Source organism: Vicia villosa, linkage group LG5, assembly GCF_029867415.1.
Source record: "Vicia villosa cultivar HV-30 ecotype Madison, WI linkage group LG5, Vvil1.0, whole genome shotgun sequence".
In the NCBI taxonomy this organism is placed as follows: Eukaryota; Viridiplantae; Streptophyta; class Magnoliopsida; order Fabales; family Fabaceae; genus Vicia; species Vicia villosa.
In genome coordinates, this window is record NC_081184.1 from 38,848,122 (window position 1) to 38,920,210 (window position 72,089).

At 37.2% G+C, this 72,089-nt stretch overlaps 1 protein-coding gene across 1 annotated transcript; it reads left to right on the plus strand.

Annotated features, from left to right (window-relative positions):
* Window positions 1-26,839: 26,839 nt before the first annotated feature.
* Window positions 26,840-57,635, plus strand: LOC131606531 (protein neprosin-like). Its single transcript, XM_058878742.1, has 5 exons — window positions 26,840-27,017; window positions 56,168-56,329; window positions 56,564-56,617; window positions 56,710-56,865; window positions 57,185-57,635. The coding sequence occupies exons 1-5, from the start codon at window positions 26,856-26,858 to the stop codon at window positions 57,569-57,571; spliced, it is 921 nt and encodes a 306-aa protein (XP_058734725.1). The 5' UTR covers window positions 26,840-26,855; the 3' UTR covers window positions 57,572-57,635.
* Window positions 57,636-72,089: the final 14,454 nt, after the last annotated feature.

Genomic DNA, 72,089 nt, shown 5'->3' on the forward strand with positions numbered 1-72,089 from the left:
ATTATTTGATTTTGATTCTAAAGACATCGTTGAGCTTTGATATTTGAATATGTGATCGGTCACCATTTCTACCTAATTTCTATCATGGATTCGGTCTAAATTTGTTGATTCGGTAACACTTTGATCAATGTTTTATTGTTTTTGTTTAAGTATTTCATGTTTGATTGTTTTTATGTTTACTTTGCATTATGTTTTAATTTAAGTTATCTAGATGTTTTTTATGCCGTTTGGTTAGTTGTGTACGAATTTCAGGTTTGAACAAGTCATCTTAAGAGTCAAAGCAACTATGAAGGAAGGAGAGGCAAGAGAAAGATGAAAATTCAAGGTTCTGGGGTCTAACACGGCCGCCCGTGCTTCCACGCACGGCCCGTGTGTCATACCCCAAATTTGTCCTACCCTTTCAATTTTATCTGGCTTAGGCTTATGAATTTCATAATCTCATGTACATACCTCCATTAGGGCATTTGCATGGCCTTGCATTCATTCATCAAATAAACATCTAAAGCATGGGATCTAGGGTTTCCCAATGTCCAGGGTCTCTACACTATGCAAATTTATTCATCAGAGGTGTTCAGTGTTCATGGATTAAAGTACTCTTTGTATGCTTAGAATTATCAGATAAGTCTTGAGGCGTGGGCCTTATGATCATCAGAGAGTTTTGCTCAGCATTTGGATTATATTCATTAAAGTGGTCAAAAGTTATCACTTGTGGTATGAGTCATCCACTCTGAGATTTAATTTAAGGATGTGGATTGAAGTATGGAGATTTCAAGTGGATTTAGTCAATGGCGGATTGTGGTTAGAGGATTTGTGTTTATATTTGAGAAGCAAAGGGAAGTTCCAAGTTTCATCTTAATGCAAGCCTTGTGGAAGCAATTTGCTAAGAATTTTGACCTTGGGTCAAAGTCAACTATGACATCTTGACCTTTTTGTCTCAAGTTCATTTTGAACAAATTCGGTGCCATCATATCATACTTGTTGGTATCTATTCAAGGTTTTGGAGATCAAAAGAGAATTCTTGAATTTTGAACAAAAAGGAGGGAAGAACATATTCAAAGGCTATTTAAAGAGGGAAGAAAATTTCATTACTTCATCACATCATATCAAATTCACTACAAAATTCAAAACCATTCATTACATCAAAACCATATCCATTACAAAAAAAACATACTCTGTACAAAACTTCATTACAAAATCCTACTGTTACATTACATTGCCATGATGAAAATTACAAACAACATTCTGTTGACCAAAGTCATCTCCCTACCCTTGAACCTATCCTATTTTCAGCCTTCAGTCGAGTAACAATCCAGTTGCTTCTTGCGCCATGAACCTCAACTATGTGATCTTTCATGTAGCTTGCCTTCATACCATGTTTCAAGCCAAACTGTAAGCTATGTTCACTTGAGACACCAATTCCTGTACAGTTGTACCAGACCTGCATTATCATAAATAAACCAGCCTTCAATAAAACAAGAAACATTCACATTTATCCACATCCAGTCCAGCATTCAATCCAAATAATTGGCACACGGATAGCATGATGAACATCTTCGCAGCAGAAAAATTAGCCACACCTATAATCAATTTAAAAGGCCATTCAATCCAATGCATAAATACCATTACAAGACTTCCAGCACCAAGCACATCCATTAAGTATTAACATACATTAGTTCAATACAAAAAGAAAACAGTCCCGACACAATTACCATTCAAACCCGCTGCCATACACATATTAACCACATACCTTTTTAATTCCCAAAACAATAAACCACAAAACCACTTAGAATTCGAACCGCCATGCTACACTAAACTAATATACCATACTGAACTAGTTCAGAGATCATTCCACAAAACAATCAACATAAATCAGCAAAACAAGTGCAAAGAAAAGAAGCCAAAACCTGAGTTCAGTTCCAGTTCAGCATCAGTATAAGCTATACCATATTCAAGTTACATCATACATTCAAAAGAAAACACAACTACAACAAAAACCAATTCAAAGGGCAGTTCAAAAGACATATCAGAATGCAACACTCAGGCCTTGGAGTCGGTCCTTACATTCACTGCAACTAACAACAGAAATAACTAACATAACTGAATTAACAAACCTGTAGCCTCCCTATAACTAACTTCAACACAAATTCTAACCCAAACAGTTATTAACCTTCTCCCAATCTAACTAACTTGTCCCATTCAGCTAACAGTTACCCCACCAACTCTCAACAGAAAACTAACTTCCCATAACTAATCCTAACCGAAGTTGCCAGCTCAACACTTAACCTCTAACTGTCCTAACAGAACCTAACTAACCTCTAATCTCACCCTCCAATATTTCTAACCGAATTTGAATCCAAGGGCTCCAATCTCCCAATCTCTAACTGAATCCTTCACCAATCCTATGTAAATGACCTTCCCTCCACAATTCTTCAATCTCTCTTCACTCCATCACCATCTTCTTCATCTTCTCCCTTTAACTCTCTCTCTGCAACTTTCACTAAACACGCCATTTCACCCTCACTCATCATCACCTTCATCCCCTTCTCGATTCCTTCTCTCTCTCACTCACCTTCACCAAAGCTCATCATCACCATTGTTGGAGTTTCAACCTCTGAAACTCCTTCAGTCGAGCAAAACCTCCATCACACCTTCAATCATCAATCCCCTGCTTCCATCTCTCCGCAACTCTCAATCCTTCAAGCCTCACTGATTCTCAACGCTCTACTCTAATCTCACGCAAACAAATCGCAACAACTACGCTCTCAGTGACGTCGCTCTCGTGTTCTCGTTCTCTCTAATTCACACTCAAAATCAACACAACGACCGAGAATTACAAAATTTCAGAAAAAAAAGAAGAAGAAGAAGAATCGGAAGCGAATAGAAGAAAAAGATGAAGAGCGTTACCTAAGTTTCACGGTTGTCGGGAATCTCCGCCACCGTAACAGAGATTCAGGCCCCAAATCAGGTTCCTTACACGTTTTTCTTGCTGAGTCATGCACGTTATAGCTTGTTTGGATGTTCATGAATGGTATCTTGCTTGAATCGATGCTAATTTTGCTTGAATCCGTGATGACTAGAACTTAGGGCTTGATAATTGAATTCCCCGATCCGGTCAATTGAAGGAGTTTCAGTGTAATTTGATGAAGGAATTAAGTTCATAACGTGGATTTAGGTTAGGTTTGTGTTTAGATGGCGTTGGTTGAGGGAGATTAGGGCGGCGAGGACGGCGGGAGACTCGCCGGAGAGAGAGAACGAGAAAGGAGAGTGTGAACGAGGAGGAACTTGATGAATCTGAACCGTCACATTACATTACCCTAATTTCCCCTTTCTTTTTTATTTAATTTTAATATAGTTAATAGTTAATTGACATTAATTTGCTTAAGGTCTGATTTAATTGAAATTTACATAAAGTCTGAGCTTTGAAATAAAATCCTAGTGGATCAACACAAATGCTATGGGCCGAATTTAGATTACACCCCCATCGGGCCCAGGCTATCAACATCTTTTTTGACAAACAAAATTATGCAAACACTACAAAAAACCACCCTCTCGGGCCAACCTTGGGCCTGCGCCAGTTTACTGGCTACACCTTCATTTTCAGACTTAAACCCCCCTGCTTCCATGTTTTGTAATTAGATTTAATTTTCCTTTTAGTATTTTCTTTCTAGTTTTTTTAGATAATAAAAACATGATAAAAATCACTTACTTTTGTTAGATTTTAGGGAGTGAAAATGACATATAAAAATCAATTTTCTTTGTTAGTTTTTTGAGAAAAGAATAGATAACTACCATTAGAATTTGTTAGATTTTTAGGTAATTGTTGACATAAAAAACCTCATCAAAGATTTACAAAAATAGTAGTATTTTCGAGTTAATTTTTGTACTAACACTTGAATTGCTTCTCTCATGCCTTTGTATTATTTTCATGCTATTTGTGTATAATTGTTGTGTGACTTTGGTTACTTGTTTTTGGCCTTATCTTAGGCCTATTTTGTGATACCATTTTAATACTTCTTTTAGAATCTATCCCATGTTAACATTAGGATTTAGACTTGTGTAGACAACTTAGATTAGAATTTAGGATTAGTTCCCTATTGCATTCTTTTTCTTTTCAACTCTTTAAAACATTAATAAAAGGAAGATGCGAATCACATTAAGCAAGTGATAGAGAAATGAGTGGGATTCATTCCCTAATCTATTTCTCAATCACTTAGTGGCATAGAAACGAGTGGGATTCATTCCCTAATCTGTTTCTCGGTCACTACTTAATGGGAGGGAAATGAGTGGGATTCATTCCCTAATCTGTTTCTCAAACATTAATTAATGGGAGAGAAATGAGTGAGATTCATTCTCTAATCTGTTTCTCAAACATTACATAATGGGATGGAAGTGAGTGGGATTCATTCCCTAATCTGCTTCTCGATCATTATACATTTTATGTGATTCGAATCGTGAAGTAAATTCCCCTTAAAAAATACACAACCAAAAACACTTTGAAACATCTAACAATGGTTCAGACTAAAGCAAAGTAGAGAAAGGGGTGAGTGGCCCGGTATTGGGAACTGTTCACCACTCATCTATCCTAAAAGACACCAACCAATCATTTCTTTTTCTTTTGCCTCGTTGGCACCTAAGGGCACCGTTATCTCCGCTCCATTGCATCCTAGGCTGTCCCCTTATGCAAGAGCGCGAGCGTTAACTCCGCCCAACTAAAAAACACACAAAAACAAACAGAAAATCGTGAGCCGAGCTACGGTAACTCTGATTCCTGAAAAGGATACGTAGGCAGCGGGGTAGGGCCCGTGCGAGTACAATTCTTTCTTTTCCCTACATTCTGCATTCATTCGCATTTAGACATAGACATCGTTATACACCCTTTAGATAGAAACAAACATAGGTGGATACCATCGAGTACGATGGGCGCGAGGGGTGCTAATACCTTCCCCTTGCGTAACCGACTCCCGTACCTTGATTCTCTGGTCGCAAGACCCTGTTCCTTCCTTTGTTAGGTTATCTGATATCCCTTTCCCTTATGGGATAAATATATTGGTGGCGACTCTGTTCATTTTTTCGCGAGCGTGCGACAGCTGGCGACTCTGCTGGGGATGTTGCTAGACCTGTTGCTGGTCCATCCTTAGTGAGTCGATCCTAGCCTGCGTTTGTTTGTTTATTTACTGGGTGTTTATTTGTTTTTATGTCTATACCTTGTATATATGTTTGCATGTTTACTTTTCTGCTTGCATATCATGTTTATTTCTGTTTGCACATCATGCATATGGATTATATTCTGTGTTCCTTGGGGTCTTCTGTTCTGTTTTGCAGGTTGGGTGGGATGTTTTATGAGGTAAAAGGCCCAATACCCAGGCCAGAGTGACACATAGGATACCTAGGATAGAGTGGATAGTCATGACGCCAACAGAATGTCAGGTTCTGTTGATTGCGATCATGAGACCCACGACCAGTCGAGGTTCAAATGAGATACCGTTGTTGGCATGTATTTGCGACAATGATGGTGTTTCAGGAGAACTGATAACGCTGGAAGCCATTGACCTACCTTGACCTAGATTCACCTGTGAGTGGGGTGGGATATACATGACAGGTACCGTTGGTGACTATTCTGTTCTGTTGGTGACTATTGGTTTTCCTGGTATTCAAAGAGGTGTCGGACCTTTGATCCTGTGACATTTGACCTGTATCAGTTATTCAGAGGATTGTACAGTGGTTACTAAGATTATATGGACCGTGGATCCCATGCTTTTGCATTGCATAACATCATTGCTTTGTCCACTCCATTTATGAAAGATCCTAAAGTCTATTTCCAAAACAAAAAGAGAAAAGAAAAGAAAAGAAAAGATATGTAAAAGAAAAGGAAATAGAAAAGCAAAAAAGAAAAGAAAAGATATTCTATACAAAAAAAAAAAGAGAAGCTTTAATTCCAAAAAGAAGAATGAAAGTGTGTGAAAAGACTTTAGGATCTCTCATAAATGAAACATGCATTCATACTATCATGCATTTCATGGTTCTTTCAAAGACTTATGGGACCATTTCTATTCAGATTTCAAGATCAACAACAGATTTGACTTCTCACCGCCACAACTCCAAGATCAACTATGGAACAACTCCGTGAGGAAATGGATGAGATGAGGGAACAAATGGGTCATCTTATGTTGGAGATGCAAGACTTGGTCCATAATCAGGATGCACTAAAGGAGGAAAATAGTCAGTTGAAGACTCAATTGAGCTTGGTCATGGAAGTTCTGAAGACGGTATTAAGGAAGGAAGGTGATGTTGTTCCTGTTGCTGCAACAGAAGTTGTTGATTCCTTCTCCCCAATAGGATCTCTTTTCACTCATGGGATGCCTCAGGGAGCTCTCCCTCAATTTCAAGTGTCGTTACCTCCACGTCAATCTGTTCATGTCCCAAGAATGAATCAAGGAGGTCAAACGTGTGGGAAAAAGCCTAAGATACCTCAGAGGCTTATCAATCCAATCCCGATACCTTATGCTCAGTTACTTCCTCTCCTGTTGGAACTTCAGTTGATTGAGCTACGAGATTTGGCTACGCCTGAAAAGCTTCCCCCCAATTTTGATGCCAATGCTCGATGCGAGTTCCATTCTGGGGCACCTGGCCATGATGTTGAGAATTGTAGGGCGATGAAACATCAAGTTCAAGATCTCATTGACTCAAAAGTGATTTTGTTCACCCCCGAAGGTATGATTGTTCAAGGCAATAAGGTTCCGTATGTGGTGGAAGGAAATGTTGATCCATACTCCTATGCCGGATCTACTTCAAATCAGAAGCACAATGCACCATCCCGGATTCCAGATCTTCCACTTTATCAATCTCCGATTGTTTCACAACCAAATCAAAAGGGGAAAACACCTGAGCAGATTGAGTATTTGAATCATCAACAACCCCACGTGATCCAACCACACCTGGTTCAGTATTCGCCCCAAAAGCAATATGTTCCACATCAACAAGGCCATCTGAATCAGTATCCACCTAGAAGTAATTTGGGACGAAGAAATGCTCCTCTGGACCAAATTCCTATGACATACAGTAAACTTCTGCCGTATCTGGTTCATAGCTCATTGGTGGTTCCCAAATCTCTGAAGCCTCCGCCACGTCCATTTCCACCTGGATATGACCCGAATGTGCAATGTGGGTATCACGCTGGATCAATAGGGCACTCCACTGAAGATTGCAACGCTTTCAAAGCCAAAGTACAAAAATTGATTGACGAGAGGTATATAACCCTTCAAGGAGGAAACACGTGTGTGAATGGATTTCTCTTGCCCGAGTAAGCGCCCGAATTTCAGAAAATCTCCAAAAAAAAAAAAAAAAAAAAAAAAAAAAGCAATAAGCCCAGAAGGAGTCAAGTCTCCTCAACTATGGCAATCATCATTTCATTTCCGTATTCTCATTTTCAGTATTTCCTGTTTTGTAGAAGGCTACTTCCTTGTCTGAACTCGTTGGTATGGTAATAATGAAAGCACCACAAATTCTCGAACAACTTTGTCAGAATCTTCTTTCCAAGAGGTAATCAAGAATTTCCTGTAGAAGCACCTCTCATTCTCAAGGTTCTTATGCTCAGTTGTATCCGTGGAGGTTGGTGTTTCAGTTGGTGTTTGAGTTCTCTTTGCAACAAATAGCTTCTCTAAGTTTGGTGACCACGCAAGGTTCCTCCATGTTTGATAGCAAATACTTCTTCAATGAATATGCTTGGGGCTCCCGCACGAGGGATAAGCAAGACGTACTCTTATCTTGAGCATTGCATCATCTGCATTGCTCGAATCCCTAAAGCATTACAAATTCTTGGGTGACTTGGTCAGAATCTTCTTCTGTGTGGTAATCAAGAATGTTCTACATAACACTTCTCATTCTCAAGGTTCTCGTGCTCAGTTGTGTCCCTGAGGGTTGGTGTTCCAGTTGGTGTTTTGATCTTTCTTCACACCAGATAGCTTTTCTAAGTTGGATGGCAATGCAAGGTTTCTCCATGTTTGATGGTGAATACTTCTCCAACATCTATGCTTGGGGCTCCCGCACGAGGGATAAGCAAGACGTACTCTTATCTTGAGCATTGCATCATTCGCATTGCTCGAATCCCTAAAAGCATTACAGATTCTTGGGTGACTTCGTCAGAATCTTCTTCCGTGTAATAATCAAGAGTGTTCTTCACAATGCCTCTCATTTTCAAGGTTCTACTTCATATATCATTTGCCTTTCCTCAGGATCTCCTTCTCAGTGGCCTTGCTAGTCAACAGAGACAAGAAGAATATGAGAAATAAATTGATGTGATTCTACTGCCTTGTGCCCATTCGTTTCCTTGTTTGTTGGAATTTCAATTAATAGCTCTCTTGAGTTTGATGATCATGCAAGATTCTTCCCATTTATGAAGGCGAATACTTCTTCAACATCTATGCTTGGGGCTCCCGCACGAGGGATAAGCAAGACATACTCTTATCTTGAGCATTGCATCACTCGCATTGCTCGAATCCCTAAAGCAAGGCAAAAGTTTACAACTCATGGGTGACTTTGTTGGAGTTCTCTTTTGAAGTAATCTGAAGTGTTTGGAAGGAACTGCAGAAAGTATTCAAGCTCAACAAGTCCAGACGGAGTCAAGTCTCCTCAACAACGACACCCATTTAGTTTCTTACTGCATTCTCATTGTAATTTTTCATTTGTGTGTTTAAGCATCAATAGCATGTAAAAACTTGTTAATTTCTGAATGAAAATCATAATACATTGTTTATGTTTGTCTTGAAGTAATCCATTCGTTATCACTCATAAAATGTTTTTGGCATTACGATACCAACTTTGCTAATTGCTTGCTTATGCAAAAAGCTGAGGGAGAATGATGAAAGATAAAAATGAAAAATCTCTAATCATGTGTTTTTGAATAAAAACCCTACTGAGGATGTACAGGCATTGTTTCAAATCCCCAAACACCGGAGATATAAGGGAGATAGACCCTCGTTAACCCCTTTGAGCCTTGGAGAAGGAGTTTCTTTTCTAATCATAAAAACCCTTATTTTAACCTTGGGGCAGGGTAGTGTTCATTTAACTTGATCGAGTGTTCAGAACTCACCAAAAGGGTATGAATCTAAGGGTACAACAATGGATATCCTTCAAAAGGTTGAGGAATGTCAAAACCTCAATGGTTATCCTTATCCTATCAAGAGGTCAAGAGATGACGACACAACGATGGTTATCCCTCATCAATCAAAGAACGAGGCAGTCACAATCACCTCCCGCAAATCAAAGATTCAAGATCACACGACTTGTTCAAAAAAAAAAAGAAGGTGAATAAAAAAAAAAAGAGCCCGCTAAGTCAACAACACGAAAACAAGTGACTTAGGCAAAAAGGTTAGGGCATCCCGCTGGACTCCAAAATAAAATTCAAGAGAATATGTCCAGGCAAAAGTTAGGGAAAGTAGAAGCGAAAAACAAGGATTACAAAATAAAAATCCTTATCAAAAGAACAAAGTCGTGTGATCAGACACCAAAAATGCAAGATGAAGTGACTGCCATGTCCAAAAAACCTCATGGATTCCTCAACCATCCCAAATTCCTTGTGAGGGATGAACACTCGTGTCTAGTTAACTGAACCTAGGAATGGAGAACATCACGGAGGGGGTGGGAACAAATAATTTTGAGCCTAAAAATCCTTTGTTTCTGAAAACCGTGAACCCGACCACATTACAACCCTTAAAAGTCCTAATTGAAGTAGGGTTTATTTTGAAAGCACACTCCGATGAGATATCGTTTAACTGACTCCTAATGAAGCGAGACTCATATCCATGTTGGTATCGTATTCCTGCTTTATCTTTCATGTGCGAAAATTCGAGGTTGTGTCAACTAGTGACCCATTCACGAGAGGTCGCAACCTCATTTCATAAAAAGTTCTTTAAACTTCAAGACTAACATACGCTTTGCATTAGAATTATCATTCCTAGAATTAACATTCTTTTGCATACAAACATCTGCTTAAACATCAAAGAAATGTCAGGATGAGAATCAGTGAGCAACTTGATCATGTCAAAGCACAAGAGACTTGAGAACTCCGAGGAAGAAAAGCTAATCATCTCAAATGTTGACCATCAAGGGGCAAGTTATCCAAAGAACTCCGTTGGGCATGAACAGTTAATGCTTTCCTTGATTACCTTGAGAGGAAGAATTTGAAGACTCCGTTGAGCGTGGTAAAGTTGTTTCCATGTTTGTTTGACTTCAAAACAATGGAAGCTTGAGGATTCTAGTAAGATGTACCTAATCAGGGGCAATTGAATCGAGGTTTGACCTCTCAAATTCAGCATATCTGGGACAATCATGCCGATAAATCTCTCCAAGCTTTGACCAATCTGGGGCAATCACGTCGAGGAATCTCTCAAATTCAACCAATCTGGGGCAGTTACGTCGAGATTTGACAAATCTCTCCAAGGATCCACTGGGGGCAAATTCCTCCATAAGTCACAAAGCTTGGGGCACAATTCTGAGTTTTATTGTCCTCTCCCTAATCATAGGAGTTTATTTCTCCTGGAACCCTGGTATCTCCCCAAGCATGGAGTTTATTTCTCCCGAGAGTTTGTTCCATTCCTCAAGCATAGGAGTTTATTTCTCCTAGGAGTCGTCCTACTTCCCTAATCAAGGCTCCTTATTTGGATCTCTCATCCCCAACATGGTGAATCGAGGGAATCTCTTCAAGTTGAAAATCCTCCAAGCGGTGGCACATGGTGAGAAGTCACAAGCTATTCTTCAAGGTGCATCTTACAAATCAAAGTCCAATACCTATTGGCACCTCCGCATGGTCCTTAACACTAAGGGGATTCTCCCTGGTGTTTACTTCAATAATGCCTTTATTTGGCATCCTGCATATAGTATTCATTGCATATAACAGTGCATCCTCAAAAGCGTAGCATATCCATCAAAATGGAGCATTACGCCATAGAAAAATTCAAACATGCATACAAAGCATAAGCCAGATAATACAAATCAACACTCAATCAAGACGACGACACATCCTCACAAAAAAGGTTGTCCTTACAAATTCCGATTGATATCTGCTACCACATTTCAAATCTTTTCCAACCTCGGTGCCGATGCGAGGTATCTTCAATCTCTGATGAGTATCTGACACAATGTCTTCTTTTGTCCCTCGATGTCGAGTCAATGTTGAGTCTTAGATCGCCACGAGGTCTTATTCCTTTCCAAAGTGTGGAAAATCGCACGAGATTTTCTTTCGATGTTGAGTCATAGATCGCCACGAGATCTTATTCCTTTCCAAAGTGTGGAAAATCGCACGAGATTTTCTTTCGATGTTGAGTCATAAGATCGCCACGAGGTCTTATTCCTTTCCAAAGTGTGGAAAATCGCACGAGGTTTTCTTTCGATGTTGAGTCATAAGATCGCCACGAGATCTTATTCCCTTTCTTCTGTTGACGAGTTGATCGCCACGAGATCTTCTTTCGATGTTGAGTCATAAGATCGCCACGAGATCTTATTCCCTTTTCTTCTGTTGACGAGTTGATCGCCACGAGATCTTCTTTCGATGTTGAGTCATAAGATCGCCACGAGATCTTATTCCCTTTTCTTCTGTTGACGAGTTGATCGCCACGAGATCTTCTTTCGATGTTGAGTCATAAGATCGCCACGAGATCTTATTCCCTTTTCTTCTGTTGACGAGTTGATCGCCACGAGATCTTCTTTCGATGTTGAGTCATAAGATCGCCACGAGATCTTATTCCCTTTTCTTCTGTTGACGAGTTGATCGCCACGAGATCTTCTTTCGATGTTGAGTCATCAGATCGCCACGAGATCTTATTCCCTTTCTTCTGTTGACGAGTCGATCGCCACGAGATCTTCTTTCGATGTTGAGTCATAGATCGCCACGAGATCTTGTTCCTTTCAGTCCTGACGTTGAGTCGTAAATCGCACGAGGTCTTTTTCTTTCGATCATTGTTTCATACAACCATTCTCTTTGAAAACCCCGGGTCGGCACCGCTACCACGTTATAAGCTATCTCCATTCAAACCCATTACCCACTGTAAATTCTTCCATCAGAAAAAACAAAAAATCTCTTTCCCCAGCAGATATCGAAACAATTTTGAAAAAAATATAGAATAACACTTCCACCATCTTTTCAGGACAAATTTCTGGTCTTGGTATTTAATCTTCTTCTACCCCGAATGTTCGAAAGGCTAACGCCAATCTCACCTTCAGGTTTAAGATGATTAAATAGGGGCAGCTGTCATACCCCAAATTTGTCCTACCCTTTCAATTTTATCTGGCTTAGGCTTATGAATTTCATAATCTCATGTACATACCTCCATTAGGGCATTTGCATGGCCTTGCATTCATTCATCAAATAAACATCTAAAGCATGGGATCTAGGGTTTCCCAATGTCCAGGGTCTCTACACTATGCAAATTTGTTCATCAGAGGTGTTCAGTGTTCATGGATTAAAGTACTCTTTGTATGCTTAGAATTATCAGATAAGTCTTGAGGCGTGGGCCTTATGATCATCAGAGAGTTTTGCTCAGCATTTGGATTATATTCATTAAAGTGGTCAAAAGTTATCACTTGTGGTATGAGTCATCCACTCTGAGATTTAATTTAAGGATGTGGATTGAAGTATGGAGATTTCAAGTGGATTTAGTCAATGGCGGATTGTGGTTAGAGGATTTGTGTTTATATTTGAGAAGCAAAGGGAAGTTCCAAGTTTCATCTTAATGCAAGCCTTGTGGAAGCAATTTGCTAAGAATTTTGACCTTGGGTCAAAGTCAACTATGACATCTTGACCTTTTTGTCTCAAGTTCATTTTGAACAAATTCGGTGCCATCATATCATACTTGTTGGTATCTATTCAAGGTTTTGGAGATCAAAAGAGAATTCTTGAATTTTGAACAAAAAGGAGGGAAGAACATATTCAAAGGCTATTTAAAGAGGGAAGAAAATTTCATTACTTCATCACATCATATCAAATTCACTACAAAATTCAAAACCATTCATTACATCAAAACCATATCCATTACAAAAAAAACATACTCTGTACAAAACTTCATTACAAAATCCTACTGTTACATTACATTGCCATGATGAAAATTACAAACAACATTCTGTTGACCAAAGTCATCTCCCTACCCTTGAACCTATCCTATTTTCAGCCTTCAGTCGAGTAACAATCCAGTTGCTTCTTGCGCCATGAACCTCAACTATGTGATCTTTCATGTAGCTTGCCTCCATACCATGTTTCAAGCCAAACTGTAAGCTATGTTCACTTGAGACACCAATTCCTGTACAGTTGTACCAGACCTGCATTATCATAAATAAACCAGCCTTCAATAAAACAAGAAACATTCACATTTATCCACATCCAGTCCAGCATTCAATCCAAATAATTGGCACACGGATAGCATGATGAACATCTTCGCAGCAGAAAAATTAGCCACACCTATAATCAATTTAAAAGGCCATTCAATCCAATGCATAAATACCATTACAAGACTTCCAGCACCAAGCACATCCATTAAGTATTAACATACATTAGTTCAATACAAAAAGAAAACAGTCCCGACACAATTACCATTCAAACCCGCTGCCATACACATATTAACCACATACCTTTTTAATTCCCAAAACAATAAACCACAAAACCACTTAGAATTCGAACCGCCATGCTACACTAAACTAATATACCATACTGAACTAGTTCAGAGATCATTCCACAAAACAATCAACATAAATCAGCAAAACAAGTGCAAAGAAAAGAAGCCAAAACCTGAGTTCAGTTCCAGTTCAGCATCAGTATAAGCTATACCATATTCAAGTTACATCATACATTCAAAAGAAAACACAACTACAACAAAAACCAATTCAAAGGGCAGTTCAAAAGACATATCAGAATGCAACACTCAGGCCTTGGAGTCGGTCCTTACATTCACTGCAACTAACAACAGAAATAACTAACATAACTGAATTAACAAACCTGTAGCCTCCCTATAACTAACTTCAACACAAATTCTAACCCAAACAGTTATTAACCTTCTCCCAATCTAACTAACTTGTCCCATTCAGCTAACAGTTACCCCACCAACTCTCAACAGAAAACTAACTTCCCATAACTAATCCTAACCGAAGTTGCCAGCTCAACACTTAACCTCTAACTATCCTAACAGAACCTAACTAACCTCTAATCTCACCCACCAATATTTCTAACCGAATTTGAATCCAAGGGCTCCAATCTCCCAATCTCTAACTGAATCCTTCACCAATCCTATGTAAATGACCTTCCCTCCACAATTCTTCAATCTCTCTTCACTCCATCACCATCTTCTTCATCTTCTCCCTTTAACTCTCTCTGCAACTTTCACTAAACACGCCATTTCACCCTCACTCATCATCACCTTCATCCCCTTCTCGATTCCTTCTCTCTCTCACTCACCTTCACCAAAGCTCATCATCACCATTGTTGGAGTTTCAACCTCTGAAACTCCTTCAGTCGAGCAAAACCTCCATCACACCTTCAATCATCAATCCCCTGCTTCCATCTCTCCGCAACTCTCAATCCTTCAAGCCTCACTGATTCTCAACGCTCTACTCTAATCTCACGCAAACAAATCGCAACAACTACGCTCTCAGTGACGTCGCTCTCGTGTTCTCGTTCTCTCTAATTCACACTCAAAATCAACACAACGACCGAGAATTACAAAATTTCAGAAAAAAAAGAAGAAGAAGAAGAATCGGAAGCGAATAGAAGAAAAAGATGAAGAGCGTTACCTAAGTTTCACGGTTGTCGGGAATCTCCGCCACCGTAACAGAGATTCAGGCCCCAAATCAGGTTCCTTACACGTTTTTCTTGCTGAGTCATGCACGTTATAGCTTGTTTGGATGTTCATGAATGGTATCTTGCTTGAATCGATGCTAATTTTGCTTGAATCCGTGATGACTAGAACTTAGGGCTTGATAATTGAATTCCCCGATCCGGTCAATTGAAGGAGTTTTAGTGTAATTTGATGAAGGAATTAAGTTCATAACGTGGATTTAGGTTAGGTTTGTGTTTAGATGGCGTTGGTTGAGGGAGATTAGGGCGGCGAGGACGGCGGGAGACTCGCCGGAGAGAGAGAACGAGAAAGGAGAGTGTGAACGAGGAGGAACTTGATGAATCTGAACCGTCACATTACATTACCCTAATTTCCCCTTTCTTTTTTATTTAATTTTAATATAGTTAATAGTTAATTGACATTAATTTGCTTAAGGTCTGATTTAATTGAAATTTACATAAAGTCTGAGCTTTGAAATAAAATCCTAGTGGATCAACACAAATGCTATGGGCCGAATTTAGATTACACCCCCATCGGGCCCAGGCTATCAACATCTTTTTTGACAAACAAAATTATGCAAACACTACAAAAAACCACCCTCTCGGGCCAACCTTGGGCCTGCGCCAGTTTACTGGCTACACCTTCATTTTCAGACTTAAACCCCCCTGCTTCCATGTTTTGTAATTAGATTTAATTTTCCTTTTAGTATTTTCTTTCTAGTTTTTTTAGATAATAAAAACATGATAAAAATCACTTACTTTTGTTAGATTTTAGGGAGTGAAAATGACATATAAAAATCAATTTTCTTTGTTAGTTTTTTGAGAAAAGAATAGATAACTACCATTAGAATTTGTTAGATTTTTAGGTAATTGTTGACATAAAAAACCTCATCAAAGATTTACAAAAATAGTAGTATTTTCGAGTTAATTTTTGTACTAACACTTGAATTGCTTCTCTCATGCCTTTGTATTATTTTCATGCTATTTGTGTATAATTGTTGTGTGACTTTGGTTACTTGTTTTTGGCCTTATCTTAGGCCTATTTTGTGATACCATTTTAATACTTCTTTTAGAATCTATCCCATGTTAACATTAGGATTTAGACTTGTGTAGACAACTTAGATTAGAATTTAGGATTAGTTCCCTATTGCATTCTTTTTCTTTTCAACTCTTTAAAACATTAATAAAAGGAAGATGCGAATCACATTAAGCAAGTGATAGAGAAATGAGTGGGATTCATTCCCTAATCTATTTCTCAATCACTTAGTGGCATAGAAACGAGTGGGATTCATTCCCTAATCTGTTTCTCGGTCACAACTTAATGGGAGGGAAATGAGTGGGATTCATTCCCTAATCTGTTTCTCAAACATTAATTAATGGGAGAGAAATGAGTGAGATTCATTCTCTAATCTGTTTCTCAAACATTACATAATGGGATGGAAGTGAGTGGGATTCATTCCCTAATCTGCTTCTCGATCATTATACATTTTATGTGATTCGAATCGTGAAGTAAATTCCCCTTAAAAAATACACAACCAAAAACACTTTGAAACATCTAACAATGGTTCAGACTAAAGCAAAGTAGAGAAAGGGGTGAGTGGCCCGGTATTGGGAACTGTTCACCACTCATCTATCCTAAAAGACACCAACCAATCATTTCTTTTTCTTTTGCCTCGTTGGCACCTAAGGGCACCGTTATCTCCGCTCCATTGCATCCTAGGCTGTCCCCTTATGCAAGAGCGCGAGCGTTAACTCCGCCCAACTAAAAAACACACAAAAACAAACAGAAAATCGTGAGCCGAGCTACGGTAACTCTGATTCCTGAAAAGGATACGTAGGCAGCGGGGTAGGGCCCGTGCGAGTACAATTCTTTCTTTTCCCTACATTCTGCATTCATTCGCATTTAGACATAGACATCGTTATACACCCTTTAGATAGAAACAAACATAGGTGGATACCATCGAGTACGATGGGCGCGAGGGGTGCTAATACCTTCCCCTTGCGTAACCGACTCCCGTACCTTGATTCTCTGGTCGCAAGACCCTGTTCCTTCCTTTGTTAGGTTATCTGATATCCCTTTCCCTTATGGGATAAATATATTGGTGGCGACTCTGTTCATTTTTTCGCGAGCGTGCGACACCGTGTCAGGAGAATGGCACTCTCCATACAAAATCCAGGGACCACGCACGGCCGCCCGTGCTTCCACGCACGGCCCGTGACAGGATGGCTGGGAGCAAAAATAAAAATAAAGAGCAGCACGGGCGCCCGTGCGTCCAAGCACGGCCAGTGCTGCTGTGAGCGTGAAAACTTCCAATTTTAGGGCTTTTTCACTAAATCTCCACCTTGAGGGTACTTTAGACATTTCATTTGCCTGAGATTTGTACCTAGACTATTTAGTTGAGTTTGAGAGAATTATTTTGGGACTTTTGCATCATACGATAGAAAATCACAGAAGAGAGAAGATAGCTTCATCAAGGATTTCGGAGACGGAGAGATTCAACGGTGGACACCATTGAAGATCAAAGTTCCCAATTATCTTTGTAATGTCTAAATTCTTTACTATGTCTTTCTTGAATATTATGAGAGGCTAAACCCCCCAATGCTAGGGGGGTGGTCCTGATTTGGTTTTTGTAATAACGATGAATTTGTGATTTCGTCAATACATTGGTTTATATTATTCAGTTAAATTATGCAATGTTCTTCTTGTTTTCTTTATCGGTCAAATAAGGATTAATCTATAGCTAACAAATACAGGACTGTAGTTGTTAGGGTTTGTGCATAATTTGATTATAGTAGATATCACCTAGGACTAGGGATACCCTATAATTACCACATAATCTTGATTATATAAAAGCTTGGTTTCAATTTAGGTTCCTAAGGACTTAGGATTTAGGTTGGAAGACCAAAGGTTTCCTCACTAAGGACTTAGGAGGAAACACCCTAAAGATGTGGTAACTGAATGTTATGAACTTGTTGAAGAGATCTTAATTCTGAAAGTGTTACATGCCAAATAAACCACTCACCCTAGCATCTCATATATTTGATAATAAAACTCACTTTATTTTTCTCATTATTTTTCTTTGCAAGGATTAAATTCCCCAAAACCAAAACATTAGTTTTTGTTCAATTGAATTATATTTTACGAATCTGTATTTCTTACGCAGTCCTTGAGATCGACATTCGGGGAATTTCCCCTATTATTACTACAGAGGCAAAAATAGTACACTTGCTATTTTTCCGATCGAGTTTTTGGCGCCGTTGCCGGGGACTGCCAAAATACAGATTTTTAACTTAAGTTCAATTGAAATTTTGTTGCTCTGCGACTAAAATTTTATTTTCTGCATTTTTAATAAGCCTATTTAGCTAAAAAGGCTAGGCCACAGGCCACATAAAAAGCCTTTTAAGCCTAAAAGGTCGGCCTATTTAAATAGATATGAATAATTTTATTATTATTATATTATATTTTTTACTTTGAATTAAAAATATAAAAATAAATTTTAGTTATCTTGAAGAAATTTTGAAAATAAGATGAAAAAAATCTTATGAACAATGTCATAAGTTGTTTCGATGAGTTCTCTCAAACAAATAATATCACAAAATTTATGCTACTTGGTAAACTCAAATAAACTAATGCAAACAAACATTTAATCTCATTGATCTTTTAATTTGTTAGTCTATATAAAGACGAGTTGAATGACTTATTTACAAATGTTCAAATGAAATAGGCTTTTAAGTAGGCTAATAGGCCAATCAGACCTTTAAAAAGGCCAGGCCCAGGCCAAAAAAATAAGCCTATGATAGGCTACAGGCCAGGCTTAGGCTTTGAATATTATAGCAGGCCAGGCTCAGGCTTGGCAAAGCCTAGCTCGGCCCAGCCTATTCCCACCCCTGACTGTAGATAACTAAATAATATAATATTTAATGTTTGTTATTTTAAATTTTGAATCTAAAATATTCATTCAAGATTAATTCAATTATTCATTTTGTAAATAATTTCATTTTCAATTATGTTATAATGTTGAATGAACCTTTTTTTTTTCTTTTCAATTTATGTAGCTTTACCCAACCTTTGCAAATAACACCATGCAAATTAAATCATCTTATGGTAAAAATGTGGACGGTTGCTCATCGGGAAAAGTGCCTATTTACAACCGAAGAAAAATAGATCAAATTATTATTAATGCATCCTCAAGATTACAAATGGATGATTTTCAGCCGTATTCAAAAGGCTCTCTTGGCTATCATGTAAGTAATTGTTTGCAATAAATACATTTTACGTCACTATACCAAATTTGTCTTTTAGCAGCACCCCTACTAAAGCGCTTTTAGTAAAAAGCGCTGGTATAGGTTGCGCTAAAAACAAAATAAAAAAACACGCTAAAAAAGCGCTCTTAAAGGTGGGGGGTTACAAAAGCGCTTTCAAAAAGCGCTCTTATAGGCTGGGGTACGAAAGCGCTTTCAAAAAGCGCTCTTATAGTGGGGGGGTACGAAAGCGCTCTTATAGGGGGCTTATGAAAGCGCTTTCAAAAGCGCTGCTATAGGGGGTGGGGTACAAGAGCGCTTTTATCCTAAAAAGCGCTGGTATAGCCTTAGTTACGAAAGCGCTTTTCAAAAGCGCTGTCATACCCTTTTTAAAATTAAAATTTTTAAAAACAAATTATACTAAACGCGCTTCATCGTTTCCAAATCCCTAATTTCTTCATTGCTGCCCACAGAAATCTGAAAATCTGTGAACTCAGAAAGCTCAGAAAATCGTTTCATCTGAAAATCGAACTCAAATCGTTTCCATCGTTGCCCACCATTTCAACTCAGAAAACTCACCATCTCATAAAATCGTGAGCCACCATTCTCCGTTCTCAATCGTCTTCTTCTCATCGTCTTCTGCTCTTTGCTTGTTCTCATCGTCTTCTTCTCAACGGCACTGCTCGTCGCTTGTTCAACTCTGGGCTTTTGTTCAGATTATTCGAGAGACACATACAGGTAAAGGTTCTTTCTCTGAGATACATTCAATTTACCTACTCTGTGGTTTAGACTATTTAGGAGTTTTGGAATGCATATATTTTCCCTACTTAGCTCCTAGTATTTTGTTACGAAGTAGAAATGGTTGTTGGATAACTCTAAGGTTGAGTCTTGTATGAATTATGAATGGTGACTGTGTGGCTCTATTGGAGTGTTGGGATAGAAAATAATTGTATTTGGTTCTGCTGTATCAGTGCTTCGTAAAACATCCCTTACCCACAATTCTTCTTTTATTATTCTAAAGTAAATTTTGCTGTTACCAAAATCCCACGTTTTTGTTTGATTAAAGATACCCAATTCAACCCTCTTTTCTTTCATTAGAATTCCGGTAAAGCTAACTACTATAACATAAAGAACTTGGCAGTTGTATTTCTAACCTTACTTTAGAGCACGCCTTCAATTCTCATGTTTTGTATGGCTCGAAATACTCACATTAGCATAGTTATGTGTCGGGTTTGAGTATAACTATTGGTGATTCTTTTTGCTAAGTGTTTGATAATCCATATATTGTATTAGATTGGGTTTGAATGATATTGTGCTTCTCTTTCAGTTTTGGTTTTGGTTCATGTTCATGGCTGCCCGAGTTCGTTGTGTAGACATGTTTGCAGTGAACTTAAGTATGCGTTAATAGGTTGGTGTAGTGGCTTCCCGGTTTCTAAGTTAATTGATTCAAAGGTGGTTGGAATTGATCTCATGTTTTGAAGTGGAATTAAGTCATATTTTGTATTGATATTATTTGATTTTGATTCTAAAGACATCGTTGAGCTTTGATATTTGAATATGTGATCGGTCACCATTTCTACCTAATTTCTATCATGGATTCGGTCTAAATTTGTTGATTCGGTAACACTTTGATCAATGTTTTATTGTTTTTGTTTAAGTATTTCATGTTTGATTGTTTTTATGTTTACTTTGCATTATGTTTTAATTTAAGTTATCTAGATGTTTTTTATGCCGTTTGGTTAGTTGTGTACGAATTTCAGGTTTGAACAAGTCATCTTAAGTGTCAAAGCAACTATGAAGGAAGGAGAGGCAAGAGAAAGATGAAAATTCAAGGTTCTGGGGTCTAACACGGCCGCCCGTGCTTCCACGCACGGCCCGTGTCAGGAGAATGGCACTCTCCATACAAAATCCAGGGACCACGCACGGCCGCCCGTGCTTCCACGCACGGCCCGTGACAGGATGGCTGGGAGCAAAAATAAAAATAAAGAGCAGCACGGGCGCCCGTGCGTCCAAGCACGGCCAGTGCTGCTGTGAGCGTGAAAACTTCCAATTTTAGGGCTTTTTCACTAAATCTCCACCTTGAGGGTACTTTAGACATTTCATTTGCCTGAGATTTGTACCTAGACTATTTAGTTGAGTTTGAGAGAATTATTTTGGGACTTTTGCATCATACGATAGAAAATCACAGAAGAGAGAAGATAGCTTCATCAAGGATTTCGGAGACGGAGAGATTCAACGGTGGACACCATTGAAGATCAAAGTTCCCAATTATCTTTGTAATGTCTAAATTCTTTACTATGTCTTTCTTGAATATTATGAGAGGCTAAACCCCCCAATGCTAGGGGGGTGGTCCTGATTTGGTTTTTGTAATAACGATGAATTTGTGATTTCGTCAATACATTGGTTTATATTATTCAGTTAAATTATGCAATGTTCTTCTTGTTTTCTTTATCGGTCAAATAAGGATTAATCTATAGCTAACAAATACAGGACTGTAGTTGTTAGGGTTTGTGCATAATTTGATTATAGTAGATATCACCTAGGACTAGGGATACCCTATAATTACCACATAATCTTGATTATATAAAAGCTTGGTTTCAATTTAGGTTCCTAAGGACTTAGGATTTAGGTTGGAAGACCAAAGGTTTCCTCACTAAGGACTTAGGAGGAAACACCCTAAAGATGTGGTAACTGAATGTTATGAACTTGTTGAAGAGATCTTAATTCTGAAAGTGTTACATGCCAAATCAACCACTCACCCTAGCATCTCATATATTTGATAATAAAACTCACTTTATTTTTCTCATTATTTTTCTTTGCAAGGATTAAATTCCCCAAAACCAAAACATTAGTTTTTGTTCAATTGAATTATATTTTACGAATCTGTATTTCTTACGCAGTCCTTGAGATCGACATTCGGGGAATTTCCCCTATTATTACTACAGAGGCAAAAATAGTACACTTGCTATTTTTCCGATCAAGTTTTTGGCGCCGTTGCCGGGGACTGCCAAAATACAGATTTTTAACTTAAGTTCAATTGAAATTTTGTTGCTCTGCGACTAAAATTTTATTTTCTGCATTTTTAATAAGCCTATTTAGCTAAAAAGGCTAGGCCACAGGCCACATAAAAAGCCTTTTAAGCCTAAAAGGTCGGCCTATTTAAATAGATATGAATAATTTTATTATTATTATATTATATTTTTTACTTTGAATTAAAAATATAAAAATAAATTTTAGTTATCTTGAAGAAATTATGAAAATAAGGTGAAAAAAATCTTATGAACAATGTCATAAGTTGTTTCGATGAGTTCTCTCAAACAAATAATATCACAAAATTTATGCTACTTGGTAAACTCAAATAAACTAATGCAAACAAACATTTAATCTCATTGATCTTTTAATTTGTTAGTCTATATAAAGACGAGTTGAATGACTTATTTACAAATGTTCAAATGAAATAGGCTTTTAAGTAGGCTAATAGGCCAATCAGGCCTTTAAAAAGGCCAGGCCCAGGCCAAAAAAATAAGCCTATGATAGGCTACAGGCCAGGCTTAGGCTTTGAATATTATAGCAGGCCAGGCTCAGGCTTGGCAAAGCCTAGCTCGGCCCAGCCTATTCCCACCCCTGACTGTAGATAACTAAATAATATAATATTTAATGTTTGTTATTTTAAATTTTGAATCTAAAATATTCATTCAAGATTAATTCAATTATTCATTTTGTAAATAATTTCATTTTCAATTATGTTATAATGTTGAATGAACCTTTTTTTTTTCTTTTCAATTTATGTAGCTTTACCCAACCTTTGCAAATAACACCATGCAAATTAAATCATCTTATGGTAAAAATGTGGACGGTTGCTCATCGGGAAAAGTGCCTATTTACAACCGAAGAAAAATAGATCAAATTATTATTAATGCATCCTCAAGATTACAAATGGATGATTTTCAGCCGTATTCAAAAGGCTCTCTTGGCTATCATGTAAGTAATTGTTTGCAATAAATACATTTTACGTCACTATACCAAATTTGTCTTTTAGCAGCACCCCTACTAAAGCGCTTTTAGTAAAAAGCGCTGGTATAGGTTGCGCTAAAAACAAAATAAAAAAACACGCTAAAAAAGCGCTCTTAAAGGTGGGGGGTTACAAAAGCGCTTTCAAAAAGCGCTCTTATAGGCTGGGGTACGAAAGCGCTTTCAAAAAGCGCTCTTATAGTGGGGGGGGTACGAAAGCGCTCTTATAGGGGGCTTATGAAAGCGCTTTCAAAAGCGCTGCTATAGGGGGTGGGGTACAAGAGCGCTTTTATCCTAAAAAGCGCTGGTATAGCCTTAGTTACGAAAGCGCTTTTCAAAAGCGCTGTCATACCCTTTTTAAAATTAAAATTTTTAAAAACAAATTATACTAAACGCGCTTCATCGTTTCCAAATCCCTAATTTCTTCATTGCTGCCCACAGAAATCTGAAAATCTGTGAACTCAGAAAGCTCAGAAAATCGTTTCATCTGAAAATCGAACTCAAATCGTTTCCATCGTTGCCCACCATTTCAACTCAGAAAACTCACCATCTCATAAAATCGTGAGCCACCATTCTCCGTTCTCAATCGTCTTCTTCTCATCGTCTTCTGCTCTTTGCTTGTTCTCATCGTCTTCTTCTCAACGGCACTGCTCGTCGCTTGTTCAACTCTGGGCTTTTGTTCAGATTATTCGAGAGACACATACAGGTAAAGGTTCTTTCTCTGAGATACATTCAATTTACCTACTCTGTGGTTTAGACTATTTAGGAGTTTTGGAATGCATATATTTTCCCTACTTAGCTCCTAGTATTTTGTTACGAAGTAGAAATGGTTGTTGGATAACTCTAAGGTTGAGTCTTGTATGAATTATGAATGGTGACTGTGTGGCTCTATTGGAGTGTTGGGATAGAAAATAATTGTATTTGGTTCTGCTGTATCAGTGCTTCGTAAAACATCCCTTACCCACAATTCTTCTTTTATTATTCTAAAGTAAATTTTGCTGTTACCAAAATCCCACGTTTTTGTTTGATTAAAGATACCCAATTCAACCCTCTTTTCTTTCATTAGAATTCCGGTAAAGCTAACTACTATAACATAAAGAACTTGGCAGTTGTATTTCTAACCTTACTTTAGAGCACGCCTTCAATTCTCATGTTTTGTATGGCTCGAAATACTCACATTAGCATAGTTATGTGTCGGGTTTGAGTATAACTATTGGTGATTCTTTTTGCTAAGTGTTTGATAATCCATATATTGTATTAGATTGGGTTTGAATGATATTGTGCTTCTCTTTCAGTTTTGGTTTTGGTTCATGTTCATGGCTGCCCGAGTTCGTTGTGTAGACATGTTTGCAGTGAACTTAAGTATGCGTTAATAGGTTGGTGTAGTGGCTTCCCAGTTTCTAAGTTAATTGATTCAAAGGTGGTTGGAATTGATCTCATGTTTTGAAGTGGAATTAAGTCATATTTTGTATTGATATTATTTGATTTTGATTCTAAAGACATCGTTGAGCTTTGATATTTGAATATGTGATCGGTCACCATTTCTACCTAATTTCTATCATGGATTCGGTCTAAATTTGTTGATTCGGTAACACTTTGATCAATGTTTTATTGTTTTTGTTTAAGTATTTCATGTTTGATTGTTTTTATGTTTACTTTGCATTATGTTTTAATTTAAGTTATCTAGATGTTTTTTATGCCGTTTGGTTAGTTGTGTACGAATTTCAGGTTTGAACAAGTCATCTTAAGTGTCAAAGCAACTATGAAGGAAGGAGAGGCAAGAGAAAGATGAAAATTCAAGGTTCTGGGGTCTAACACGGCCGCCCGTGCTTCCACGCACGGCCCGTGTCAGGAGAATGGCACTCTCCATACAAAATCCAGGGACCACGCACGGCCGCCCGTGCTTCCACGCACGGCCCGTGACAGGATGGATGGGAGCAAAAATAAAAATAAAGAGCAGCACGGGCGCCCGTGCGTCCAAGCACGGCCAGTGCTGCTGTGAGCGTGAAAACTTCCAATTTTAGGGCTTTTTCACTAAATCTCCACCTTGAGGGTACTTTAGACATTTCATTTGCCTGAGATTTGTACCTAGACTATTTAGTTGAGTTTGAGAGAATTATTTTGGGACTTTTGCATCATACGATAGAAAATCACAGAAGAGAGAAGATAGCTTCATCAAGGATTTCGGAGACGGAGAGATTCAACGGTGGACACCATTGAAGATCAAAGTTCCCAATTATCTTTGTAATGTCTAAATTCTTTACTATGTCTTTCTTGAATATTATGAGAGGCTAAACCCCCCAATGCTAGGGGGGTGGTCCTGATTTGGTTTTTGTAATAACGATGAATTTGTGATTTCGTCAATACATTGGTTTATATTATTCAGTTAAATTATGCAATGTTCTTCTTGTTTTCTTTATCGGTCAAATAAGGATTAATCTATAGCTAACAAATACAGGACTGTAGTTGTTAGGGTTTGTGCATAATTTGATTATAGTAGATATCACCTAGGACTAGGGATACCCTATAATTACCACATAATCTTGATTATATAAAAGCTTGGTTTCAATTTAGGTTCCTAAGGACTTAGGATTTAGGTTGGAAGACCAAAGGTTTCCTCACTAAGGACTTAGGAGGAAACACCCTAAAGATGTGGTAACTGAATGTTATGAACTTGTTGAAGAGATCTTAATTCTGAAAGTGTTACATGCCAAATCAACCACTCACCCTAGCATCTCATATATTTGATAATAAAACTCACTTTATTTTTCTCATTATTTTTCTTTGCAAGGATTAAATTCCCCAAAACCAAAACATTAGTTTTTGTTCAATTGAATTATATTTTACGAATCTGTATTTCTTACGCAGTCCTTGAGATCGACATTCGGGGAATTTCCCCTATTATTACTACAGAGGCAAAAATAGTACACTTGCTATTTTTCCGATCAAGTTTTTGGCGCCGTTGCCGGGGACTGCCAAAATACAGATTTTTAACTTAAGTTCAATTGAAATTTTGTTGCTCTGCGACTAAAATTTTATTTTCTGCATTTTTAATAAGCCTATTTAGCTAAAAAGGCTAGGCCACAGGCCACATAAAAAGCCTTTTAAGCCTAAAAGGTCGGCCTATTTAAATAGATATGAATAATTTTATTATTATTATATTATATTTTTTACTTTGAATTAAAAATATAAAAATAAATTTTAGTTATCTTGAAGAAATTATGAAAATAAGATGAAAAAAATCTTATGAACAATGTCATAAGTTGTTTCGATGAGTTCTCTCAAACAAATAATATCACAAAATTTATGCTACTTGGTAAACTCAAATAAACTAATGCAAACAAACATTTAATCTCATTGATCTTTTAATTTGTTAGTCTATATAAAGACGAGTTGAATGACTTATTTACAAATGTTCAAATGAAATAGGCTTTTAAGTAGGCTAATAGGCCAATCAGGCCTTTAAAAAGGCCAGGCCCAGGCCAAAAAAATAAGCCTATGATAGGCTACAGGCCAGGCTTAGGCTTTGAATATTATAGCAGGCCAGGCTCAGGCTTGGCAAAGCCTAGCTCGGCCCAGCCTATTCCCACCCCTGACTGTAGATAACTAAATAATATAATATTTAATGTTTGTTATTTTAAATTTTGAATCTAAAATATTCATTCAAGATTAATTCAATTATTCATTTTGTAAATAATTTCATTTTCAATTATGTTATAATGTTGAATGAACCTTTTTTTTTTCTTTTCAATTTATGTAGCTTTACCCAACCTTTGCAAATAACACCATGCAAATTAAATCATCTTATGGTAAAAATGTGGACGGTTGCTCATCGGGAAAAGTGCCTATTTACAACCGAAGAAAAATAGATCAAATTATTATTAATGCATCCTCAAGATTACAAATGGATGATTTTCAGCCGTATTCAAAAGGCTCTCTTGGCTATCATGTAAGTAATTGTTTGCAATAAATACATTTTACGTCACTATACCAAATTTGTCTTTTAGCAGCACCCCTACTAAAGCGCTTTTAGTAAAAAGCGCTGGTATAGGTTGCGCTAAAAACAAAATAAAAAAACACGCTAAAAAAGCGCTCTTAAAGGTGGGGGGTTACAAAAGCGCTTTCAAAAAGCGCTCTTATAGGCTGGGGTACGAAAGCGCTTTCAAAAAGCGCTCTTATAGTGGGGGGGTACGAAAGCGCTCTTATAGGGGGCTTATGAAAGCGCTTTCAAAAGCGCTGCTATAGGGGGTGGGGTACAAGAGCGCTTTTATCCTAAAAAGCGCTGGTATAGCCTTAGTTACGAAAGCGCTTTTCAAAAGCGCTGTCATACCCTTTTTAAAATTAAAATTTTTAAAAACAAATTATACTAAACGCGCTTCATCGTTTCCAAATCCCTAATTTCTTCATTGCTGCCCACAGAAATCTGAAAATCTGTGAACTCAGAAAGCTCAGAAAATCGTTTCATCTGAAAATCGAACTCAAATCGTTTCCATCGTTGCCCACCATTTCAACTCAGAAAACTCACCATCTCATAAAATCGTGAGCCACCATTCTCCGTTCTCAATCGTCTTCTTCTCATCGTCTTCTGCTCTTTGCTTGTTCTCATCGTCTTCTTCTCAACGGCACTGCTCGTCGCTTGTTCAACTCTGGGCTTTTGTTCAGATTATTCGAGAGACACATACAGGTAAAGGTTCTTTCTCTGAGATACATTCAATTTACCTACTCTGTGGTTTAGACTATTTAGGAGTTTTGGAATGCATATATTTTCCCTACTTAGCTCCTAGTATTTTGTTACGAAGTAGAAATGGTTGTTGGATAACTCTAAGGTTGAGTCTTGTATGAATTATGAATGGTGACTGTGTGGCTCTATTGGAGTGTTGGGATAGAAAATAATTGTATTTGGTTCTGCTGTATCAGTGCTTCGTAAAACATCCCTTACCCACAATTCTTCTTTTATTATTCTAAAGTAAATTTTGCTGTTACCAAAATCCCACGTTTTTGTTTGATTAAAGATACCCAATTCAACCCTCTTTTCTTTCATTAGAATTCCGGTAAAGCTAACTACTATAACATAAAGAACTTGGCAGTTGTATTTCTAACCTTACTTTAGAGCACGCCTTCAATTCTCATGTTTTGTATGGCTCGAAATACTCACATTAGCATAGTTATGTGTCGGGTTTGAGTATAACTATTGGTGATTCTTTTTGCTAAGTGTTTGATAATCCATATATTGTATTAGATTGGGTTTGAATGATATTGTGCTTCTCTTTCAGTTTTGGTTTTGGTTCATGTTCATGGCTGCCCGAGTTCGTTGTGTAGACATGTTTGCAGTGAACTTAAGTATGCGTTAATAGGTTGGTGTAGTGGCTTCCCAGTTTCTAAGTTAATTGATTCAAAGGTGGTTGGAATTGATCTCATGTTTTGAAGTGGAATTAAGTCATATTTTGTATTGATATTATTTGATTTTGATTCTAAAGACATCGTTGAGCTTTGATATTTGAATATGTGATCGGTCACCATTTCTACCTAATTTCTATCATGGATTCGGTCTAAATTTGTTGATTCGGTAACACTTTGATCAATGTTTTATTGTTTTTGTTTAAGTATTTCATGTTTGATTGTTTTTATGTTTACTTTGCATTATGTTTTAATTTAAGTTATCTAGATGTTTTTTATGCCGTTTGGTTAGTTGTGTACGAATTTCAGGTTTGAACAAGTCATCTTAAGTGTCAAAGCAACTATGAAGGAAGGAGAGGCAAGAGAAAGATGAAAATTCAAGGTTCTGGGGTCTAACACGGCCGCCCGTGCTTCCACGCACGGCCCGTGTCAGGAGAATGGCACTCTCCATACAAAATCCAGGGACCACGCACGGCCGCCCGTGCTTCCACGCACGGCCCGTGACAGGATGGCTGGGAGCAAAAATAAAAATAAAGAGCAGCACGGGCGCCCGTGCGTCCAAGCACGGCCAGTGCTGCTGTGAGCGTGAAAACTTCCAATTTTAGGGCTTTTTCACTAAATCTCCACCTTGAGGGTACTTTAGACATTTCATTTGCCTGAGATTTGTACCTAGACTATTTAGTTGAGTTTGAGAGAATTATTTTGGGACTTTTGCATCATACGATAGAAAATCACAGAAGAGAGAAGATAGCTTCATCAAGGATTTCGGAGACGGAGAGATTCAACGGTGGACACCATTGAAGATCAAAGTTCCCAATTATCTTTGTAATGTCTAAATTCTTTACTATGTCTTTCTTGAATATTATGAGAGGCTAAACCCCCCAATGCTAGGGGGGTGGTCCTGATTTGGTTTTTGTAATAACGATGAATTTGTGATTTCGTCAATACATTGGTTTATATTATTCAGTTAAATTATGCAATGTTCTTCTTGTTTTCTTTATCGGTCAAATAAGGATTAATCTATAGCTAACAAATACAGGACTGTAGTTGTTAGGGTTTGTGCATAATTTGATTATAGTAGATATCACCTAGGACTAGGGATACCCTATAATTACCACATAATCTTGATTATATAAAAGCTTGGTTTCAATTTAGGTTCCTAAGGACTTAGGATTTAGGTTGGAAGACCAAAGGTTTCCTCACTAAGGACTTAGGAGGAAACACCCTAAAGATGTGGTAACTGAATGTTATGAACTTGTTGAAGAGATCTTAATTCTGAAAGTGTTACATGCCAAATCAACCACTCACCCTAGCATCTCATATATTTGATAATAAAACTCACTTTATTTTTCTCATTATTTTTCTTTGCAAGGATTAAATTCCCCAAAACCAAAACATTAGTTTTTGTTCAATTGAATTATATTTTACGAATCTGTATTTCTTACGCAGTCCTTGAGATCGACATTCGGGGAATTTCCCCTATTATTACTACAGAGGCAAAAATAGTACACTTGCTATTTTTCCGATCAAGTTTTTGGCGCCGTTGCCGGGGACTGCCAAAATACAGATTTTTAACTTAAGTTCAATTGAAATTTTGTTGCTCTGCGACTAAAATTTTATTTTCTGCATTGAGATTGGACTCAAGGGATGCTTTTGGCTGGCCGATTGAGTGCTATGTTGCGACAATGCCCACGAGAAAGATCAGGGATATGAGCACCATAGAACCTGGTTACTTTCTAGGACAGGATGAACCAACTAAACGAAAGGAAGAAGGGTATATACCTATGAACCTCATGCAAGCCTACCCTTAAGGCAATTGTGTGACTAGCTTGTGTTTGTTATCTACTTGGCATCATGACATCATGACATCATGGCATATCATATCCACTAACAATTTCAAGGACCAAGAAATTTATATTTGTACTGTTTTGTAGGACATGGCTTTTGCTACTAGGGATTATGTACGACTCAACTTCGTGGGGATACCTTCTGAGCTTAAAGAGCTTGCCTTAGAAGTTCCCGGAGATTCTAAGTTTGCTGAAAGACATGGTTATCTACTCCGACTGGTCACCTCCCAATTTGAAGAAGATATGATGAGAGTCTTATGCCAATTCTTCGATCCCGAGCACCATTGCTTTACTTTTCCAGATTATCAGTTGGTACCTACCTTGGAGGAGTTCTCGGATTTACTTGGTATACCTATCTCTGAACATTTACCCTTTACTAGTTTGGAGAGCACTCCAAAACTTGAGACTATTGCTGCTGCGCTACACCTAAAAAGATCAGACATTGCTTCTAACTGGGACACCAAGAATGGGGTCGAAGGTCTCTCGGCCAAATTCTTATTTGGGAAAGCTCGACAATTTCTGAAAGCCATGAGTTACCATGCTTTTGAAGACGTTTTGGCTTTATTGATATATAGCTTGGTTTTGTTTCCTAATCCTGATCAATTCATTGATGTGCACGCAATCAAGATCTTTTTAACCCACAACCCAGTACCTACACTACTGGGAGATATTCTACACTCTCTTCACTCCCGTATCATGAAGAAACGAGGGACTCTTATGTGTTGCACACCCATGCTAGCTAGGTGGTTTATTTCGCACCTTCCGCGTTCAGTGGTAAGAAACGATCAAAAGATGCAATGGTCTCGAAGAATCATGTCACTTTCTCATTCAGATATCCGTTGGCACGTCATGTCTCAAGAGTATGTCACCATTATTGATCATTGTGGGAAATTCCCTAATGTGCCACTCCTTGGCATTAGAGGGGGGATTACCTACAACCCTTCACTAGCCTTACGACAGTTTGGTTATGCTCGCAGAGATGGTCCTCATCACTTGATTATTGAAGGGGTTGTGTTCAACTACGAAGAAGATGTTCGAAACCAACGCCGAGAGTTCATACGCGCTTGGAACAAAGTGTATAGAGTGGATAGCAAGAGTTGGGGGCAAAAGAACTCCCTTCCGTCAGAGCCTTATCTTCGATGGGTGCGCACTCGCGCTCAACGTTTCATCATGCCATATCCTTATGTTAGACCTGTGATAGTTGAACCAGAATGTGAAGAAAAGGTTCCGTTGGTTATTCTCCATCCAGACATGCCTACTGACTTGGAAGAGTTACAAAAGTCTTGGGTTCAATTAAAAGAGGAAAGGGATACTTTTGAGGCTCAATTCCGTGCCAAAGAGAAACAAGTTTTAGAACTCACGAGACTACTTCAGGCGGAGCAAAGTATCAACAACTTCATCGGATCAAAGAGGAAGCGTCCATGGGAGATTTGAAGAAGCTTTATCTTATTACTATTTATTATCTCTAGTTTGTTTTATTTATTTGTTTTCTTTTGTAAGCCTAAAAGTGGCAAAGAACCATAACTAAAGTATAAGTTAATTACTATTATCATTATTAATGAATTTGTTCTTTCTTTCTTGTTTAAACAAATTTAAATTTCAAAGTCCTTGAAAACATTGCATATGCATAATCATTCATTCATAAACATCACATTACAAGTTTTCATAAAAACAAATACCTCATCATTCCGCTGTTTATTTCAGTGAGAAAATGGATCTCGAACAATCTGTGAAGAATCTCCAAGTTCAAAATGCTGAATTCCAAGCTTTGATCCTGGCCTTGTCCAAGGGGCAAGAAGAGCTGAAAGCCCTTTGTCATACCCCAAAATTTGCCCATACTTCTTCTCTTGCACAAATTCAAATCAAGGTACAAAGCTCCAAGAAACATTACAAGGCTCTAAAACTAGGGTTTGATTTATTCAAGGGAAAATCAGTGAATCAATGGCTCCAAGGCATCTCACATGGCTAAAAACATCTTACATTACCTCTATGACAAGTATCAAGGCCTATCTCCAAGTTCTGGTCATTCAAAAGTTCAAAAGGTCAACAGTCGACTAGGTGACCTAAAAAGTCAACTATGGCCAAAGTAAAGTCAAAACTCCTGATTTTTTTGTCAAGATTCTCATATTGAAGTATCATTCACCATTTGATCAAGAATTGCTCATGGTTCATCAAGGAAAGATCAAAAATCAACAAATCAAAAAGTTTCTAAATTAGGGTTTTGTACAGGAAAAGTCAACTGAACTTTGACCAGCCATAACTCTCACATGGAACATCGGAAATTTTCCATCCAAAGCTCATTTTGAAGGAAATTTGATTCTCTACAATATTGTCTCTCACATGCCAAGTCTAAAAATGCTTCATTTGAGAGATATGGACCAAAACATTATAGGTCCTTTTCAAAAGTCAACAAAAAGTCACTTTTTTCAAAAGGACACACAAGGATCTTGGAAAATGATTTTGATATGGGACCAAAGACACTGGTTAGAGGACTCTCCAAGGTTTCCAAAAAGTCTTACAACACTTCCATACCTCAAAAAATGAGAGAGATAGACCTTGTCAAAGTTGGACTATTTTGGAAAATGTGAAGGAACTTGAATTTTTTGCAAATGAGCCTAAGCTTTTGTGATCCAATCTTGCTCCCCAAGCCATCTAGAAGTTCCAAACTCCTTGACCACGAAATTTTGATAATTATTTTATTTTTATTAAATTTTTATTCATTAAGAATTTGATTTAAATCAAATAATTAAAGAAACATGAAAAGATTTGATTTAGTTGTTTTTTTTAATCATATTATAAATCATATATTTGATTAAAATCCATAAAAAAGAAGATTGAAAAAATATTGAAAATTGACCAAGTTTGGGAAGCATATATTCAAAAATCCAATCAAAAATCGCAAAGATTGAGTGAAGAAAATCTTGCCCAAAATTATTAACCTAATGCATCTCTATAAATGCCCAAATGTATTCAGAAACAAGGGTTGGTTTTGGGGCAAGCATTGGCAGCCCTGGAAATCGTGTTGAAGCTCCAAAAAAATCAAAGAAAAAGAGCCATACGGTTTTGGAATTGGAGGTGAATTTAAGAAGATTTGGGGATCCTAACATATTCCCGGAGTCCTTCTGAAGCTAATCAAGTTATCACCCTCGGCCAAAGCTTCGTGGATCGACCTCATAGGAGGCTACGGTTTGTAATTTTTTTTGATTCTTGATTACGGAAATTTGCATATCATAAACATGTTTCGATTGTGTTTTTGTGCTTAGAATGATGAATTGAAACTTTCTGGATGGTTTAATTTGTGATTGGCCGCAAGAATGGAGTTATGCCATTGTTAGGTTTTGAGGTTTTGCTTTAGGGATTTCTGATATAGGTCGAATTGGACCAAGTTACAGGCATGGTTGGAATCACAAGGAAAAGGTGAGATTATCCATGGTCTCGACTTGCATTTTGACCCTTGTTCGAGAGTTTTATGATATGCAGGTGCTATGGCTACGGCGAACAAAACCATGGGTATAAGTCTGTAAGTTTTCAGAAAAAAAACCCAACGAAGGAGACGAGTCCTTGGGGCGCGCAAATTCCTTTTTAAAATTTTACTCGTTTTACTTTTATATATTATGATTGGCATGTGTATTGTTAACAATTTATGATGATAGCACAACTGGCGAGGTATAAAGGCTGTTGACGCTGAAGACATGGGATCGATCCTTACAGGCGACATTGATTTATTTTTACCAGTTCAACGTGTTTGATCCAGTACTCCGCCCCTACACGCATATAGTGTACCTTCGGTTACCAGCCGTCGGATCCTGACACTACAAGATCTAACGCACCCCAAGATGAAGATCCACCATGGACTCCCAGGACTGCACAGCACTAGATCCTACGCCAGCTAAGTTGTTTTTTTTCTCTTTATCCTTTTCTTTTTCTTTATTATTTAGTTTAGTTTTTAACTAAATTCTTTTCTTTTTTTTTTAAAAAATTTTTCTTTACTTAATAATAAAACTTTTTTTCACTTAATGAAATTTAAAATTTTATTTTAAATTAGAATAAATAAGTGTTTAATTTAACTTTAATTAAGTTAGTATTTTTATTAATTATTAAATATACGTTAGGGTGAGAAATTTAATCGAAACTAGTTTTTCCATCGATTTAATTAGTTAGGTTAAAAAACCAATAATTAATTAAATCGATTATTTATTCTATTAATCAGGGTTAACTTGTACCCTAATCAGGGTTTACGAAGATCATGCCCTACACTGAACATTTGTTTCCTTGTGCCTTTTCAGGGTCGACTTTTCAAATACACTCCGACTGCGCGCCACGTCAAAGAACGAAGCTAAGTTCTAAATTTCATATTATTTAATATTTTCTTTTTTGCCTTTTATTCTAATTAGGGCTTGATTACCCCTGTCAATGAGATCCCTCTACACTCACTCCCTCTTATTTCTCTATTCAATTATCAGATGGTCAGAGTCAATGCTTCAGGCTACCTTCAATTCTCAACCTTCATTAATCGAAGCTAAGTTTCTTTTACCCTTTTTTATTTTATTGTTATATTTGTAAGGTTAACCCTAATTTCACTGAATTAGCCATACACTCACCTTTTTTCTGTTTATTCTTCCTTTTCTTTTTCAATTTTCAGGGTTTGTCGACTCTAAAGCTACGAGTGTTGGTAACCCTAAACCCTATTTTCTTGTTTTATTATTACTTGTGTCAAACCCTGATTAAGGGATCCGCTGGTTACAATTTCCCGCCCCCGTATTTTTGCTATATTTGCGTGGTTAGTAACATAGGGAGTGACAACCATGAATTGAATTTAGAATCACTAATTACAAGATAAATATTATCTGAATATAACCACGTGAATGTTGCACACACGCACCCTTTTGGGGTAACCTCTCTGTTGCCTTGTTGCCTGTTGCCTGTTGCCTTGTTGCCTTTGTGTTTTTGCAGAATAAGCCATGTCCCTCGAATTTGAAGATACCTCAGCCGTGCTGCCTCGAATATTAAAGGTCATATGACCCTAAATGATGCTGCCTTCGATACACAAATATGACCTCGACCCTCGGAAGTTGCCTACGGAAAAAGGCTGAGGTATCTTCTGGTTGCCTAACGAAAATGGCTTATTCTGATCCTTGCCTTAGACTTCCTGCCCTTCTATGGCATGGGACAGTCTTATGGCAAAGGATGCTTCGACGACCCTTCAACCTCCAAACGAAAGGCTTCCTGCCCTCTTATGGCAAGGATAGACCCTTTCATTCTGAAAGGCTAAAAAGAGACCTATCATCTAAGTTTAAGGTAATTGCCCCTAATTGCCTTGCAATGCTCATCTTTAATATTCTTTCTCACAATTCTTCGAAAACTGGCTACGCTCATTTACGAGCTAAAGTCCACTGTTTCTTTCATCTACCTTTTTCTAAAAACAAACGAGCAAGCAAAGTAATTAAGAGCCCATGGAAAACCATGGATGCAAAGGGTGCCTTACACCTTCCCTTTGCATAAATTACCCCCCGAACTTGGATTTCTTTAAAAAGGTTTTTTTCTGTTTCTTTTAGCCTTTCCGAATTTGTTTGGATAAAATAAAAGTCGGTGGCGACTCTTGCTTACCGCGACATTTCGATTATAAAAAGTCAGTTCACCGTATTACACCCTTCTGACTGAGAAGGATAAGAAGACCAAGAAACCCAAAGGGGTGATCAACATGGGAAGAAGGTTCAAGGGTCGTCCTAAGAAGGCTGACGAAGCTAATATTCCCAAAGACGAAGAAGACGAAGAAGATGAGAACATCAGTGTCAAGAACAATGCTGGAAGTAATGAGGACTCTGAGGGTCAATATGACGATGAAGAGAACTATTACCATGACGAAGATGAATCTGATGAGAAGTATAGGCTACTGGAAGAGTGTCTGAGAAGCGTGGAGGTTCAGAAAGTGCCTGGGCTGGATTTTGAAGAGCTAGGACTCATTCCTGGAGTCGTCATTCCTCCCAAGTTCAAGACTCCCGTCTTTGCTAAGTATGATGGAATCTCTTGTCCAAAGATGCACTTGAGGTCGTATGTGAGGAAGATCCAACCTCATACTGGAGATAAGAGGCTGTGGATCCATTTCTTCCAAGAAAGTTTGTCTGGGACTCAACTGGAGTGGTACTATCAGCTGGAGGGTGCCAATATCCGTAATTGGGAAGACCTGGTGGTTGCTTTCTACAAGCAATATCAATACAATTCCGATCTTGCACCAACTCGCATGCAACTGCAAAGCATGTCTATGGGACCTAAGGAGAGTTTCAAGGAATATGCGCAGAAATGGAGAGATCTAGCTGGAAGGGTCCGACCTTCTTTGACTGATAGGGAGTTGGTGGATATGTTCATGGGCACGCTAACTGGACCATTCTATAGTCACTTACTGGGTAGTTCTTCGTCTGGGTTTACTGATCTTATCTTGACTGAAGAACGTGTTGAGAGTGGTATCCGAAGTGGGAAGATTCAAGTGGGCGCATCCTCTAGTGCTGCAAAGAAGTCATATCATGGAAGAAATGAGTCTAATGCTATTCATAGTCAGAGGGGCCGTGATAAGAACGATCAGAATCAGTCTGTTGGTGCCGTCCTCATCTCTACTCCAACATCTCAACAATCTCCCAGACAAGAGTATCAACGCAAAACTGATAGACCAAGGAGACGATTCACCCTGATCAACATGCCTTTATCTCAAGCCTTGCAACATCTACTAAAAGCTGAGCTGGTCACCCTGAAGGATCCTCCGAAGTTTGTCAACACCGCTAGTCCAGTTTATGATTCCAAGGCTACCTGCGCCTACCATTCTAATGCTACCGGACATCATACAGATAACTGTTGGGCCTTGAAAAACAAAGTCCAAGACATGATAGAAGCTGGCGAGATCGAGTTCGACGCCCCAAAAACTCCCAATGTCATCACTGCTCCTATGCCAAAGCATGACAATACTGTTAATGCTATCATGGACACAATCCATGTCTATGACGTAAGAGATCTGTCAACTCCACTCCCTGACATCAAGAGAAAGCTGTTGCAATCTGGTTTATTTCCAGGTTGCGACCCTGGCTGTTATTACTGTGAACTCATACCCGAGGGTTGTGAGAATCTGAAAAGAGGTATCCAAGGCTGGATGGATCGTGGCACCATTAGGTTTGAGAAGACTCCTTCCATTGAAGAGTTGTGCGAAGGTTTCTCCCGTGGTTTGAAGTTCGAAGATGTATCTGTCATTTCCAAAGTCCCGTTGAAGATCCCTACCAAGGCTCCTTTCAAGATTTCTGCTGAACCCCGTGTGGCTCCGATCGTTATCACTCAACCTGGCCCGATGCCATATTTTTCTGATAAAGCTGTCCCTTGGAATTATGGTGCCGAGGTCTATGTTCAAGGAGTTAAGCAAGAACTGGAATCTGATAAGGTTTATGAAGATGCCAATCCTGATGTGGTTAATATTGCTGGAACTAGTAAAGTGACAAGAAGTGGAAGGGTATTTTCTCCAGAGATCTCTCCGAACACTGCTTCACCTGCTGTTACTATCACCCCGAATGCTAATGATCGTGGTAAAGGACTGTTACCTGAACCTGAGCCTGTCACTGAAAATCCACCACCTGAAGAAACAAATGAATTCCTGAAGATTATCCGCAAGAGTGATTATGATATTGTGGAACAAATGGGGCATACTCCTTCTAAAATCTCCATGTTGTCACTCTTGAGTTGTTCCAAGACCCATGCCAAAGCTATGATGAAGTTTCTAGAGGCTGCCCATGTGCCACAAGAGATTTCTGTTACTCAACTCGAGAATTGTATTGCAAATCTGACAACTGATAACTACCTAGGGTTCTCTGATGCTGATCTGAGTCCTAGTGGGAAGAATCATAATAAGGCGCTGCATATATCCATTGAATGTGGTGGTACTACCCTGGCTCACGTACTGGTTGATGATGGCTCATCTCTAAATGTGCTACCCAAAGTAGTGTTGGACAAACTCAAAGTTGATGGAATCGAGCTGAAATCTAGTAATGTGATAGTAAAGGCTTACGATGGCACAATGAGTACTGTGTATGGCGAAGTTGAGCTCCCGATCAGAGTAGGCTCCCAAACTTTCAATACCGTGTTTTATGTGATGGATATTCGTCCCGCCTATTCCTGTCTGCTTGGACGTCCCTGGATACATAAAGCAAATGCTGTGACTTCAACTCTCCATCAGAAATTGAGATACCCAATGAAAGGCAAAATTGTCACTGTGTATGGTGAAGATGAATATGTGGTGAGCTTCGTAGATGAGACCAAGTATCTTGAATTCACTGGAGAAGCGTTTGAATCTCCCCGCATAGCACACGAATGGGTCCCTCAAGTGCTTCCCGAGACTAAACATGTTTACACTCCTCCTAAAGTTACTGGGGTTATTCCTACAATGGCTTCCCTGAAAGACGCTAGGGCTGTGGTAGAAGAGGGTGGCTGCACCATCTGGGGGCAATTACCTGATATTCCATACAAGTCCAACAAATGGGGTTTAGGCTGCACTGCTAAAGATCAAAAGGAAGGACAATCTCCTCGCTCAGAAGAAATGAAGCATCACTTCGTCAGCAAGGGAGTTAATGCTATTGAAGAAGACGAAGATAATCACAACCTGGACAAATGGATCTTCCCTACTTCAGACAAAGGGCTGGACAACTGGAAGACTGAAGACATTGTTTCTATCTCCTATAATCAGGAGTAATCGCCGTTCTTAGTTTATTTTCCTGCTTTCCTTTTCAAATTCCAAAATTTAAAATTCTGTACTTCAATAAACAATAAACTCTAAAAGCCATGTGTCCTGCCCGAGACACATTGGTCCATTTGTAAGGGCTTGTCATTTCATAAGCATATTTTCATTCAATAAAGCATTGGACGTTTCGTATTCAAATTGTGTGTTTGTTTTTATCTTTTTACTTTTATAGCTATGCGTTCTCACACACACCCACATAATACACTGCAGATCCATATCCACTCTGGATCCTGTTGATAACGATTCTGCTATTGATAAATATGACTTTGAAAATCCGATCTATCAAGCTGAGGATGAAGGTGAGGAAGGTTGCGAAGTGCCCAGAGAACTTGCCAGACTACTAGAGCAAGAAGAGAAGACTATACAGCCGCACGAAGAGCCAATTGAGGTTGTGAACATAGGTACTGACGAAGAAAAGAAAGAGATCAAGATAGGGGCTGATTTAGAGAATACTATCAAACAAAGGTTAATTCAGATGTTACGAGACAATGTTGAGATCTTTGCTTGGTCCTACGAAGATATGCCTGGGCTCGATACTGATATTGTGTTTCATCATCTACCTATCAAAGAAAACAGCCCTCCGGTTAAACAGAAGCTCCGAAGAAGCAGACCTGACATGGCTCAGAAAATCAAAGATGAGGTCGAGAAACAATTCAATGTCGGATTCCTGAAAGTAGTAAGCTATCCACCATGGATTGCCAACATCGTACCCGTACCCAAGAAGGATGGAAAGGTCAGAATGTGTGTAGACTACAGAGATTTGAATCGAGCAAGTCCTAAAGATGATTTCCCACTACCACATATCGATATTCTGGTTGATAGTACTGCGCAATGCAAAGTGTTTTCTTTCATGGATGGTTTCTCAGGTTACAATCAGATCAAGATGGCACCTGAAGATATGGAAAAGACAACCTTCACTACGCCTTGGGGCACCTTCTGTTACAAGGTCATGCCATTTGGGTTGAAGAACGCTGGGGCCACATACCAACGTGCGATGGTAGCCTTATTCCATGACATGATCCATAAAGAAATAGAGGTCTATGTTGACGATATGATCGCAAAGTCCAATACTGAAGAAGAACATCTGGTCTATCTACAGAAGTTGTTTGATAGGTTGAAGAAGTACAAGCTGAGACTGAATCCGAACAAATGTACCTTTGGTGTAAGATCTGGTAAGCTGCTGGGTTTTGTAGTTAGTAGTAAAGGTATTGAAGTCGATCCTGCAAAGGTGAAAGCTATACAAGAAATGCCTGCGCCACGAAACGAGAAAGAGGTTAGAGGATTCTTGGGACGCCTAAATTACATTGCTAGATTTATCTCCCATCTGACTGCTACTTGTGAGCCAATCTTCAAGTTACTGAGGAAAGATCAAGTAGTAGAATGGAATGACCAATGTCAAGAAGCCTTCGACAAAGTAAAGAAGTACCTGCAAGAACCTCCGATCATGATGCCACCTGTTGAAGGAAGACCTTTAATTATGTACTTAACAGTATTAGAGAATTCGATGGGGTGCGTACTGGGGCAACATGACGAGTCTGGTCGAAAAGAGCATGCAATATACTACCTTAGCAAAAAGTTTACCGACTGTGAAACAAGATACTCACTGCTCGAGAAAACTTGCTGTGCTTTGGCTTGGGCTGCTCGCCGACTGAGACAGTATATGTTGAACCATACTACTTTATTGATTTCTAGAATGGATCCTATCAAATATGTGTTCGAAAAACCCGCTCTCTCTGGACGAATAGCAAGATGGCAAATGATACTAACAGAATACGACATCCAATATACAACACAGAAAGCAATCAAAGGAAGTGTAGTTGCAGATCATTTGGCTCAACAAGCTGTAGACGACTATCAATCTATGAACTTTGAATTTCCAGATGAAGATGTTATGCTTGTTACCGATTATGAACAACCTGGCCCGGATGAAGGACCTGAACCAGGATCCCGATGGACCATGGTTTTCGATGGAGCTTCGAATGCACTTGGTAATGGTATCGGTGCTGTAATTATCTCTCCCACAGGTGGACACACCCCGTTCACAGCAAGGCTATGTTTCGATTGTACCAACAACATGGCTGAGTATGAAGCGTGTATCTTGGGACTCAGAGCTGCTATCGACCTAAGAATCAAGTTTTTGGAAGTATATGGGGATTCAGCCCTAGTAATCAGTCAGATCAAAGGAGAGTGGGACACGAAGCACCCTAATCTCATGCCTTATAAAGATTTGGTGATATCTTTAATTCCACACTTCGAAGAGATTACTTTTGAACATATTCCCCGAGAAGAGAATCAACTAGCAGACGCGCTAGCTACTATGTCATCCATGTTCAAAGTCAGATGGGACAATGAGGCTCCTATAGTTATTATTGAAAGATATGATGAACCGGCACACTGCTACGAGATAGTTACTAATGAGGTTGAAGAAAAACCATGGTTTCACGAAGTCAAAAGATACCTCGAGACTCAAGAATATCCTGAAGGGGCATCTATCAATGACAGAAAGTTCTTAAGAAGATTCGCATCCAAGTTTTTTCTGAGCAATGGGACCTTATACAAACGCAATCATGATTCAACTTTGCTTCGTTGTGTGAATAAGAAGGAAGCTGAAGAAATCATGGAAGACATGCACGATGGTACCTTTGGAACCCATTCTAGTGGACATACTATGGCTAAAAAGATTCTGAGAGCGGGTTACTATTGGTCCACTATGGAAACTGACTGTCACCAACATTCAAGAACTTGCCACAAGTGTTAGATATATGCCGACAAAGTACATGTGCCTCCTATTCCCCTAAACGTTCTAACTGCTCCCTGGCCTTTTGCAATGTGGGGCATTGATATGATCGGAGAAATTAAACCTACCGCTTCCAATGGGCACCGTTTCATCCTAGTAGCCATTGACTATTTCACCAAATGGGTAGAGGCTGCTTCCTTTGCTTCCGTGACCAAGAATGTGGTGGCTCGATTCATTAAACATAACCTCATCTGTCGGTATGGCATCCCCGAGAGGATTATCACTGATAATGGTACCAATTTGAATAACAAGATGATTACTGAGCTCTGCACGCAGTTCAATATCAAGCATCACAACTCATCTCCCTATAGGCCAAAGATGAATGGCGCTGTGGAGGCTGCCAACAAGAATATCAAGAAGATTGTACAGAAGATGACTGTGACTTACAAAGATTGGCACGAAATGTTACCATTTGCTCTCCATGGTTACCGTACCTCCGCACGTACATCAACTGGGGCAACCCCGTTCTCATTAGTCTACGGTATGGAAGCTGTGTTACCGATTGAATTTCAAATTCCATCCTTAAGGATCATGAAAGAGGCAGAGCTAAACGAAGACGAATGGATTCAGACTCGACTAGATCAAATAAACCTGATTGACGAGAAGAGGCTTGCGGCTGTTTGTCACGGACAATTGTACCAGAAACGTATGATCAAGGCATTCAATAAAAGAATCAAACAACAAGTTTATCAGGCTGGTGACTTAGTCATAAAAAGGATTATCCTACCACAAGGTGACCTTAGGGGCAAGTGGACTCCCACCTATGAGGGACCATTTGTAATTAAGAAAATTTTCTCTGGAGGAGCCATGATACTCACTACTATGGATGGGGAAGACTTTCCACAGCCTGTGAACACTGACATAGTCAAAAAATACTACGCATAAATACGACCCGCTAGGTCGACGTACCTAGGCAAAAGTAAGGGCATCCCGACAAACCAAAAGGGTTTGGGCAAAAATTAGGGATATATACAAAATATGTACACCCGTCAAGTTGAAAACCCGAGAGGGCAACTTGGGCAAAAAAGGGTATCCTGCTAGACTGAAAACCTGAAAAGGCGGTCTAGGCAAAAGTTAAGGATTAAGCGTACGACTACTGGCTCGTTCACGTCACTCATCAGTCAGATATATCTACAACATCAAGTTCAAAAGGCTCTGATCAATCCAATCATCTTCCTCCAACAAGCAAGGGATGAGACGCTCGAGGACATAATAGCAATAGCAAAGTTGAAACTCAATAGGATTGTTTACACATAGCTACTTTTCTTATTATTCTGTACTTTTTCCAAAAAAAAACACACAATATGTTTTACTTTTGCCTACTCATGGCTTTCTTAATACAAGTTCCTTTCTCTTTTCCGAGTTTCCATTTGTTTCTTTTCGAATACGCAAACGTCCAATGATAATATCGAATGAACATATGCATATGAACATGATTATCATTTATCTTTTCTTTTTTCGCAAAAGTATCTATTAGTTCATTAGGTAGGAAAGGCGAAGAGACAATGTCCAAGGTAATTCCGATTTCATAAGATCATATCCCCACAGAGTAATCATTAAGAAGATATCTTCAAATCCTCTCAACAAGAGACATAGCTCCCCAACACAGAGTTACATCTTCGACACTGCCATTTCTCCAAACACTTTGCTCTTCTCCAAACGTAGTTTATTAATATCTCTCATCCTCAGTCAGGATACATCAAGTTACTGATCATCCCCAAGCAAAAATCATAAATCCCCAGCTCAGCATTCCCAAGAAGAGATCAAAGCATCAAGCTCTCAATGACGTAGAGATTTATCTTCTCAATCAAACGATTCTAGTCACACAAAGTCATAATCATCCATCGTAAATCATAAACACGCATCATAAAACATATTCATACATCATATACGCATTCCTCATTTATTTTGAGAATCACATAGCTCATGCATCATGGCATTACATAAAAAACTAACAATGTTTGACAGGTACATTACAAAGATTCGAATCTTATTCAAAGCAAACGCCTGACGCATGGCATTCCAGACATCTACGGATGCAATTTGGATAAGTCTAACGCACGACTCATCCATCGACCTAACGCATGGCATTCCAGACATCTACAGATGCAATTTGGGTAGTCTAACGTACGGCTTATCCATCAACCTAACGCACGGTTTTCCAGACATCTGAGGATGCAATTGAGAATAGTCTAACGCACGATTTATTCTTCGATCTAACGCACGGTCTTCCAGACATCTACGGATGCAAATTGGGTAGTCTAACGTACGGCTTATCCATCAACCTGACGCACGGTTTTCCAGACATCTGAGGATACAATCAGGATTAGTCTAACGTACGACTTGTCTTCAGCCTAACGCACGGTTTTCCAGACATCTGAGGATGCAATCAGGATTAGTCTAACGTACGACTTGTCTTCAGCCTAACGCACGGTTTTCCAGACATCCGCGGATGCAAACAGTCTAACATATGACACATTCTAACTCTCAAGCTTATCAAGTCAGATGGCATCTTTAAGCCCATCTCCGACAAAAGTCCCTATTTCAGCTAGGGCAAATTTCTTGGTATTCTAGTGTTCAATCATCTTCCACCTTTAGATACCGAATGGCATACAAACCACTCTACATCTTCAGGTTTAAGATAATTGAACAGGGGCAGCTGTCATACCCCAAAATTTGCCCACATTATTTCTCCTATTCAAGTTTCAAATCAATACATAAAGCTTCAAGACACACTCTCCTAAACAAGGCTCAGAAACTAGGGTTTGGTTTGTTCAAAGGAAAATCACTGAATCAATGGCTCAAGGTGGTTCCATAGGGTCACAAACATCCCAAAGAATCTCCATGCAAAGTTTCAAGCCAATCAGAGAAAATTGAGTCCCTCGAACCTTGACTAGGTCAACAGTTGACTCTCAAGGGCAAAATAGTCATCTCAAGTCAATACACAGTCAGAATTCAAGATATTTTGTCAGCAACATACTCATAACCCTAAAATCATCATTTGATCAAGGGTTGATCATGATGATACAAGGAAAGATCAGAAAAGTCAAAAGCCAAAAGTTACTATTTTGGGCATGAACTGAAAAAGTCAACCAAACTTCGAAAATTCACCAAATATTCATACTTCATCAGAAAAATTCCCACCAAAACTCATTTTAAAGGGAATTCATTCCTCTATCCAATGGTCCAAGAATCAGAACTCATAGGTCAATGGTTCAAGAGATATGGCTTCCTACATTATAGGTCCTTTTTAAAAGTCAACAAGAAGACACTTCCTTCAAAAGGACATAAAATGAGAATGGAGAAGAATTATGATATGAGACCAAAGACACTGGTTAGAGGACTCTCTAAGGTTTCCAAAATGTCCTAGAACACTTCCATACCTCAAAAATTGAGAGAGATAGACCTTGTCAAAGTTGGGCTATTTTGGAGGGAAAAATGTGAAAGAATTTTGAAAATCTTGCTAATGGGCCTATATTTTTAAGATCCAAACTTGTTCCTTATAATATTAAGGGCCCATAAATCATTTGCCACGAATTTATTTGATTTTAAATAATTTTATAAGAATTTTTACTCATTTAAAATTCATTAAAATTAAGGAAAATCAAAAGATTTTAAAGAAAATTTGTTTTGAATCAAATCCAATTTATATTTACTCCAATATTCAATCAAATTTCGTGCACTTGATGAATGGAATAATTGAATTAAATTTTGGGCAATTATAGAAAGATTTCATAACATATTTTCAATCAAATTTTCACAATTTGCAAAAATTGATTCAATGAGATTTTCTTCACAAAAGTTAACCTATTCTACTCTCCTATATATACATAGCAATATCAGATGGCAAGGGTTAGAAGTTTTCTGCCTCCAAAGAACAAACCCGAGTGCAAAAGTCAAAGAAAATTTCAAAGTTCAATTCTGAGATTAAAGCCAATTCAAGGCCTTCCAATCGTTCATACGCGTTCCCTGAGGTTCATTGAAAGTGTTTGGATCCTTGCTCGACACCAACAACTCCAGAATTATCTCCCATAAGCCAAGGTATGTCGAAACCTTTTTTGATTCGTTTGCATTAATTCATGAGGCATAAACATAAATTGAGTGCATAATCTGGTTTATCTTGGTGTGTTTATCGTTTCTGGATAATTTGGTGTGTTGTTATGCTGTTTCGAATACTATGCCATTATTAGGGTTCTTGCCCCAATTTGGGGGTTTTGGCCACAGGAGAAATCAGGGTTCAAGATTCCCATGGTTGAATTCGCATGGTCTGGACGATCGTAACCATGCCCTCGTGAAAAAAATCTATATGCGTTTGCACCGATTCGTTATTTTTCAGGTGGTGTGAATTTGTGTTTTTATAGCGCTTCATGAAAAAGAGCGCTGTAAAAGATCAGTTGCAGGTTTCTCAATGAAGGAGATGACTTTGTGGCGTCATCTGATTGGTTGTTTCAAAACGACTTCGCGCGCGTTTTTGTGTTGGATTCAGATGGATCACGTGTGATAAGAAACACGCCTTATCATGCTCCCTCTCGATCTGGGCCCTCGGATCAGGATCTCTTCCAATCCAATGCCAGGCAAGCCGCAGGCGCACCATGCTCCACGCGTGTGAGCCACACCTGATCGTAAGCTAAGTTTTTTTGCAATTTTTTTTTATTTTTAATTATATAGCCTATTTGTTTATTTATAATATATATTATATTCTATATCTTTTCTTTTCTATTATATATAAGAAATATTATATGTTTTTATTTTCAAAACTTTTATAAGTAATATTAATAATTTATTTATTTTATTTAATTCTTGTCTTATTCATTTTTTTTTATTTTGTAATCAATATTTATTATTACATTATATTTATTTTATTTATATAATATTTAAAATCATATGTTTTATTTATTTTCTTTTATTTAAATTATATTTAATTATTTATATTTATTCAAAATTCATATATATTTTATTTTTACCCCAAAAAATTCTTAAAAATTATCTTTATACTCGATTTAATTTTCTTATCTCGATTTAATTAATTAGGTCGCGAGACCAATAATTAATTAAATCGTTTATATTTTCTTATTTAAATTCATGCCCTAATCAGGGTTTACAATGAACATTCCAATACACTGACGTATTTTCTTTTCCATGCCTTTTTTTCAGGGTCGACTTTTTAAGTGCCTTCCGACTATGCGCCCGATCAAGACTCAAAGTTAAGTACTTAATTTATCTTAAAGTCTATCTTATTTCCTTTTGATTTTAGGGTTTGCCCTTATATTTTCTGAACTGTGCATACACTCACTCCTTTCTATGCCTTGCCTTTTTGCCTTTTCAGGGTTAGTCTCAAGGCATCCTTCGTCCGCCAACCATGTCAGATCAAATTCGAAGCTAAGTGTCCATTTGCTTTATTTATTTTAAATTTCTTTATTCTTTATTTTTAGGGTTAATTCTGTTTGCCTCCGAACTGATAATGCACTCACCTTATTTTTGGTTTGTTTGCCTTTTCAGGGTTCGTTGATTGCCAAAGCTACGAGTTTGGTAACCCTAAACTCTAATCTTTTATTCTTTCTGTTTAATTATTACTTATGTCAAACCCTATTAAGGGATCCGCTGGTTACAATTCCCCTCTCCTCCGCTGGTTTCATTGTCCCCTCCCCCATATTATTGTTGTTCTTGCCTTATATTATCTGCGTGGTTAGTAAAATAGGGAGTGACAACCATTAAATTGAATTAGCCTCACTAATTTACAAGATAATATAATTGAATATAATCACGTGATTGGTGCATACACGCACGCTTTTGGGGTAACCCTCTCTGTTGCCTTGTTGCCTGTTGCCTTGTTGCCTTGTGTTTTTGCAGAATAGCCAGTCCCTCGAATACGAGGATACCTCAGCCATGTTGCCTCGATTAAAGGTCATGGTCCCTAATGATGCTGCCTTCGATACACTAACATGACCTCGACCCTCGGAAGTTGCCTACGAAAAAGGCTGAGGTATCTTCTGGCTGCCTACGAAAGGCTATTCTGATCCTTCCCCTTAGACTACCTGCCTCTCTATGGCATGGGTCAGTCTTTGGGCGAATGATATCTCGACGACCCTTCAACCTCCAAACGAAAGGCTTCCTGCCCACTTATGGCAAGGATTGACCCTTTCCTTCTGAAAGGCTAAAAAGAGACCTATCATCTGAGTTTAAGGTAATTGCCCCTAATTGCCTTGCCATGCTCTATTTTCTATATTCTTTCTCAAAATTCTTCAAAAACTGGCTACGCTCATTTACGAGCTAAAGTCCATTTTTCCTCTTTCATCTACATTTTCTGAAAACGAGCAAGCAAAGCAATTAAGAGCCCATGGCAAACCATGGATGCAAAGGGTGCCTTACACCTTCCCTTTGCATAAATTACCCCCCGAACTCAGATTTCTTTAAAAGGTTTTTTTCTGTTTCTTTTTGCCTTTCTGAATTTGTTTGGATAAAATAAAAGTCGGTGGCGACTCTTGCTTACCGCGACATTTCGATTGATAAAAAGTCAGTTCACCGTATTACAGCATCCCATTTACTACGGTTTGGAATTGATAAAAGTTATACATGTTGGACAATGCATGGTGAGAAAAGTAACGGGAATGCTGAGTCGAGTTGTAATAGGAAGTATGCTTCAAACGACGATTGCACAGACACATACGATTGCGATCGAGTCGAAGAGATTGCAGAAGCGCTTGAAGAAGATCTTGCGGATTGTCCCAAAATGTATGAGAGGTTGGTAAGCGATGCAGAGAAACCGTTGTATGATGGTTGTTCAAAATTCACAAGATTGTCTGCGGTGTTAAAGTTGTACAACTTAAAGGCGGACAATGGATGGTCGGATAAAAGTTTCACAGAGTTATTAGCCCTTATGAAAGATATGCTACCAAAGGATAATGTTCTTCCCAATCGAACGTATGAAGCCAAAAAGATGTTGTCCTCTATTGGCATGATCTATGATAAGATACATGCATGTCCAAACGACTGCGTTTTGTTTCGAAACGAGTATGCAGCGTTGAATGAGTGTCCTAAATGTGGTGCCCCTCGATATAAGAAAAAGTTGTCTCCTGCTAAAGTCTTATGGTATTTTCCTATAATTCCGAAATTTAGACGCATGTATCGTAGTGAGACCGATTCAAGACACTTGAATTGGCATGCAGATGAAAGAATTATTGATGGAAAGTTGCGACATCCGGCAGACTCACCACAATGGATGAAAGTTGATACTGATTATCTTGAATTTGGAAAAGAAGCAAGAAACCTTCGGTTGTCATTGTCTACTGATGGGATGAACCCGCATGGTATTCAAAGTATCTCGCATAGCACATGGCCTGTGATTCTTATGATTTATAACCTACCTCCGTGGCTATGTATGAAGCGTAAGTACATGATGTTATCTATGCTAATTTCTGGGCCTAAACAACCAGGGAATGACATAGACGTATACTTGGCACCCTTAATCGAAGATTTAAAGTTTTTGTGGGAGAACGGTGTGGAGGTTTACGATGGGTATAGGAAGGAAAGTTTCAACTTGAGGGCGATGTTGTTTGGAACAATTAATGATTTTCCAGCATACGGAAATCTATCCGGGTACAGCAATAAAGGTCAAAAGTCGTGTCCTGTTTGTGAAGACGAAACCGATACGACACGATTGGAGCTTTGTCAGAAGAATGTCTTTCTCGGCCATCGTAGATTCTTAAATTCTAATCATCACTACTGTGGGTGGAGAAAAGCATTCAATGGAAAGGCCGAACATGGTATAGCCCCGCCTTTTTTGTCAGGTGATCAAATTTTTGAAAAGGTGAAAGATATGAGCACTCAGTTTGGCAAGCCTTTTGCACATTCACTTGTCAAGGGTGGGTGGAAGAAGAAGTCAATTTTTTTTGAACTTCCATATTGGAAGTCGTTGTACGTAAGACATTTCCTGGATGTTATGCATATTGAAAAAAATGTATTTGACAGCGTCATAGGTATGTTACTCAATATACAAGGAAAGTCTAAGGATGGCCTTAACATAAGGAAGGACATGGTAAACATGGGAATGAGAACTGAATTAGGACCCGTGACGAAAGGAAGACGAACATATCTGCCACCTGCTGTTTACACTCTATCTAGAAAGGAGAAGAAAACATTGTGTAAGTTCCTCAGTGAAGTTAAAGTTCCAGAAGGCTACTCTTCAGATATTAGAAGACTTGTGTCCATGAAAGACCTCAAGTTAAAGAGTTTGAAGACGCATGATTGCCATGTTATAATGGAACATTTTTTACCAATAGGTATATGTTCTATTCTGCCAGAAAAAGTAAGAAGCACAATAACTAAGCTGTGTTTCTTCTTCAGGTCTATTTGCAGTAAGGTGGTCGATCCCGCGATCTTACCAACATTGCAAAAAGAGATAGTTGTTACTTTATGTGATCTTGAAATGTATTTTCCTCCCTCGTTTTTTGACATAATGGTTCATCTAGTCGTTCATCTTGTGAAAGAGACACAATTATGCGGACCAGCTTATATGAGATGGATGTACCCTGCTGAACGTTATATGAAAATATTAAAAGGGTACGTGAAAACAGAAGTCGACCGGAGGGTTGTATTGCCGAACGATACGTTGTTGAAGAAGCGGTTGAGTTTTGTACTGAATATCTGTCAAATGTTCAATCAATTGGACTCCCCAAATCTCATATTGTCGAAAAAAAGAAGGAAAAAGGCTAATTGGAAATAAAGTTGTGACAGTATCAATGGTCGAACGGGATCAAGCGCACTTGTATGTTCTGCACAATGAGATTGAGGTTGAGCCGTATGTTGAAATGCACAAGGTTGTTCTCCGAGATTTAAATCCAAATAGAAATGAGAACTGGATAGTACGAGAGCACAATCGAAGTTTCATACCGTGGTTTAGGGATCATATTTATTCAAATTATCGTTCACATCCTGCTTCAGTGACAGAAAGGTTGAGATGTTTAGCCTATGGTCCAAGTGTAATTGTGCTTTCTTATAGCGCATACGCAATTAATGGATACACATTTTATACCAAAGAACAGGATGATAAAAGTACTATGCAAAATAGTGGTGTTACCTTGGTAGCTGAAGCAATGCACATATCAAGTGCGAATGACTTAAATCCGAAATTTGCAAATTTGTCATATTTTGGGGTTATCGAGCGCATTTTGGTGTTTGATTACGCGAAGTTTCAGATTCTTGTATTTGGTTGCAAGTGGGTTGAAAATAATAGTGGCATACGAATGGATAAGTCAGGATTTTTGCAAGTGGATCTCAATAGGATAGGGTACAAAGATGAGCCTTTCATTCTAGCCTCTCAAGCTAAACAAGTGTTCTATGTCAATGATCCGACAAGTACGAAATGGTCTATAGTGCTTTTATCTAACAAAATAGTTGATGAAAACATTGAAGATCAAGGTGATATTGGTGTTGGCATTGAATCTTGTACAAGAAACGATCAAAATGAGAATGAATCTTGTACTAGAAATGATCATAATGAGGGTATTTGGATCAATCCAACCGTCCGTGTTGTTAAGAGACGCGTAGAACACAATCCTATCAAGAAAAGAAAGAGACGTTAGTGATAAAGGTAATAGTATACATATTCCGACTAATTTGCTTTATTCAATTTGTACCGATTGTTTTATTCAATAGTATAGTACTTATTCAATTTTGGTGCATATTCTCGTTTTGTACATAACTTTTGAACCATGTATCCGTTTGTTGACTTCTTTACATGTAACTATACTATTTTGACGATTTCGGAGCTGCTCATGCACTTATCTTTACATTTCGGGACTGTTTTTTTATCGGTTTTGCTTCTGCCCGTAATCAAAAGTCGGGCTTAGGGTCTGAATTTCGGAAAACCGACTTTATTTTTGAGTCCGTGGGGACGTTTTACCATAGCCATGTAAATTTCGTTCAATTCCGACAACTTTATTTTTTTACGCTTATTTTGATTTGTACCGATTTCGTTTCCGATTTACTTGTATAGATTGTTAGCTTATTAATAGTGTACTAATGTGCTTTAGTTTGTTTGATACAGGTTCAATGGCTACGGATAGAGATGCTCCACCTGAAAACTCACAAGGAAACTCACAAGAAAGAGATGCTCAAGATAGAGATGCTCCGGATACAAATGCTCCACCTGATACTGAAGCAAAAGAAGTTGCACGAGGCATCAGCATTATGAAGGGAATCATTCGACATAGAGACCAAGGATTAGTATACCGATTGGAATGGAATTCTGAAAATCAAGCAATTGGTCCTAATTCTGCAAAGTTGACAAGTTATATTGGTACACTTGTTCGTATGCATATTCCGGTCTCCGTAGCTAAATGGAATCTGAAAAGTTTAGAGTTGGATGCGAAAAAAAAGCGATTTGGGACGAGCTTCAGGTATATATCATATATGGGTAATTGTTGTTATTATCTTGACGATAAATTGTTTAAATTACTTATACTAACACACTATGCGTGTGTTTTTTTGCAGAGGACTTTTGAGATACCAGATGATCGTAGACGCTACATACTTAGTTTGGCCGGCAAAAGATATAGAGGGTGGAAAGCTTTTTTGACAAACACCTATCTTAAGGATAAAGATGGAAACTTTCTTGAAGAGGCACCGGGACGGCCAAAAAAGTATGAGATCTTCATTGATGAAAAAGATTGGGCTGAGTTTGTAAAGCAAAGAGATGAAGATTTTCGGAAAAGAAGTGCCACGAATAGTGCGAGAGCATCCAAACCCGCGTATCCATACAAAAAAGGGCGTTTGGGATATGCACGCTTAGAGGATAAAATTGTAAGTAAATAGAAATGCGTTTTAATTAATTGTCTAAATGTGCATGTTTTATTTGACGATTTTATCATTTGTGTCAATGCATAGTTAGAGGAGACTAAAAGTGAGGAAACTTCACTTCCTGTACATGTGTTGTGGAAGGAAGCTCGTGTGGGCAAGAATCAAGCTGTCGATCCCGATGTTCAGAGAGTTTATACTGAATGTGTAAGTATAATACTGTGTTTTTAATTAAATCAAATGTTTTTTAATATATAAATGATTTTTTATCTCCACTAATAATTATTGAAATGTAAATGAATTACAGGAGACCTTGTCGCAATCGGTATCCACCGGTGAGGGGAGCGTACTTAGTAGAGCACTAGATGCTCCTGAGTATCCCGGTCGGGTGAGGGGTAAGGGTCATGGTGTGACTCCAACCTCTTTTTACAAGAGTCCTAGGAGAAGATCAAATCTTACCAATGAAGAAGTGTTGCAAAAGTTGCAGGAATTGCAAGCACAAGTCTCTGAATTGCAAAGAGATAAAGATATGTATATGAGAGAAAAGTGCAACACTTCATCGGTGAAAGAAACTAGTGATAAGGCTAGTATCAACTGTCAAAGGAAATTTCCCGAGGTAATTATAAAATTTTTTTCCTTACAAATTGTTCTATTTTATTAATGATAATGACTTTATATTTACTATTGGTTTAGGGCATTTCATCTTGCCAACTATACTTATCGTCACCGAATTATCGACTAGTTGGCAAGGGAAAAGTGCACAACACTTTGGGAGATTTACTTCACCATAGACCGCTCCCGGATGGACACCTGAAAGTATCAGTGGATGTTGTATTAGATCATGATGCGATGCTACCGGTACCTGACATGGTCTCAGAGACGACATTGCTGCGAGATGCAATAGGATCATTTGTTGCATGGCCCTCGGAGCTCATTACCATTAGTGATGAGGTATATTGAAAACGATTATGAATCATTTAGTTTTCGAATGTCAATTCTAAACCGTTTATTAATTATTTTTTACATTTTAATTTTAGACTGCTCCTATAAAACCCGCAATTAAGGGTAAAGGGATTTTACAGGAGGAGGAGTCTGTTGCATCACTAAAAGAGGTACATTTAAAGTGTTAATATATAATCTGAATCTAAATCTGCATGATTTTATATTTTACCTAACTTATATGATTTTTAGGCATCCGCTCGGGAGTCATAACAAGTGACGCAGCAAGTTCGTAGCGTACCACTCACTGGTCCTCCGAAGCTAGCGGCAAAAAAAGGCGGTGCTTTTGTGCCTCGATACCGGTCGATGCTCGCAACAATGGTTGATATGTCCGATTTGAAGGATGGTGCTTTACGTGAAATCAATATGGATGAAAGTGTCTTCGGTATTGAATTCAAGTCACATATTACAATTGATGACTTGGAAGAGATTTTTAGGCATGAACAACTAGGCGTCGGTAATATGCACTCATACATCCGGTAATATTCACTCATCCGATATATTATTTAATTAGTCCCACAATATAATTTATTTACACATTTCAATGAAAATAATCTAATGTTTATTATGTTTTTATTTAAGGTTGTTGTATGACAGAGTGTGGCGCGGGACTGCATTGTCTAACAGATTCCGTTTCGTGTCTTCCGCCCATTGCAGCGGAATGACAATTGCTTCGGAACCGGAATCAGTTAGACAGCGCTTAGTCGATAGATTCATGTCCACCGGCAATACAGAAAGTCTGCATCTTTGGGCGTATAATACCCGGCCAGTAGGGTTAGTTTCTCATTCTTGGTTCATCTAATCTCTGTTTCTTTTGAGTATAGCAAAATTTTCATATAACCTATTGTTTTAATTTATTGAGCACACTGGTTGCTGCTTGCTATCAACCCTATAAGAGAAGTCGTGTATTATCTGAATTCGGTAAATGGTGAATGGACCAATTATCCGGCTATGAAGGACATCGTTGATTTGTAAGTGGGATCGTTCTAAATATTCGTGTATATTTATATATTTACTTACTTGTGGGATTGATCTAAACATATGCTTTTATATATTTGTTAATTAGATCATTACAAGTGTTCCGAAGTCAACGGGACGCACAGGTATCCCGGACTAAGTCAAATAACATTACTTGGATCCAAGTGCAGGTACATTATTTTTCACAATTTTGCTTATAATATTTATGCTACTTGATAAAACAAGACAACTATAAAATCTTATTTGTTTTTCTATGTAGTGTCCGCAACAGCGAAACAGTTACGATTGCGGATACTTTGTTTTGAGGTTTATGAAAGAAATCCTTCAGGCGAATCAATTAGAGATTCCGCTCACGGTATGAATTTATAACTTAAGATAATTTCATATAATTTATTACATTTAACTAAATATATCATTCATATTATGTTTTTGTTTTGTAGTACCTTGACGAATTCCGTGCTGCTGGGTACCCGAGACTTAAGTTGGAAGAAATCAAAGAGGATTTGTGTCAATTTGATATTAAGCAATTTTTCATGTAGGATTTGTGTCGATTTGAACTATAATATTATTGATGTTGTAATGATGTATATATATAATTTTGGATATCATAATGGTATTATATTAGTATATATATTGTCTTACTGATGGCTGAAATTATATCGTCGAAAATATATTACAGGTCAAAAATATTACAGGTTGAAAACATATTACAGGTCGAAAATATTACAGGTCGACTGGGAGGATTAAATTACAGGCTGCACATTAAAATACCTCATTTAGCAACGACAGCGCTTTTAAAAAGCGCTCTTAAAGGTCCACCTACTGAAGCGCTTCTTAGTAAAAGCGCTGCCAAAGATTAATAAAAAAGCAAAAAAAAAAAAAAAAAAAACGCAACATACGAAAGCGCTTTTAGAAAGGCGCTCTTATAGGGGGGGCTATCAGAGCGTTTTTTCCAGAAAAAGCGCTCTCATAGGGGGGACTATCAGAGCGCTTTGCTGGAAAAAGCGCTCTTAAAGGGGGGGTCTACCAGAGCGCTTTTTCCAGGAAAGCGCTCTTATAGGCGGGCCTACCAGAGCGCTTTTTCCAGAAAAGCGCTCTTATAGGGGGGCCTACCAGAGCGCTTTCTGAAGCGCTTTTGTTACCTACGCCAGCGCTGGCTTTCACAGCGCTTTTAAGCGCTTTAAAAGCCCATAAAAAGCGCTTTTAAAGCCCCAGCGTGTTGTAGTGCGTGAAACTTAATAGTCCTACTTTGATGTAATAGATCATAATTTAATATATAATTTAAAGTTATGTAAATTTAAAATGCTAGATTATTTCATCGGTAAAATATTGTTGTAGATTTTTATATATAAGCATTTTAGTATTATTTATTATTTATTATTTTAAATATTGAATTTAAAATATAATTAAATTTCAAATCAACATGACTACTTTTTTTATACTTATTATAAGATAATACCAATATAAACAAAATAAAAATAAATAATAATATTATTGTATGTTTTTGTATTATGTAGAGAGTTACTCTTGATACAACCCAAAATATGATATTTCACGGAGCATCCGTAGGCATTGGCGCATATAATCTATCGCTTCAAACAAATCAATACAGCATATCTTCAATATGGATAGAAAATGGACCCCCAACGGAACTTAATAGCATACAAGTCGGAGTCGGGGTAAATTGTTTATATTAATTTTATGTTTTCTTTTAAGATTGTTAAATTATATTTTATTTGAGAGAGAGTCCGTGTGTGTTTTAGAAAGAAACATAATTTATTTCTCAAAGCCATTTTTCACAGATGTATTGATGATTTCATATTTTTTGTGTCTATTAATTAATCTATGTAAATGTTATACCAGGAAATTCTCTTTTGTAATATACTACTCACATATAGTATTTGTTGTACAAGGTTCATCCAAGTTTATATGGAGACAGCCAACTTCGACTAACTAGTCATTGGACGGTAAGAATGTTATGTAATACATTAAATAATTTATGTGATGAAAAAACACATAATTTGATTTTTATCAAGCTCACTTTTATATAAACATTCAGGCTGATAGTTACAAAAAAATTGGATGTTACAATGTTAATTGTCCGGGTTTTGTGCAAGTCAACCATAACAAAGAGTATGCACTTGGTTCTGTTTTACATCCTACTAGTTCAATTGGATCAGCAGCAAAAGAAATTGGTCTTTTCAAAATCAAACAGGTAAAATTTTGATTTTGAATGTATTTAAATATATTATAATATGTTTTTACAAGTCATTACCACAAAAGTTACAATGTATTTTTAAATAGTATTTTATTTTAATATATATATATAATATAATTAATTTTAAATTTCGATTGAAATTTTTATATAAAAAGTGATAATTATATTAATTGAAAAGAGTCTTAGTTAAATAGATGAATTAAAATATTTATAATTTATTATGAGTTATTATTTTTTAGTTAATATTAAAATGATTGGTTAATATCATCACTTAGTTACTTATTGAATTACATGTTATTTGCTTAAATATATATAGGATCGAACTACAGGTCATTGGTGGTTAATTATTCAAAAAGAATCAATATATGCTGGATATTGGCCAAAAGAATTATTCACTCACTTAAGTAAAGGAGCCTCTTTAATAAGATTTGGAGGCCAAACTTATGCCCCACCTAATAAGGATAGTCCCCCCATGGGTAGTGGGAGATTTCCAAAAGAAAGATTCAGAAACTCGGGTTTAATGGGATTGCTAAAGATTATTGATTCAGAATATAATGAAAATGACATCAACCCAAAATATATGAAGCGGTATACGGATACGAATTCAAACTGTTATGACTTATGGTATCGTGGTTATGAAGGAGATCAGTATAGGCAAGCTTTTCTGTATGGTGGTCCAGGAGGACGAAATTGTGATATATGATTGTGTTGTCAACTTTATTAATAAAATTGTTTAGTAATATGAATAAAGATCAATTTTCTTTATAATGAAATGTGTGCTCCAAAATACCTAACCATGAGGAAATCATGTAGTTTATAGATTCACTATAACCAACTCATAACTACTTACTTCGAGACATAATAATTATAACGATAATGAACTCAACAACTTTCATAAGTGTTAACGAACTAAGTGTCTTTGATATTGTGTAATATACCCCCAAACATTGGAGGATGATAAATGTTTATCTTCCTCAAGTTGGATAAAAGTACATGGATTGGTTGAGGCAGTATATGCTTGGTGAAGAAATTGACTAGTTATTTTTTTAGTTGAGAAAATTGATAATAACTTGAATGTACATGCATGATGTTTTTCTCTAAAAATATGACAATCACTCTCCAAGTGTTCGGTCATATCATGGAAGACCGAGTTGGTTATAATATGAACAATATTAAGGTTGTTATAGTAGAGAATATGTTGTTTAGAGCTAGATACTTGAAGGTATTGTAGGAGGTAAAAATATGGTATTTAATCTCATAAGTGGCTTAAAAAAACATAAAGATATTCTAATATAGAAGAGGAACACGATAGAGTTAGTTTCTTCTTTGTGTGCCATTAGATATGAGACTTACTTAGGAAGAAATATTGACGTGATATGGATCTTCAAAATCTACATCACAAAATCTAGTCAATTATACAAAGGAATCTTTAAGAAAGAATAACCCTCTAGTAGGACATTGTTTGATAAACAGGAGAGTTCCAATGATTTCATTGTAATGAGAAATTGTTGGATTGTTAAGTGTCGTGCCGTGAAAATTATATAGGAGTCCTTATTGAAATTTATTTATTCTTAAAGGAAAGGGAAAATATCGATAAAACCCCTAAATTGAAAGAAAATGTTCGTCGCATCCAAATTCGAGTTCGGGATTTGATTATGTAAGAGGAATGTATTAGCACACCTAACATTCGTTGTATTTAATGAGAACGTTTTCATTGTTTTGCATGTAAGGTTGTTATTTAGTGTAGCAGTGAAATTTGTGAGACTAAATCCATTGAATAGACTTAGCTCATATATTTTAAACAGAGTCGCCACCATGCTTTATTATTTCAAAAGAAAATGAGAGAAAGAGCGAATAAAACCCACATAAGTTTTTAAAAATCAAAACTAATAAAATAAACAGAGATTTAGGTAGGGGTTTGTTATGCAATGGGAAGGTTTTAAGCACCCCTCACATCTATGGTACTCCATAGGAACCTCTTTGAAAATATTGTTATTTTTGTTGTTATTTTGAAAATGTTTTTGTGATTTGTTGTTTAAATAGAGTGAGGACATGAGAAAAGAAGGTTTTTTTAAAAGTGAGTTCGATAAGGCATCGTATCTTAGGCCTACATACCTCTTAAGTAATAGGGAAGTCAGAGCTTTTGTAGTTCCCCTTAAAAGGAAAATAAAAGGGCCAAGTGGTCAAAATCTTTTTGGGTGTTGAGCTTTAATAATATTCAACGAGTTTTTTTAAAATGTTAAGCTTTAACAATACTTAACAAGTTTTAAAATGGGCCAAACTTTAACAATACAAGATCCAATGGTATAAGAGAAGTTTCACCGGGAATAATTCTCCTCTTAGTACCAAGGTTTTAAAGAAATGAGTTGGTTGAGCTTTAACAATACAAAACCAAGAGTTGATTTTAAAAAGGTTGAGCTTTAAAAATACAAAACCATTTTTAAAACAAGTGCAGAGCTTTAACAATACTAAGCACAAAGTTAAAAGAGATTGGAAAAGAGATTGAGTACCTTGAAAAAATTTTAGTCAATACCTGTCATACCCCAAAATTTGCCCTTATATATTTGTAAATGTCTTGTTATTTCGAATAAGTGATGTATCATAGTTGGTAAGGACTTGAGATTAAAAGGTTCAAGAGTGAGAGGTTCTGGGTTCGAATCTCACTTTTATTATTTAAATAGTATTTTCGTTTTTATTTTAAGAGTAATAAAAAAATACATTATTTTTTATTTTGAATCATTATTTTATGCATATTTTAACCAAAAATCATAAAAAAAAGTTATATAAGGTAGATTTCTATTTAGCTTTGTTAACAAATTAATTCCATTGCATTTTTTGATTTGATTATTCTATTTTTAGAAAGAATTGAAGAAAATTAATCTTTGATTTTTATCTTAATTAAAAGTTAAGTTATATTTTCCGTTAATCTAAGTTTTAGGTATAAATAGACTAACAATCCTAATCCTCTTTACTCACGTGTAAAAATCATCTTCATATTTCTAACAACCTTATTACCACTTTCACAAAGACAATCTTCATGAATCCATCCTCACAATTTTTTAACCTTCTTCCCCAATACCTTTAACATCTCACATATTACAACAACACAAAATACATACACCTTACCCATATTTTTTATTCACTTTCATACACACACAAAAAACACAAACATCATCATTGACATTTTTCAATACAAGAATCAAGTTTCTAATTCATATGCGAGACTAAATCGTTCAACATATCTTATAGAATTTGGTTTAATCTATTAACACCAATCTAAACAAAATCAACACTAACCATATTTTTTAGAACAACCTTTCTTTTTGTGTCTTACAGGTGGGAAATAAATAAAAGAGGCAAAAGAAATTTTTTTTCTTCAAAAGCCCTGGATGAAACAACAAGAATGGTTTAGAGATTCAGATCCGTTCAACACCGGCCAACCCACCACACGAAACATCCTGCTGAAGCTACGACGTCTCCACCTCACCGAACAACATCACAACATAGAGGAGCACCATCACGGATGACTCCCCACTCTCAGAACAACCGCGACCGAAACCGCTAGCTCTGAGCAAGCGCGCCCCTATAAATCAACGCCACACCAACAACACTCAAGGGCAGCACCACGAAGCACCACCGGCCAGGAAACCGCGACGGACACTACAAACGCCGCCAATCGCAATCGTTCAACCGACGTCACTCATGAAACATTCGGCACTCCTCTTATGCTGCCTATTGCTTGTTGCCTTTCGATTTAAAAATAGTCAAGTCCCTTGAATACAAGGATACCTTAACAAATGTTTCCCTCAGTTTATTATCATCACTAAAAGATCATAAGTCCCTTCGATGTTGCCTTCGGTTACATGATCTTGTCCCTCGAGGTTGCCTACGATATAATGATGATAGTCCCTTTCGATTGCTGAAGTATCCTCATTGGTTGCCTAAAATGACTATTATATCCTCCTTATGGCAGGGACAGTCTTGTGGCGAACGATAATTTCGATGACCCTTTTTAAATTCATTGAAAGGACTGACTGCCCTCTTTATGGTATGGATAGCCCTATCCCATTAAAGTCTTAAAGAATAGAAACTTTTAATTTAAGGGTAATTGTTTTTAATTGCTTGCTCTGGTTTAAATTCAAAATTTCTTTTACACCATCTTTTCAAAAACCTTCAAAAAGGCTACGCTTATTTTACAAGCTAAAATAAAAGTTTTATTATTCACACACGACACTTTTCAAACATTTCAAAGTGAGATAAGCAATTAAGAGTCCATGGATAACCATGGATACAAAGGGTGCTTACACCTTCCCTTTGTATAACTTACCCCCCGAACTCAATCTCTTTCAAAAAAGGTTTTTTTTCTGTTCTTTTAGCATTTCTATATATTGGATAAAATAAAAGTCGGTGGCGACTCTTGTTATCCGCAACATTTCTAAAATTCAGTTCTCCCAGCATATTACAATATCATTCTCATTCCTTTGGATTTTCAGCAACAACTCAAGCAATCAATCAATGGATACCTCAAGTGTGTGTGTGCATGTGTGTGATAACATGTGTCACAAAAGACAAGTAGGCGAGTATAACAAAGAGGTCAATGAAAACTCAAATGATAATGGATGAAGGGGTGTTTATACCTTGGGAATCATTTCATGTATGAATGAATATGATGAATGGATAGATAAATATCTCATGCAATGTGGTTAGTACACAATGATAATTCCATGGATAAAAGTATAAGTGTACAAGGATAAAATCAACAAGTATATGCACAACTATATAAGACAAAGAGATAAAAGCAACAAGTCATATTAACATAGTTGATCGCGACTTTACGTGTCTATTAGTCGGGATAACTGCAAGTGCATAGTCGTGTCATGTAGTTTTAAAAGATATGGAATCCACAGGGACTATAAATCGATCTACCATTATCTAAAGTTACTATGTAAAGCTAAGGCTAATGATATTTGAGTTGTTTAAAAGGGGAAACTAAAGTCTTAAATCTAAGTAAAATATAAATGCGGAGATATCGGTATGAAGTTCATCTAACTTAGGTGATCCAAAGTTCCATTGGCCAGATTCTTATTAAATTAAAAACCTTTACTAATTATGTCATTTAAAAGTCCCCATCTAAAACTCTCGCTCTATTGATTAAGACTACGATCCTAACTCATAATGTACGCTCACGCCATCCCACCAGATTTAGAAACGCTTTTTGGAAATAACATAGTTAATAAAATGCTCGCTTCATGAAGACGTTACCTACTTAAATCTCCTAGTCTCAAACTCTCGCTCTATTGACTCGGGTCATTCTAGTATTCCCTAACGTACGCTCTCGCCATCCCGCGTCGGGTTTAAAAACACTTTTTGAAAATAAATAAATTCTAATTAGTTTTAGTACGCTTTCGCCATCCTTAAAACTAATGTCCTATGTCTACTATCCAGTTAAAAATCTCAAACTCTCGCTCTGTTGATCTTACCCTTTATTAGTTCTAAAATCTCAAACTCTCGCTCTGTTGATCTTACCCTTTATCAGTTCTAAAATCAGTTAAGGATCTCCAAGCTCAAAACACTGAGTTCCAAGCCTTGATTCTGAATTTGTCCAAGGGGCAAGAAGAGCTGAAAGCTATACTGACTAAAAAGAAGAAGAAGAAGGGTAAGAAGACTCAGGTGAAAAAGCTTAGACCGATCTTGTAACTCAGGGATGCTGAAACCTCTGAAGACAGTGATGAGGATGAGCAAGATGATGATGCTAGTATCAAAACTGATGCAAAAAGTAACCATGATTCTGCTAAACCCTCTGAAGAAGAAGAGGATTATCACCATCAGGATGAACATCCTGATGACAAATACAAGTTGCTGGAGGAACGTATGAAAGCCATGGAAATTCATAAGGTACCTGGATTGGATTTTGAAGATCTAGGACTCATCTTTGAAGCACAAACTCATCTCTAATGCCATGTTGTGAGTCGCGAGGGACTCAACCATAGTGGTCAGTTGCATAAAAGGTTTCGTTGTTTTGAAGACTTTGTTTGATAAACTCTTGGTTTTGGACGGTTTGTGTCTCTACAAAGTGCTCCATCATGTCTTCTAATCTAGATTGAGTTAGCGTCTCGTCGGGATCCTCCATTGATGTTTCGAAGTAAAAATTATGGGATTCTTGAGGTTCTTCAAAGGGAGCTAGCGTTGCATTTTGTATTTCCTCAAAGTGCTTCGTCATCATAGATTCTAGCCTAGAGAGAGTTTATGCTTCAATAAATTCCTCCATTAAGATTTCGAGGTTGGATTTATGATAATCTTGCGACTCCTCAAAATGTTGGGCGTGGTGATCATGGAGGAAATTCGGTTGAGGATGGTTTTGGTTGAAATTATAAAATTCTTGTGGTTCCTCGAAATGTTGAGATTAGTAGTTGCAGAGGGAATTCAGTTGAGGATAAGCTAGTGTCGAATTGTAATCTCCAATTAATGTTTCGAGGTTTGGATTATATGTTTCTTGTGGTTCCTCGAAATTTTGAGACTGGGAGTTACAGACATAATTTGGGTGAGAATGAATTTGTGGCGCAACATTGAAATTTTCCAACAGTATTTCGAGGTCGGATTTATGGGATTCTTGGTATCCCTCAAAATATTGTAGTTGGGAGTTGTAGAAAAAGTTTGGGTGATACATTGTAACTAACAAAAAAAAATGTCTGTCTCTACGGTGTTACAGTGAGTTACGATATCGACTTAAATAGTCTTCGGCAACGGCGCCAAAAACTTGATCGCGACTTTACGTATCTATTAGTCAGAATAACTGCAAGTGCATAGTCGTGTCGTGTAGTTTTAAAAGATATCGAATCCACAGGGACTATAAATCGATCTACCGTTATCTAAAGTTACTATGTAAATCTAAGGCTAATGATATTTGAGTTGTTTATAAGGGGAAACTAAAGTCTTAAATCTAAAGAAAATATAAATGCGCGAATATCGGTATGTAGTTCATCTAACTTAGGTGATCCAAAGTTCCATTGGCCAGATTCTTATTAAATTAAAAACCTTTACTAATTATGTCATTTAAAAGTCTTCCTCTCAAACTCTTGCTCTATTGATTAAGACTACGATCCTAACTCATAATGTACGCTCTCGCCATCCCACCAGATTTAGAAACGCTTTTTGAAAATAACATAGTTAATAAAATGCTCGCTTCATGAAGACGTTACCTACTTAAATCTCCTAGTCTCAAACTCTCGCTCTGTTGACTCGGGTCATGCTAGTATTCCCTAACGTACGCTTTTGCCATCCCGCGTCGGGTTTAAAAACACTTTTTGAAAATAAATAAATTCTAATTAGTTTTAATACGCTTTCGCCATGCTTAAAACTAATGTCCTATGTCTACTATCCAGTTAAAGATCTCAAACTCTCGCTCTGTTGATCTTACCCTTTATTAGTTCTAAAATCTCAAACTCTCGCTCTGTTGATTTTAGAACTTTAGAAAATTAAATTAGACACAAAACCATAAACGAGTGATTTTTAATAAAACATATTTAAGCCAATTTATTTCGGATCCCTACGGTTAAATTACTTTACATACCGACTTCTAAATAAATTAGCCAGACATATTAAGTGGTTTAAGCATGCAATAATAAATTTGGTTTATAAATTCAGGCATATTAATTTGAACATAATTTATAATCATACAAGAAATAAATGCGGTAAATAGAAAACCTGAATAATAAAAATCTGGAATAAATCTTTAGATCTTTAAGTACTCGAACCTCCACCACAAGTCGATTGGATTGTTCTTCGATAAATTCTTTGATCAAATAATAATAAAAACAAGGAAATAAAATACTATGATCCAAAGTAAGGTTAGATCCAGTAAAAATTACACAATAGTTTCCGGTGTAGAAACTATTGTGAGAAAATTACACAATAAAAAAGAAAATAGTCAAATTTAAATTTATCTAATAATGTTAAAGACATTAAGTTATAATATTATTTTTTTAAAAAAGTTTTTTAAAATTAATAATGGACCCTCCATCATGAGCAAAAAAAATAATAATGGACTTTGTATTCAATGTTTTTACTTTATGATTTTATAATTTCACAATATCTTAATGCATTAATTTTGTATAGATTTATTTTATAATTTTACATAATGCATTAATTAGGTTATATATTATATATTGACAAATCACTTTTTTATATAATATATTAAAATTAATAATAGACCTAGTCAGAGTCGGTCCTTTGAATTTGGGTGCCTTGGGCGAATAAAAAAAGTGGTGCCCCTATAATTTTTTTAAACAATAAATACATCAGGAAAACATAAATAATTGGATAAAAAACACCTTTTCATTTGACATTGTGCAAAAAGAATACAAGTATGGATCTTTGAATCAATGTTTATACTACATCAAAAATAAACCACTGTAATGAGAGTTATTTTTCTTCTTTTTTTTTTTCTTCTTCTCATTCAATCTTTTTTCTTATAAAAAAATTGACCAAACCTTTGAAATTATTTAAATATCATCCTCTTAGAATTTTTTGTTGCAAAATCATTATTAATTTGGTCATAAACAAGGTTCTTCAAAAAATTATTTTAAATTAAAATCAACGCAAGACTATTTAATCTATCTTGTGATATGGTAGATCTCAAATAAAATTTTAATAATTTTAATTTAAACAAATTTCTTTCAGCAAATGCAACTCTGATAGGAATAGTCAATAATATTCTATAAGCTATGCATGCGTTAGGAAAACAATTAAAAGTCTTTAAAAAACTCAATATCATATAGCTTGATTTTGATTCAACTGTTACAGCTTCTCTAATAACTTTCAATTCTTGAAACAAAATTTCACCATCAAGATCAATAGCTTAATTCAAATTCGACACGGTCAGAAGATTTCTAACCTATCAAATAACATTATCAATAATATAAAATATTCTCTATATCATTATTTTAATTTTAGTGTCTCAATTAAACTGTTTAGTTGCTAAAATTATGGATATATTAATTGATTTTATTTTAGGGGAATTAATTGATGTTATTCTACTCTATATTTTATTTATGGGAAAATACATTCTTTTATTAATTTTGACTTTGTAGTGCCTATATAATTTTGTTAACCAATATTTTTTTTAAAAAAATTCTAACAAGTTTTTTTAAAATAGAAAAATTTTCTTTTAATATATATAGGGGAAAAAAGAAATTTTTTTTGATGCTCCTAAAATTATGGGTCCTGGGTGTTAGACGCTAGGCTTAAGGATCTAGAGGGGGGTGAATAGATCTCTCAGAGTTTTTCGGAATTATTTGAACTTTAAGCGAAAGCGGTTCTGAATCGACTCGCGTCTATTCCGGACCACTATTGAAACGATTGTATATGTGTTAAAAACCACAAAATAGTTTGAGATTAGCGATAAAAGGATACCCTATAGAATCAATACGTCGCTCTAGTGAGAATCAATTAACTTCTTGATTTGATATACGTTGTTTGCAATGCTTTGATAACGATTGAAGCAAAACGACAAACACTTGGTGATAATCTCAATAGATGGTGATTCAATGTGTGGTGAATTGTGATGTTTAGACAAACTCTTAATGCACAATTTTAACACTTGAATCGTTTATCAAATTGCAATTATAACCAAGTATGAACAAAACATAAACAAACATATAAAGGCTATAAGAACACGATATTTGATGAGGCAGTTCGTCGATCGTCCTCGCTACGACTACATCTGCCCCCAATTCCAAACGGGAATTGGGAAGTTTTCCATTACTATGAAAACAGTTTATACAAAGAAGATTAACAAAGCGATAAACGATAAACCAATTATGTCGATCCTTTGAATCTTCTTTCCCCTTAATCTTGAGCCAGATCAAGGTGTTCCAAGAGCTTCACTTTGATCCTTTCTGCAGTGTCTTGAATTGCTTGAACCCTAGTTCCTCAATCTTCACACTCAGCTTGATCCTCGATGAAACCTCTTGATAAAAACCCCCAAGAAATACCTATCTTGGAGGACAAAACCCGCAGATTTTATTCACCAAAAACCCCACAAATCTTCACCCACTAGGAATCTTCAATTCCGTTCCATGGACGTTATCGAACTCGATCACTAACCCTCAACGCCAGGATCATTATGTGTAATTGTGTTGGAGATGATGAAGAACGAAGATGAGAAGCCTTTGTGTATCTTTCAGTTGTTGGTGTTGATGAATAATTAACATGGAATGATATATATAGTTGCTGGTATGTTGGAGCAGAGTGAACACATGATTTGGGAAGTTTTCAGCAGATAGGTCGACCTACCTTAGTGCTTAGGTCGACCTAACAGAAGTAAAATGAGCCAAATTGAATTTGTTGCCAGTTGGGTCGACCTATTGGTAGGTTAGGTCGACCTAGAATCAGTTAATTCAGCTTTTTGGAGATTTCTTCAGATTAGATCGACCTGTGGATGTGAGTGGGTCGACCTAACAGTGATATGAGAAAAACTCTTCAGTTTAGGTCGACCTGGGAGTGTGGGTAGGTCGACCTAACAGTGACCTTGTCAGTTTTGCTGAGTTTGCTCTGGTTTTGAGTCGACCTAGGGCTTTGCTTGGTCGACCTAACAGATGCAATACCATTTTCTGAGTGATTTGAGCTTCATAATCTTCCATTGTCTTGAGTCATTCGTTTATGCTTTTTGTATTTGGTTGCTTGTGATGTTTGCCATGAATCAAAAACTCATTTGTGAGTGTATGCTTGTTCTTACAAACTCCCCCTTTTTGATGATGGCAAATACTTGATTGAATGACTAAATAAAGCTCCCCCGTACTAAGCTCCCCCGTACAAGCTCTCCCGTACTTCTCAATTCATCTCCCCCTTTGACAACACCAAAAGATAGAAAACAGGAAGAGAGAAATAGAAAGGTGACAGGAAATTATAATAAACAGCATTATGCGTATCATATCCAAGCTTGAAATTTGATTAAAACATGTATGACGTCATTATAAGCATGTTGATTGATATCATATTACAATATCAATGAAATTTTTGGAAATGAACAACAAACATGTTACCACTTTCACAATTGGAGGTATCTAGTCATCATGTTGATTTGATGCTGAGCTACCTTCATACTAGGACAAATGTTAGCTTGGACATAATCAATATATATATAAAGTAAAGGAATAAGGTTAAGAACACAAACGGATTTAGCTCAAATTAGAGATATCTAATATCCCTAATTCTCTGCGAATGTTGAAGAACTGCTCCGTTGCAAGAGGTTTGGTGAAAATGTCAACTAGTTGCTTCTTGCTCTCTACATGTTCAAATATAACTTCTCCTTTTTCTACATGATCCCTTAGGAAGTGATGCCTTATTTCAATATGCTTGGTTCGTGAGTGTAGAACAGGATTCTTACTTAAGTTTATAGCACTTGTGTTGTCGCACATGATAGGTATATGATCAAGCTTGATACCAAAGTCAATGAGTTGTTGCTTGAGCCATAATATCTGAGCACAACAGCTTCCGGCAGCTACATATTCTGCCTCAGCGGTGGATAATGCAACTGATACTTGTTTCTTGCTATGCCAGCTTATCAATGAATTTGAGAAGAGATGACATGTCCCACTGGTGCTCTTTCTGTCGGATTTGCATCCAGCAAAGTCTGAGTCGGAGAATCCCACCAAATAACATTCATTACCTTTAGGATACCATAGGCCATATGCAGTAGTTCCACGTAGATATCGTAGAATTCTTTTTACGGCCTTTAGGTGTGATTCCTTTGGATAGGATTGGTATCTTGCACACATACATACACTAAACATGATATCCGGTCTTGAGGCTGTGAGATACAATAGTGAGCCTATCATGCCTCGGTACAATTTCACATCAACCTCTTTACCTTTCTCATCTTTGTCTATGTTACTGTTTGTTGCCATAGGTGTGTCAATCTCCTTTGCCTCACTCATTCCAAATCTTTTAAGTAGCTCTGTACAATACTTGGTTTGACTTACGAACGTTCCATGACTGAGTTGCTTGATTTGTAGGCCAAGGAAGAAATTTAGCTCTCCCATGAGACTCATCTCGAATTCACTCTGCATTAGCTTAGAAAATTCTTTGACCAGTTGTGCGTTAGTTGAACCAAATATAATATCGTCTACATAAACTTGAACCAATAGTATATCTTTGTCTTTTCTTCTAACGAAGAGAGTAGTGTCGACTTTACCCCTAACGTATCCTTGACTAAGTAGGAATTTGCTCAAACGTTCGTACCAAGCCCTAGGGGCTTGTTTGAGACCGTACAAGGCACGTTTCAACTTATAAACATGAGTGGGGTACATGTAGTTTTCAAAGCCAGGTGGCTGAGCGACGTAGACCTCTTCGTTTATATAGCCATTTAGAAAGGCACTTTTAACATCCATTTGGTATAGTTTAAAATCTTTTGAGCAAGCATAAGCAAGTAAGAGACGGATAGCTTCGAGACGTGCTACGGGAGCGTACGTCTCTTCATAATCTATACCTTCCTCTTGATTATATCCTTGAGCCACTAATCTAGCTTTGTTTCTAGTGATAACTCCGTTTTCATCAAGTTTGTTACGAAAAACCCATCTAGTACCGATTACTTGATGATCTCCCGGACGAGGGACAAGATCCCAAACGTCATTCCGTTTAAATTGGTTTAATTCCTCTTGCATGGCGATTAGCCAATGCTCATCAAGTAATGCGTCTTTTGCGTTTTTCGGCTCAACTTGTGAAACAAAAGCAAAATGATTACAGAAGTTACTTATCTTGGAGCGTGTTGTAACGCCCTTTGAGATGTCTCCTATTATGTTGTCAATTGGATGATCTTTTACGTTTGTCCAGGCCTTAGGAAGATCTTTGTTTGTTGAGATGCTTTCTTTTTCAATATCTTCATGAGACTCATCTTTCTCTTTCTCAGCATCTTTCTTTGCAACACATTCATTTTCGTCTTCCTTATCTTTGACTATGTCTTCAGTAGATGGACCTGCACTATCAAAAGATATACCTTTCTCGACATATTTTGCATAAGATTCATCAAAGGACACATGAACTGACTCTTCAACTATAAGTAACCTTTTATTGTAAATCCTATATGCTTTACTAGATTGAGAATAGCCTAGAAATATGCCTTCATCAGCTTTAGCATCGAATTTGCCAAGGTTATCCTTACCATTATTTAACACAAAACATTTGCAACCGAATACGTGGAGATGTGACACATTAGGTTTTCTACCCTTTAATAGTTCATATGGCGTTCTGTTTAGTATAGGACGTATTAGTACCCTATTTAAAACATAACATGCAGTGCTAACGGCATCCGCCCAAAAATATTTAGGTAGACTACCTTCATTGAGCATTGTTCTTGCCAACTCCTCTAGAACACGATTTTTACGTTCAACCACACCATTTTGTTGTGGTGTTCTAGGAGCTGAAAAGTTATGTTCAATTCCATGTTTATCACAGAATTTTTCAAACAAATAGTTTTCGAATTCTCCACCGTGATCACTACGTATTGCAACTATTTTAGTGTTCATCTTATTTTGACATAACCTTGCAAATTGAGTAAAGGCTGGAAAAGTTTGATCCTTACTAAGTAGGAAGATTGTCCAACAAAATCTAGAGTAATCATCTACAATGACCAAACCATAGATGTTGCCACCTAAGCTTTTGGTCCTTGAGGGGCCAAAAAGATCCATGTGAAGAAGTTCAAGAGGGCGTGATGTTGAGACCACATTTTTTGATTTAAAAGAGGTTTTTGTTTGTTTCCCCTTTTGACATGCATCACATAGATGATTCTTTGAAAATTTTATTTTTGGTAGGCCGATTACTAAGTCTTTTGTGACAACCTTATTAAGTAAGTCAAAGTTTATGTGGGCAAGACGTCTATGCCAAAGCCATGAGTCTTCGCCTAGAGCGATGAGACACTTAGCACTTGTCTTGGATACTTCGTCCAAATTTAACATATAGATATTATTTACTCTTATGCCATTAAACATAATGTCTCTTTTCTTTAAGTGTTCAATTGTGCAATCAGAATTTGTAAAGGTTACTTTGAAGTCTTTGTCGCACAATTGACTAATACTTAAAAGATTATGTTTAAGTCCTTCTACTAGTAGTACATCAGTTATAGTTGTGGTAGAAGGGTTACCTACACTTCCTTTACCAAGTATAGCTCCCCGATTGTTGTCTCCATAAGTAACGTATCCCTTTTTCTTCGCATGAAACTCAACAAAAAGCGATATGTCACCCGTCATGTGTCTTGAACATCCGCTATCAAGGAACCACAACCTTTCGGCAATGTCAAGACACTTTTCCTGCAAAATTAATTTAAAATGGGAGGTCCCCAATTTTCATTGGGTCCTTGGTAGTGAGTACATAAGTTGTTGCATTTCGGCAACCATTGGAATACTCCTTTAGGAACTAGAACCCTCCTAAATTTGCATTTTTCAATGGTGTGACCCTTTTTGCAACAATAGTGGCAGGTAATATGATGAGAATATGCAGTTTTGCTAGTTGATACTTTTGGTACAAAAGTGTATTTACTATATAAGGGGGTATAAGATCTTTTGAACTTATTCGGATCAACTGCAAAAGTCACTTTTGGTTGTAGAGCCTTGTCTAATTTGGCTTTTAGATCTCTTACTTCTTTTTGCCAAATATGACATGTCTCACAACCAAACCAAGATGTAGGATCTAACTCAACTTTATCCTTTTGAATATCTAGCATAGATTGTTTTAAAGCTTCCATATCCTTTTCGGTTTTCTCAATTTTTGATTCAAGATATGAAAAGATTTTCTTATTTGAGGCCAAAAGTTTGAAAGCTTCAATTGCATCTCTATGTAATTTTTCAAAAGCAAGTTTTAATTGAGAGTGAGATACCTTGTCTATGAGTTCGGGTTTAAGGTGACTTACATGTTTCTTTTTCTTGTATTGATGAGCCATGAGACATAGATTCGCCAATTCTTCTTCATCGCTTGATGAGTCTTCACTAGATGAATCGCTTTCCCATGCTATGTAGGCTCTTCTAGACTTATTATGACTTTTGCTTTGATTCTTCTCCTTTTCCTTTTTAAGGTATGGGCAATCCAGTTTGTAATGACCAACTTTGCCGCAATTGAAACAAGGACCTTTGATTTTTCCTTTGTCATCTTCATCTTGATTGTACTTGTTTGATTGCTTTCTATAGTTGATCAAGCCTTTGTTGGAATGTTTTGCCCCATTTTTCTTTAGG

What these genes read in the sequence shown, in the direction of transcription:
- LOC131606531 (XM_058878742.1), top strand. Translation starts at nt 26,856, where the DNA reads ATGCAAATTAAATCATCTTATGGTAAAAATGTGGACGGTTGCTCATCG. An exon ending in GCATACAAGTCGGAGTCGGG is followed by an intron (nt 56,330 to 56,563) that starts GTAAATTGTTTA and finishes TTGTTGTACAAG; the next exon opens with GTTCATCCAAGTTTATATGG. An exon ending in GACTAACTAGTCATTGGACG is followed by an intron (nt 56,618 to 56,709) that starts GTAAGAATGTTA and finishes ATAAACATTCAG; the next exon opens with GCTGATAGTTACAAAAAAAT.